Source organism: Stegostoma tigrinum, chromosome 10 (genome assembly GCF_030684315.1).
Source record: "Stegostoma tigrinum isolate sSteTig4 chromosome 10, sSteTig4.hap1, whole genome shotgun sequence".
NCBI lineage: Eukaryota > Metazoa > Chordata > Chondrichthyes > Orectolobiformes > Stegostomatidae > Stegostoma > Stegostoma tigrinum.
The window spans coordinates 93968643-94029590 of NC_081363.1; the positions used below are offsets into that span (position 1 = coordinate 93968643).

General features: G+C 45.6%; 1 protein-coding gene, 2 long non-coding RNA genes and 1 pseudogene across 3 annotated transcripts in view; 2 read left to right on the forward strand and 2 right to left on the reverse strand.

Annotated features, from left to right (window-relative positions):
* The window catches only part of LOC132210079 (probable G-protein coupled receptor 139), a 16802-nt gene extending 11135 nt beyond the window's left edge, over positions 1–5667 (reverse strand). The window contains exon 1 of the mRNA XM_059649401.1: positions 5024–5667. Within this exon, the coding sequence (XP_059505384.1) occupies positions 5024–5282 (259 nt within the window). The 5' untranslated portion in view covers positions 5283–5667. The remainder of the gene's footprint in view (positions 1–5023) is intronic.
* Positions 5668–34054: 28387 nt separating this feature from the next.
* Positions 34055–48812, reverse strand: LOC132210081 (uncharacterized). Its single transcript, XR_009446273.1, has 4 exons — positions 48662–48812; positions 45656–45804; positions 40381–40478; positions 34055–36451 (listed from the first exon to the last, which is right to left on the reverse strand). It is a non-coding gene; the product is annotated as an uncharacterized LOC132210081 (long non-coding RNA).
* On the forward strand, positions 34250–34427 carry LOC132210113 (U2 spliceosomal RNA; annotated as a pseudogene).
* LOC132210082 (uncharacterized) lies at positions 48453–58185 on the forward strand. Its single transcript, XR_009446274.1, has 3 exons — positions 48453–48530; positions 56766–56896; positions 58095–58185. It is a non-coding gene; the product is annotated as an uncharacterized LOC132210082 (long non-coding RNA).
* The last annotated feature ends 2763 nt before the right edge of the window (positions 58186–60948 follow it).

A 60948-nucleotide genomic window follows, 5' to 3' on the forward strand; every position in this document is an offset into this window, starting at 1 on the left:
CCTGATTTGTTCCTAACACTGACACTAACCCAGTCTAAGACCTATATTACTGGCCACATCACCAACCTGGTTACATATAAAATTTGTTGTGACAAGTGGAGCAGTGGGACTGGAAAAGGAAACAATGACCAGCCAAGTCAGGGAACCATAGACCAGAGGGGCTCTCAAGAATGCTAAGTAAGTTGTTGGAGGGTCTTCTGAGAGATAGGATTTACATGCAATTGAAAAGGCAAGCATTGATTAGGGATAACATTGTTTGGGGTGGCACGGCGGCTCAGTGGCTAGCACTACAGCCTCACAGCCCCAGAGACCCAGGTTTGTTCCTAACCTCAGGTGACCATCTGTGTGGAGTTTGCACATTCTCCCTGTGTCTGAGTGAGTTTCCTCCATGTTCCTCCCACATTCCAAAGATGTGCAGGCGAGGTGGATCAGCTATGCTAAATGGCCCATAGTGTTCAGGGGTGTGTGTTACAGGCGGATGGGTCTGGGTGGGATGCTTCAAGGGGCAGTGTGGACTTGTTGGGCCAAAGCGCCACTTTACACACTGCAGGGAATATAATCTAAACATGGCTTTGTGTGGTGGAAAACGTGTCTCTCTAATTTGATTATTTTGAAGAGGTGATAAAGAATGTTGATGAAGGCAGTGTGGCAGACGTTTCCTACATGAGCTTCAGGAAGGTGTTCAATAACATTCCGAATGGGAGACAGATTAATAATGGTAGTTCACATGGGATCCAGTGGGAGCCGGCCAATTGAATTCATATTTGGCTTGAGGGCAGAGGATTGTTTTACAGACTGGAGTCCTGTGACCAGCGGTGTGCCACAAGTATCAGTGCTGTGTTCACTGTTTTTCATCATTAATATAAAGGATTTGGATGTGAATGTCAGAGGCATTGTTAGTAAAATTACAGATGATATTAAAATGGGGTGCAGTGGACAGTGATGAAGATTTTCTAAGAGTTTAATGGGACATTGATCAGACAGGCCAATGGGCCAAGGTTAGGCTGATGGAGTTTAATACAGATAAGTGAGGGGTTTTGCATTTGGTGATGCAAAGCAGGCCAAGGCTGAGCCAATTAATGCTCGGGTCCTGGGGAGTGTTGCTGAATAAAGAGATCTTGGGTGCAGGCACTTAGTTCCTTGAAAGTGGAGTAGCAGGTAGACAGGATGCTGAAAAACACGTTTGTCACGCTTGCCCTAATCAGTCAGAGCGTTGGGTATAGGGGCTGGGATGGCATGTTGCTCATGTACAGGATGTTGATGAGGCCACGTTAAGAATATTGCGCACATTTCGGTTGGCTCTACTAAAGGAAGGATGATGCCCACCTTGAGAGGATCAGAAAAGATTGACAAGCATGTTCCTGGATTGGAGGGTTTGAGTTATAGGGAGATGCTGAACAGGTTGAAGATGTTTCCCCTGGAATGTTGGAGGCTGAAAAGTGACATTACAGAGATGTATAAAATCATGAGGAGCATGAATAGTCTGAATAGCCAAGATCTGTTTCCCAGGAGTTAAAAAATAAAGTGCATATGTTGAAGGTGAGAGGGGAAAGTGATAGAAGGGAACATGGTGCAAAATTTTCATGCAGGGAGCAGTGTGTATGCAAAAAGTGCAGTCAGAAGTGATGGGTCAGGTGCATTTACACAGTTAAAGGGTACCTGGGTTGGTAAATGAATAAGAAGGGTTCAGATGGACATCGGCCAAATACTGGAAAATGGGATGAGATCAGAATATCTCGCTGGTCAGTGTGGACAAGTTGGGCTAAAGTGTTTGTTTCGGTGCTGTGTTAGTTTCTGATTCTATCAGATGGATGAGAATAAATTCTAATAGGGCATTTCAAATGAGAATTCTCTTCCCCAGAAGTCTGTGGTGGCTTTCCGTTTGCATTTATTCAGAGCTAAATTCGTGAAATAGTTGACAGATGTTGTGAAAAAAAACAAAGCTTCTCAAGCTGTTTACTCAAGTTTTATTAACTAGACAGCTTTGTGCCTCTTGTTCAACCTCTGTCTTCAAAGAATCCAGAACAAAATAACCTCATACAGTTAAAACATTGCCACAAGAGTTCACAATCCAGCTGTTAACAGGAACCTAGGGAAGGCCAATTAGGCACTTGGCCCTGCTGTACAGCCCCTCGACTCACTTATATATGAACAGGAGGAGGCCATTTAGCCCATGCGGTCCCTTATATGGAAGCAGAGTCGGGTAACTGATGCTCCAACATGACAAGCAAATGGAGCAGAGACTGCACAGATAGTTTGCTTCATGGTGTTCCTCATGCGCCCATTGCTCGTGTTACATGCATGGTACTTTAAAGCAGTTTTCTAACAGGGAGGTAGGAAGCCTAATGTTTTGTGCAAAATCTCATTTTGGCATCCTCCGACAAGACAGACTTGTGTTCTCTATGAAGATCAGAATGTGGTTGGAATGGCTTTCTGTTTCAGAAGTAAGGTCTTATGGCTAATGTCAGGATTGTTACCAACATGATATTCAGCGTAGGCTCACACATTAAGTTGGGGAGAGCTCATTTAGAGTCTGCATTTCTCTCTCAGTTGGCATGGGGCTTGATGTAATTCTAGATGCAAAACCTACATGTATTTACAGAGGTAAAGTATGAAATTTCTCACCATATCTATTTTTCTTGGACAAAGGTGCTCACTGCCAATCCTAAGTTTTCAAAGGAATTATCTGTTATTTTTTCACAACACTACAGATTAAACAGTCAGTTTCCTCGTGGTCCCATCAACTCAGGGATGAGGCTGGTGATATTCATTTGCACCGTGCCTGCGGGAAGGAGATCTTTCCTTACAAAAGAGACAAACTCTGTACACAATGACCCTAAATACACTCTGATCAAGGGTAACAAGTGCAGAAAGATAGCTTTATTTATGTACTTGAATCATTTACAATGAAGGACAGTATACTATTTACTTCCCTCATTACTGATAGCCTAAAATTAACTATTATTGGCAAGCTGTGGTCAAAGACATGCAGATCATTTTCGACAAAACGACTTCCCAACCTTGCTCCATTTAATCAATACAAAATAAGATTTGTGCTCTTGCTGGCCACACCCAGATTGTTTGTATGCCTTTCAAATTGTTGTGGTCCAAAACTGATACACGTGATACATTGAAAGTAACAGCATTCAGTCTGGAAAAGGGTTTGACTCTCTGTCGGGTCTCAACTAAACAATTCCTAATTTATGTGGAATATTCCCCCATAAACATGGACTCCAACTTTATTCATTCAGCTGTGTGCAACCGTATCAAAAGTATTCTGGAAATTCAAATACACCACTCCCACTGGTTCTTATGTGTGGACGCTTCAACTATTCTCCACATATAACTCAGTTGTACGTACACTGGATAAAGAATCACAACACACAGGAATTACCAAAACAAGTATGAAAGTACATCTACTTCTGTCGATAATCTAGTTTTCTCTATTTTTACATCTCATCATCCATATTCTGTCTCACTTTCTCTCTCTCTCTTACGTACCTTACATATATTGTGTAAATAAACACTCCAATCTGTCTCTGTGTCTTATCTCACAAACCTCCCCCTTTCAGTTTAAATGTATTGCTCGCATTTGGATGTGACACGATTATAATTGAGAAATGAAACTACAAAAACAGGAGGGAGGAACTGCCCAAAGTTAACAGGAATAGAATCTTAGCAGGGAAGACAGTGGAGCAGCAATGGAAGACATTTCTGGGGATAATTTGGACGCAGATCTGAAATTTATGGGTGCTTTAATTAACACAAACTCCACAGGTTTATCAACGATGATTTCCATCTCCTGAATCAAAGTTGACTTTGCCAAGTCATATTATGATTCCCCAAGTGAATAGTTTCACAGTTGTCATAAAAGATTCCAATATTTTCCTCATAACTGGCATCAAGTTGTACTCATTTTAGTTTATGTTTTTGTTTTCCCTCCCACTCCAGGCTTTATCTGGGTTACAACAGCTATTTTCCATTCTGCAGGGATCAGTCTTAAGAGTTTTGAATGGCAGCCAATAATTATGTCTTGTAGTTACAAGTTTTAACCGACGTTTGGATAAGTACATGAACTGGAAACAGTTGGAGAGATCTGGACCAAACCCAGGCAGGTGGGATTAGGATAGTTTGGGATTGTGTTTGACATGGATTCGTTGGACTGAAGAGCTGTATGACCCTGTAAGACTTTCACTACCTCTGTTGCCACCTCCATGTATACTCTGGTATGTACGAGAGCAACATATCAAATTTCAGTTCAATTAGTTTTGAGCAATTCCTCTATATTAATTCGAATCTCCCACAGTTTTTCATTTTCACAGTCACTCTACCCGGTAGTATTTCTGGAAGGTTTTCTGTATCTTCTTCTGTGGAGACAGAAGTAATGCATTCCCCTCAGTAGTGGGTCAGTGGGGGTGAGGTGAAGAGAGATGCCATGTCACCAAGTGAATACACCAGAGCGCTGCACTTAGGAGATGATGGACATGACACCCACTCCTGCTCGGAGAGTTCTTGAATCTGAATCGTTCAATGAAACTGTCATTTCAGGCCATCGATGGGTCATGCTAAAACCAGTGATACAAAGCTGTGACCACCTCATTTTCGAATCAAACTGGCTTCACATTTTGCAAGTGGCATAGTCCCAGGTAGAGATAAGAATAAGTATCCAATTAAATATCAGTAACTGCAAGTGTGGCCAGAAGAGAACTGCAACTGGAAAGGAGAAGATCTTAGTTTATTCAGAAAGAGCCCTGAGGCCGAAGTGAAAACTGGGAATATTATTGGTGATAAAGGGAATATTGTGATATAAATCAGCTCAGAACAAAATGGTCGTTGCAAACACTTTTTATCCTCTTCAGTTGTTTGTAAGTGAAGGTGAAAAAAGCCATGGAATAAGAAATGAGTTTGTAATTGAAAGTGAATACAGTAGTTTCTATATTTGCCAAAAATATATCATAGAAATTGAGATGCTGTTCATACTTTTTTGCAGAATAAATGAATGGACAGAAATTAAGAGACTTACCAGGAACACCAACAATAGCAAGGATGGGATAGTAACCCACTTGAATAATCATCAGTACAGCTTCTATTCTCCATGTTAACGGTATCTGATCAATCGAAAGCCAGTAAAGGGCATAGGACAAATCCCTTCCCATTGTTGGATCATAGAAATCTATTCCTCCCAGATTCTGGTATATTGTTGTAACATTCCTATCTATGGTTCTGAGATTCTGATCCGTTATTGGAACATTCCAGTCCATTGTTCTCACATTCTGATCCATAATTGGAACACCCCTTCTGCTGTTCACAGAGTCTGATTTCTCCCTCTCTCTGGAGCTGTTGATCCCAATCGTGCTGAGGATGACACCGCCACTGATACTATGGGTTAACGGATTGGAAGAAACCCCTTTTTAATTGAAGAGGGAAACCTCCAGTGACACAGTCAGTATCCATGGAGACACGCAATTTGAGTCACAGAACAAACAGCTCCAGTTAACCCCTTTCACTCTGACGCTTTTAATGTAACAACAATACCTGGTCTGGGTGAGATGTTGACATTGCCTGCTTTAGTCTCAGTGCCCATCTCCAATTACTCTACCAATGATATAGGTAAAGGAGAAAGGTAATGTTTTCTCTGCAAAGGCTTGATAATGCTGCTGTGTTATCCACATGCGATGCCATATGTAACCGCTTTCCTAAGAGCCAATCAAGAGGTTGTTACTGCTCTGAAGTCTCCTCCACCACAACAAATGCCAATCTAAACACTGTCTCTGGACACAACTGCCTGGAGAAAGACAGGAAATCTGGATCTCGCTGAACTTTCCTCTCACTGATCTAATAAGGCAACATTTTATCTTTAACACAATGCTTTCAATAATTTGCCTCTAAAGTTGCAAACATCTTTTTTGTAGTTTATCCAGCTTGTCTTTACTGATTTTTTGGCCTTAGCCCAGAAGAAAACATTACATTCCCAATTGCTTTGTTTATTGGGAGGAAAGGGTCAGAGACAATATCTATTGGATTGATTAAGAAACAGTAAGGAAGGGGAGACAGTATCTGTGCAGACTAGGCAGGACTAACATGTTATCGCCCAGTTGCCAAATTATTCTTCACAGATGGAATAAAATAAAATACAGAGAAAGAAACAGAATAAATTTGGCAGAAGGAATGGCGAGTGACAATGTAAACAAAACGCAATAGTTTGAAATGAAATGGAGAAGAAATGATTTTATATGCACTGTTTAATCAGTTTAATAGATAAGATTGTTCATATATGCTCAAGACATTCAAGACAATATGATGCAGACGATGTTACCTTGTCTTGTTTTTGTCTTGTTAACATTGCACTCAATAGAGAGAACCCATCTCCCCTATTCACACCTTTATTTACTCACATTATACATCTGCTTCTCTTTCACTACATTTAAAAGCCCATTTGTATTTTGCACTGCATCCCCACACCCTCTGTTTTCTGTCACCCCACCTCAACTTCTGTCATGGCATTAATAAGATAATTTTCCAATGGTTTTTCTAGTTCTGAAGAGGGGTCTCACTGGACTTGAAACCTTAAATCTGTTTTTCTGTCTCCACATGTGCTCTAGACCTGCTGAGTTTCTTCAGAAATGAATCAGCAGAAACTGAATTTTCAACAAAGCAAAGAACAGTGCATGCTGGAAATCTGAAACAAGAAGAAAATTTTCTGGAGAAACTGGGAGCTTTGAAAAGGCATCACTGTGTCCAACAGCGTAACTTTGCTTTCACTCTACAGATGCTGCCAGACCTGCTGAGTTTCTTCAGCAATTTGTGTTTTTGAATAAATTCCAAAAAAAAATCCCTGTCAAAGATTCTCAAACACCCTGTCCAACATGGATCCCCATACACTGAGAAATGAATAACAGGGCAAGGTGCACAAATGCATTGGTTCCAAATGACAATGCTGGCTTCATTGACACTACAGTGCTCTTCATCATGGTCAGGAAGAGAAACATTCACTTTAAAAACATTCCTACAGTTTAGAAACAAATCCTCCAGTCTAACAAGTCCACACCGACACTCAGAGCACCCCATCCAGGCCCATCCCCTTATTACCCACCTAATTTACAAATCCCTCAAAGCTATGTGCAATTTAGCACGACCAATTCACATAGCCCGCATCTCTTTGGTCTGTGGGAGGAAACCAGAACACCTGAAGGAAACCCATGCCGACACCAGGAGGATATACAAACTCCACACATACAGTCGCTCAAGGGTAGAATCAAACATCCCAGGAGCTGTGAAACAGCAATGTTAACCACTGAGCCACCGTGCTGCCCAAGGATATTCCTACTGGAAGGGAAAAGGTTCCAATGAATCTGTTGAAGGCTCACAAAGAATGTGTCAAATTGGAAGCTCGACATCATGGAAAGGCCCTCAGAAGAATGAGAATATTTAAGTGTTACCACATCAGAAAACAGAGTAGGTCACTGCATATAAAGGCGACAGGGACTCTGTCCAAACTAGGGGACAGACAGTTCAATTACATTGCACTCATTGCATCTTAAAACTGGGCATTCATGAAGTGATGCAAACAGCAGCAGCAGTGGAAGCGGAATTGTATTCCACCAGAATCTGTGACTTTTTGTCCCAGAGAATCCCTCAGTCTGTGGTTACCATGAAGCTGATCAATGGTTCAGTGACGAGTGCAGGCAAACATGCCGGGGTCAGAACCATCTGTACCTCAAACTAATGCCAACGTGTTATAGCTATCGCATTCAACTGCTTGCATTGCAAACAGCAGAACTAGCTCATTACAGACAGGACAAAATGATTCCAAGATCAACAGGCCAACAATCCTACTATAACAAGTCATAAATGGTGATGGGGGCAGCAGGAGCCGCTGATACTGGAGTCTGAGATAACACAGTATGGAGCTGGGTGAACACAGCAGGCCAGGCTGCATCAGAAGAACAGAAAAGCTGATGTTTCAGGACTGGACTCTACTTCAGAAATGGAGGAGGGGAAGAGGGCTCTGAAATAAATAGGGAGAGGGGGATGCAGTGATAGAAGGTAGATAATGGAGCAGATATGAGGACGGAGAACAGACAGGCCAAGTAGGCGAGGATGTCGGCAGGAAAGGTTAGGGTGGGTAGGGAGATGGGATGGGGATGGTCAGTGAGGAAGGAGGGACGGGTACGTGGGATGGAAGACGGACAGGTCAATGAGGCAGAGATAGTCTGGTCGAGGTGACGTGAGTGTAGGTAGGATGTGGGGGTGGGTGTTGGTCAGTGAGGTGGGAGGCATGGATAGGTGGGAGAAATGATGGACAGGTCAAGGAGGTTAGGAAGAGATGGAGGGCTGGTCTTGGCATGGGGTCAGGCGTGCGGAGATTTTGAAGGTTGTAAAGTCGGCATTGAGACCATGAGGGAGTAGGGTTCCTGGGGGAATATGAGGTGCTGTTCCTCCAGTTTTGGGTGGCATCGGTGTGGCACTGCAGAATGCCCAGGATGGACATGTTGTCCAAGGAGTGGGAGTGGAAGGTGAAGTGGTTTGTGACTGGGAGGTCTTGTCGTCTATCACAACTGGAGAATGGGTGTTCCACAAAGCGGTCTCCAAGCCTCCGCTTGGTTTACCTGATGTAGAGGAGGCCACATCGGGAACAATGGATACAGTATACCACAATAGCAGATGTGCAGGTGAACATATGTTTGATCTGGGAGATTTTCTTGGGGCCAGGCATGGGAGTGACAGGGGAGGTGTAGGGGCAGGAGAAGCACTTTCTGTGTTTGCAGGGAAAAGTGCCAGGCGTGGTGGAGCTGGTGGGGAGTGTGGAGAGGACAAGGGAGTCATGGAGAAAGTGTTCTCTCCAGAAAGCAGATAAGGGTGGGGAGGGAAACATGTCTTTGGCAACGGTGTCAGATTTGCAGCTGGCAGAAGTTCCAGAGAATGTGGCATTGGATCCGTAGGTTGGTGGGGTGGTACGTGAGGATGAGGGGGATTCTGTTTTTGTTGTTATTGCAGGGAAGAGGTATAAGAGATGAGTTGCGCGAGCGACATGTTTAGTGTGGAGGGGAAGTTGCGGTCCTTGAAAAACAAGGACATCAGGGATGGCTGGGGGTGGAATGCCTCATCTCGGGAGCAGCTGCGGTGGATGCGAAAGAACAGAGAACAGGGGATGGTATTTTTGTGCAAGGTGGGTGAGGGGAGGTGTATTGTAGGTGGTTGTGGGAGTCGGTACGCTTGAAATGGACATCAATTTCCAAGTGGTTGCCAGAGATGGAAACAGAGAGGTCCAGGAAGGAGAGAGAGGTATTGGAGTTGATCCAGGTGAAATTAAGGTAGGGGTGGAAGGCGTTAGAGAAGTGGATGTACTGTTCGAGCTCCTCGTGGGAGCACAGAGTGGTCCCTGTACAGTCATCGATGTAATGGAGGAAGAATTGGGGGATAGGGCCAGTGTAGTTTTGGGAGAGGGATTGTTTCACATACACTACAAAGAGGCAGGCATAGCTTGGGCCCATGTGGGTACCCGTGGCCACGTCCTTTGTCTGTAGGAATTAGAAAGAATTGAAGGAGAAGTTATTCAGGATGAGGACGTGTTCAGCTAAGCGGATGAGGGTATCAGTGGAGGGGGACTGGTCGGGTCTGCACGACAGGAAGCAACATTTAGGCCATCTGCATGAGGAAGGCAAGTATATAAGGACTTGACGTCCATGGTAAAGATGAAGTGTTGGCGACCAGGGAATCAGAAGTCTTGGAGGAGGTCGAGGGCACGGGTGGTGTCATGGACATAGGTGGGGAGTTCCTGGACCAAGGGGGAGGAAATAGAGTCGAGATAAGTGGCAATAAGTTTGGTGGGACAGGGGCAACTGGAGACGATGGGTTGACCAGAGCAGTCAGGTTTGTGGATTTTGGGATGGAGATAGAATCAGGCGGTGCAATGGAAAACAACTAGAATCAGAATATAAAAGCTAACGACAGGTAAAAAAAACTGAAGGCCAAGCTGCAGAACCTACAATGAAACCTTTCAGAGCTTCACTGTCTAGTTTTGACATACACAGTATAACCCGCATTCAACTCGAAATAGCTTTCTGACTTTGTTTCTGTAGTTTGCTTAACAACAGAAAAAAAAATCCGCACTTTGTCTCAATAAAGCTGATCATTCGTTTATAACTCAGCTCTGCTGCAAGTCAGCCCCCGCCGGAAAGGGGTGTATATCACATTTAAAAAGACAATGTTACATGTCAATCCCAGGCTAGCAGCCAAACTCCACTCCCTCACCACTGACTTCATCCCTTTCCCTGGTAACTGGCTGAGGCTGAACCACACTGCTCGCAAATATTATGCAATATTTCACCCTTATGTGAATTTCCAACCAGATTACACAGCCCCACATCCCATCGTCACAAAGACCACATACATTTCAACCTCAGTAACATTTCAGTTCATCTGCTGCTGAAACTCCCATCCATTCCTTTGTTACATCTTGACAAAACTCCCCAAGCACACTCTGAGTCAGCTTCCTATGTTCCACTTCCCTATAATCTTGAGGTCGCCCAGAAATCTGGCACTCGTGTTTACTCTCAGCATTTCAATATCTTGATGCTTTTCCATCCTGTACTCACTGACATACACATTTTCTGAGTGGCTAAGCACCAAGGAATTGAAATTCATATCCTTATGTTGAAATTTTGCCATCACACCTCCTTTGATAATTCCTCCAGCCTCAAAACCCTCCGAAATGTAGCTGAAGAAGGTCACCTGACCCAAAACACAAATTCTGCTTTCTCTCCACAGGCACTGCCAGACTCGCTGAGTTATTCATTAATTTCTGTTTGTGTTACTAATTTCAAGCATCTACAGTTCTTTTGTTTTTTTTTCCTTCAAGATATTTGGTCTCCTTGATTTCCAATCTCCTGTGGATTTCTGACTTTGTCTCTCTGGACTTTTTAATGCTATCAGTTTCCAAGGCCATAAGCACTTGAATTTCCTCCCGAAGCATCCCTGAATTCCAAAGTCCCTTTGTTTTTTCAAGATACTCCTGAAAACCTTCCTCTTTGGCCAGTTTTTGGCCAGTTGTCCTAATGTGTGCCTGGTATCAAATATTGTTTTATGACAACCTTGTGACATCTTACCTGAGGACTGCTACGCCAGTATTTCTGACACTTATTTCACCAACATTTCTCTCTTCGCTGATACAGCAGTATCAAGAGCTACCTTTAGCTTTTAGCTCCAGGAAGCCCTTTCAAGCTTACTAAAATCCCAGGATCAATAGGGTACATCTTCTCAATGTCGTTCTAAGTTTCGTTTCTCTTGGACTGAAAATGCAAGATTCTGATGACAACAAGAAGCACTGCACATGCTCCAGTTTACATTCGGGGACCCAAGTGATTGATATCAGCCCGGGACCAATAGGAGCACAAGGGCGGTGCTAGAGAACAAGGCGGAGCAGCTGCTTCTCTGACCAATCGGAGTAAACAAGGGGCAGGGTCAGTATAAACACGTCATCATTCACAGTTAGTGCAAAGTCGCAGAGAGCGAGATTTGCGCAATTGAGGCAAGAGCAGGACATGGTGCAGAAGTTAAACGGTCGAAAAATTATGTTCTTATGAGCTTGGAAGTTTTACAAACACTTGGTACACGTCGGAAAACACAAATATGAAACTCGATAGGGTTCTGTTTGCTGAAAACGAAGAAACACTTCAGACGGTGACAGGCCCAACTGACCGCCGCCATTTTTAGTGGTGGGCAATGATCAGCGGGACGCATGCGCGGGCACCACGTTTGTAGAGGGCAAGCTGCAGCGGGACACATGCACAACCTTCCTTGGTGGAGAGTTCAAGGGGAGGATTTAAACAGAGCAAATTGAAACCGAGGGAAATGTTTGTTTCTTCTGGATTTCTTTCCTAGATTGTGGGATCATAACAGCCAACACTGCTGTAATTCTCCTCTGTGCTCCTTGATCGCCTTTTTGACAATATCGAACTTCACTCTCTAATGATGAGTATTCTTCATCTCTGTTCAGTATTTTAATGTTACTTTCACAAATCTTGTGCTGCTGTATTATCAGATTCATTTTCCCCAATATCTTTCACAGTAGGGAATTCTTTTTCCAGCGAGAGAGTCTATTTCCCTTCTATTTCTGACCATCACGTTCAGCACCATGGGATAACACGGTGCAGAGCTTGATGAACACAGCAGGCCAAGCAACATCAGAGGAGCAGGGAAGCTTGATGTTTTGCGTCCAGACCCTTCTTCAGAAATGGGGGAGGGGTGAGGTGATTCGGAAATAAATAGAGAGAGAGGAGGAGGCGGATACAGGAGAAGATACAGTGAGAGGAGACAGCCAGGTCAAAAGGGACGGTGTTAGAACCAGAGAAGATGGGTGTAGGTGGGGAGTTAGGGAGGGGGTAAGGTCAGTTCAGGGAGGATGGAGAGGTCAAGGAGGCAGGATGAGGTTAGTGGGTAGGGGACGGAGGTGGAGCTTGAGGTGGGAGAAATGGTTAGAGAGGCAGGAAGAGCTGGGCTGGTTTTGGGATGTGGTTGGGGGAGGGGAGATGCTGAAGTTTGTGAAGCCCACATTGATAAGCTTGAGCTGCATGTTTCCCAAGCAAAATATGAGAGGATGTTACTGCATCTTTCGGGTGGTGTCATTTTGGCAATGCCGGAGGCCCAGGATAGACATGTTGTCTGAGGAGTCGGGGGTGGTGGGGGCGGGGGTGGTGGTTGTTGATATGGTTCGTGACTGGGAGGTGTAGTTATTTGTTGTGAAACAAATGTAGGTGTTCTGCAAAGAGGCCCCCATACCTCCTCTTGGTATCCCCGATGTAGAGGAGGCTGCAGCGGGACAACAGATACATTATATCACATTAGCAGATGTGCAGGTGAACGTCGGTTTGATATGGAAGGTCTTCTTAGGGCCTGGGATAGGGGTGAGTGAGGAGGTATAGGGGCAGGTGTAACACTTGCTTCAGTTGCAGGGAAAAGTACCAAGTGGTGGGGCTGGAGGGGAGTGTGGAGCGGACAAGGGAAACACAAGATGGTCCCTCTGGAAAGCACATAAGGGTGGGCAGGGAAGAATGTCTTTGGTAGTGAAGTCAGATTGCAGATGGGGAAATGTCGGAGGATGATGCATTGGATTTGCAGGATGGTGGGGTGGTACATAAGGAGAAAGGGATTTCTGTTTTTGTTATTGCGGGTAGAGGGTGTGAGGGATGAGTTGTGGGAAATATGGGAGACATGATTAAGGGCAGTTTTGATCAATGGAGAGGAAGTTGCGGTCCTTGAGAAAAAGAGCACACCTGGGATGTTCGGGAGTAGAATGCCTCATATCAGAAGCAGATGTGGTGGAGGTGAAGGAACTTGGAATAGAGGATGACCTTTTTACAGTAAGGCGGGTGAGAGGAGGAGCGTTCTAGGTAGTTGTGGGAGTCGGGAGGCTTAAAATGGATATCGTTTTCCAGAGAGTGGAGACAGAGAGATCCAGGAAGGAGAGAGAAGTATCAGAGATGGTCGAGGTGAACTTTCGGTTGGGGTGGAAGGTTTGAGTGAAGTGGATGAACTGTTCAAGCTCCTTCTGGGAGCATGAGGCGGCGCCAATACAGTCATCAATGTAACGGAGGAAGCGATAAACGATAGGGCAAGTGTAGCTCTGGATTGTTCCACGCACCCTACAAAGAGTCACACCTAGCTTGGGCCCATCCTGATGCCATTTAAATGCTGTAATTGTACCAGCCTCCACCACTTCCTTTGGCAGCTCATCCCATAAACACACCACCCTCTGCATGAAAATGTTGCCCCTTCAGTCCCTTTTAAACCTTCCCCCCCCTCCCCTTAAAGCTGTGCCCTCTTGGTTTGGACTCCCCCACCCCGGGGAAAAGACCTTGATTCTTTCCACCTCTGTGCCCCTTATGGCTTTGCAAACGTCTGTAAGGTCACTCGTCAAAGACATTTTTTAAAACTTTATAGTGTACCGATTGTGGCATTTTTCGCCACAGCACCCACAGCCAAAAATGAAATTAATCATTAAGATTATCTGTGTTCGTGGTGTTGCTAAAGGGACGAATGTTAACCAGATGATAAGAAATCTCCCCTCCTCCTCAATACATTTTTGGGGAAAATTGGGCACCTGACTGAGAGGGCAGACTAGATTTATTGCTGCATCTGAAAGGCAGCATTTTTGACCGTGCAGCATTCTACCCACATGTCAGTCCATATTCTGTGCTTGTTTTTTCAACGCTCAAGGATCAGAGTCATTGACAGTACAACCTCTACCTGATGATCTGACAACAAATAACCCTAATGGTGTGTTGCTGAGCACAGAAACACCTCGACAACCAGCTGCACACCACAGGAGAGGTCCTGCAACCTTTCCCAGCTGCTACACAGCGAGCCCTGGTTAGCTAACAGGAAATGCAGAGTAGAGATAATTATTTATTTTCAGTTTGGGAAGCTGCAACTACTGCAATTCCTCAGGGATCAGTGTGAGGTCATCAACAGCTTACAAACTAGATTACCGCTTTGGATCAAGGGCTGATAGGATTGGAACTCAAATTGCTAGTACACCAGCAGAGTCGTCCAATAAGATGTCAAGTGGAGGCAGAGCATCTACAACGGACTGTAGACAGGGGATGAGAATGAGCAAACTTTCGGGATTGCAAATAAAACAGTACAGTGTGTGTTATGGGAAGTTTGTATTTCGGTGAAAGGATAAAACAGCAGTAAATTATATGACTGGAGAAGGAACGCAGAGGTCGGTGCCACTGGGGGATTTGTGCGTCCTGGTACATAAATCATGTAATATTGTTCTGAAGATGTTGCAAGTGATTTGGAAAATGAATTGAATGATGTCATTTCTTGCAAAGTGTGCCGGGTATGATCTTAGGCATGGTTCCCTGCATCTGTGCAGTGCAAACACGACAATGTTTGAAAATTTTCAAAGATGGTTCTCTATACACTGCCCAGGGAAGAAGGCATTATGTTCTGGAGGATTAACAGCTCAGGCCTGAGAATGAGAAATGTTCTTTTTGATTGTATAAAATTTTCAAGATGGCGCACCTGGTGAATACCTGATGGATATTTCCTCGTGTATGGGAGAATAAAACTGAGGAAGTAATTTAAAAAAATAAAACAGGTTCTGAGGAAGGTTCACTGGGCCTGAAACATTAACTCTGATTTCTCTTCATCGATGCTCCCAGACTGCTGAGCTTTTCTAGTAATTTCTGTTTATTTAGGAATAAGCCACATTCATTTTAACACAGATATTGTGAAGATATTAAACGTTTTATTTTTAAATTACGCAGGCACATATAAACATATCTTTAATTCAAGTAGGCCCACTTGTTGTGAAGGAAATGACTCTGTGTCCGACAGCAGCAATAATGCACCGACATGGAGCAGGGAATGTGGTGGAAACATATAGTTCGGTCAAACAGAACATGTTCAAGTTTGGGGATCGAATAACATTATTGTGTGACTCAACTCAGAAAGGGAAAAATAATGTAACCTCCCTGTTTAGCAACGGCCTATTGCTCCCTCTCTTTGTCCTTCTTCCTCATCACTGAAATGTATGAGAGCTAAACACGGTCAGTCAACTTTACCGCTCGTGGAGGATTCATGACAACAATTCACTAGAGTCTACCACTGCCTGTAGCAAAGGGAATTCAGCCAAATCTAACTGTTCCAGGAAGGAATCTCATTGCCAACAACTTGTGCGAACAGAACATATTTGGAAGCAGAATAACATTTGGGGAAGTCTCATATTTTTCCTTTAATCGTGAGTTCATCTCTTATGTGGACAAAGTTATTTCAAATTAACATTTCAGTTTGTCTTCAAACATACGTGTGTGTGTGTGTGTGTCATTATTTTTTGAAAGGGAAAATATCAATGTACATATTTGCAGACGCAAACTGTTTGACATTCTTCTTTCCAGCATAGCTTGAATAATTCTATTTTGGTCATAAATGTGCTTTTTAGCAGATTAAAGAAAACTGCCTGTCTTGTTCTTAACACCGACCCTGACCCAGCCTGAGACATATATCATCGGCCACATCACCAACCTGGTTACATATAAAATTTGTTGTGACCAGTGGAGGAATGGGACTGGAAAAGGAAACAGTGACCAGCCAAGCCAGGGAACCATAGACCAGTGAGGCTGACATGAGTGCTGGGTGAGTTGTTGGAGGGGATTCTGAGGGATAGGATTTACATGCAGTTGGAAAGGCAAGCATTGATTAGGGATAGGCAACACGGCTTTGTGCGGTGTAAAACATGTCTCACTAACTTGATTATTTTGAAGAGGTGATAAAGAAGGTTGATGAAGGCTGTGTTGTCTATATGGACTTTAGGATGGTGTTTGGTAAGGTTCCGAACGGTAGACAGTTTATTAATGGGAGGGCACATGAGAACGGGGGAGCTAGCCAATTGAATTCAAAACTGGCTTGAAGGCAGAGGATTGTTTTACAGACTGGAGACCAGTGACCAGTGGTGTACCGCAAGTATCAGTGCTGAGTTCACTCCTTTCTATCATTAATATCAAGGATGTGGATGTGAATATCAGAGACATGACGAGTCAGTTTCCAGATAACATTAAAAAGTGGTGCAGTGGACAGTGGTGAAGATTATCTCAGAGTGCACTGGGACATTGATCAGATGGGCCAATGGGCCAAGGTGTGGCTGATGGAGCTTAATTTAGATAAATGAGAGGTTTTGCATTTGGTAAGGTGAAGCAGGCAGGACTTATACAATTAATGCTGGGGCCCTGGGGAGCGTTGCCAGATAAAAAGACCTTGGGTGCAGGAGCTTAGTTCCTTGAAAGTGGAGTAGCAGGTAGACAGGATGCTGAAGAACACGTTTGTCACCCTTGCCCTAATCAGTCAGAGCATTGGGTACAGGAGTTGGGATGGCATGTTGCTCCTGTACAGGACATCGATGAGACCAAGTTAAGAATATTGTGTACATTTCGGTTGGCTCTGCTAAAGGAAGGACGTTGTTAACCTTGACAAGGAGCATAAAAAATTGACAAGCAAGCTCCTGGATTTGAGGGTTTGAGCGAGAGGGAGACGCTGAATAGTTTGAAGCTTTTTCCCCGGGAGTGTTGGAGGCTGAGGGGTGATATTACAGAGGTTTATACAAGCATGAGGAGCATGAATAGTCTGAAAGCCAAGCGCTATTTCCCAGGAGTCAAAAAGTAAAGTGCCTGTGTTGAAGGTGGGAGGGGAAAGATGCAGAAGGGAATGTGGGGCAACATTTTCATCTAGAGAGTGGTGTGTGTACAGAAAGTGCAGCCAGAAGTGGTGGGGACGGGTGCATTTACACAGTTAAAGGGAACATGGATTGGTAAATGCATAGGAAGGGTTTAGATGGATATCGGCCAAATGCTGGAAAATGGGAATAGATCAGATTACATTGTTACATTACATGAGTTTCTGATTCTATAAGATGGATGAGAAGAAATTCTAAAAGGCCATTTTGAATGGGAATTCTCTTCCTCAGAAGTCTGTGGTGCCTTTCTGTTTACATTTATTCAGAGCTACAGTCGTGAAATAGTTAACAGATGTTGTGAAAAAAGCCAAAGCCTCTCAAGCTGCTTACTCAAGTTTTATTAACTAGACAGCTTTGTGCCCCTTGTTCAATCCCTCTCTTAAAAGAAACCAAAACAAAATAACCTCATACAGTTACAGCATTGTCACACTAGTTCGCACATCAAGCTGTTACACAGGAACCCGGGGAAGCCCAATTAGGCACTTGGCTCTGCTGTGCAGCCCCTTGAGTCACTGACATATGAACAGGAGGAGGCCATTCAGCCCCTACAGTCACTTACATGGAAACAGAATGAGGTAACTGATGCTCCAACACGACAAGCAAATGGGGCCGGGGCTGCACAGATAGCCTGCTCCACGCTGTTCCTCGTGTGTCCATTGCGCATGGTACATATGTGGTACTTTAATGCAGTTTTCCAGCAGTGAGGTGGGAAGCCTAATGTTTTGTGCAAAATCTCAAGGTGGCAACCTCCGACAAGACAGACTTGTGTTCTCTATGGACATCAGAATCTGGTTGGAATGGCTTTCTGTTTCAGAAGTAAGGTATTCTGGAAAATGTCGGGATTGTGAACAACGTGGCATTTAGTGTCGGGTCACATATCAATGTGGGGAGACTTCATTCAGAGTCTGCATTCCTCTCTCAATTGGCATGGGGCTCAATGTAATTCTACATGTAAAACCAACATGTATTTACATCGGTAAATTATGGAATTACTCATGATATCAATGTGTTCTTTGGGCATAATTGTTCACCGCCAACCCGAAGTTTTATTGGAATTATCTGTTATTCTTTCACGGCACTACAGATTAAACAGCCAATTTCCTCATGGTACCATTAGCTCAGGGATGAGACTGGTGATACTGGTCTGCACCGTGCCTGTGGGAAGGTGATCTTTCCTTACAAAAGAGACCATATTGTTCACAGTGACCCTAAATACTCTCTGATCAAGGCTCTACAAGTGCAGAAAGATGGCTTTATTTTTGTACTTGAATCATTTACAATGTAGGACAACATACCATTTACTTCCCTCATTACTGATACCCCTGTATGTACGACATTTGGCAACCTTTGATCACAGACAGGCAGGTCGTTTTGGACAACAACACTTCCCAACCTCGGAACATTTAATCAACACAAAATGAGATGTATACTCTTGCAGGCCACATCCAAATTGTCTGCATGCCTTTCAAATTACTGTGGTCCAAACGCGTAACAGTGTTCAGTCTGGAAAAGGGATTAACTCTCTGTATGGTCTCAACTAAACAATTCTCGATCCATGTAGTAGATTGCCCCTTACCCCTGGACTCCAGCTTTATTCAATCACCTGTGTGCAACTGTATCAAAAGTATTCTGCAAATTCAAATACACCACTCCCACTGGTTCTCATGTGTGGATGCTTCAACTATTACATACTTATTACTCAGTCGTGCACGCACTGGAAAAAGGATCACAACACAAAGGGATTGCCAAAACAAATAGGAATGTACATCTACTTCTGTCGATATTCTAGTTTTCTCCATTTGTACATCTCATCATTCATATTCTCTTTCTCTTACTCTCATACACACATTACATATACTGAGTTAATAAATACTCCGACCTTTCTCCATGTCTTATCTCTCAAGCCTCCCTCTTTCAGTTTAAATGTATTGCTCACATTTGGATGTGACACAATTATAATTGAGAAATGAAACTACAAAAGACATGAGGGGGGAACTGGTCAAAGTTAACAGGAATACAATCTTAGGAGGGAAGACTGAAGCAGCACTGGAAGACGTTTCTGGGGATAATTTGGACGCAGGTCCGAAATTTGTGGATGCTTTAACTAACACAAACTCCACAGGTTTATCAAAGATGATTTCCCTTTCCTAACCTAAGTTGACCTTGCCAACTCAGAATATGATTCCCCAAGTGTCAAGTTTTCACAGTCCTCACAAAAGATTCCAATATTTTCCTCATAACTGGCAACAAGTTGTCCAAATTTTCGTTTTTTTTTTCCCCTCCCTCTCTGGATTTTATCTGGGTTACAACAGTTATTTTCCAATCTGCAGGAACAAGAAATTCCACAATCTTAAGACTTTTGTATGGGAGCAAATAATTCTTTCTTGTAGTTACAAATTTTAAATGACATTTGGATAATTGCATGAACAGGGAGCAATTGGAGAGGTATGGGCCAAGCCCAGGCATATGGGACTAGGATAGTTTGGGATTATGTTTGACATGGACTGGTGAGACTGAAGAGCTGTATGACCCGGTAGCTCTTTCACTAGCTCTCTTGCCACCTCCATGTCTACTCTGGGATGTACCAGAGCAAAGTACCAAACTTTAGTTCAATTAGTTTTGAGTAATTCCTCTTTATTAATTCTAATATCTCACAGTTTCTCATTTTTACAGTCACTCTGTCCTGTAGAATTTCTGGAAGATTTTCTGTATCTTCTGTGGAGACAGAATTAATGAATCCTTCTCAGCAGTGGGTCAGTGGGGGTGAGGTGAAGAGAGATGCCTCTGTCACCAAGCAAATACATCGGAACACCGCACTTAGGAGATGATGGACATGGCACCCACTCATGGCCATCAACGGGTTATGCTGAAACCAGTGACTCAAAGCTGTAACCTTCTCTTTTTAGAATCAAACTGGCTTCACACTTTGCAAATGGCACAGGTCCAGGTAGAGACAAGAATAAGTACACAATTAAAATATTAGTAACTGCAAGTGTGGCCAGAACAGAACTGCAACTGGAAAGGAGCAGATTTTAGTTTATTCAGAAAGAGCATTGAATAAGAAGTGAAAACTGGAAATATTATTGGTGATAAAGGGAATATTGTAATATAAATCAGATCAGGACAAAATGGGCCAATGCTGGTTATGAACACTTTTGTTGCTCCACGTGTGATTGCAAGTGAAGGTGAAAAAAGCCATGGAATAAGAATTGAGTTTGTAATTGAAAGTGAATACAATAGTTTACATCTTTGCCAGATATAGATCATAGAAATTGAGATGCTATTCACAAAGTTTTACAGAATAAATGACTGGACAGAGACAGAGAGACTTACCGGAAACACCAACAATAGCGAGGATGGGATAATAACCAGCCTAAATAACCATCAGTACACCTTCTATCCGCCATGTTAACTGTATCCAATGGATAGAAAGCCAGAAAAGGCCATCGGATAAACTCCTGTCCAATGTTGGAACATTCCAATCTGTTACTCTCAGATTTGGGTACACTGCTGTAATATTCCCGTCTATGGTTCTGAGATTCTGATCCATAATTGGAACATCCCAATCTGCTCTTCACAGATTCTGATCTCTCCCTCTCTCTGGAGCTGTTAATCCTAATCGTGCTGAGGATGACACTGCCACTGATACAATGGGATAACGCTTTGGAAGAAACCGCTTATTAATTAAAGAGGGAAACCCTCCAGTGACACAGTTTGTATCCATGGAGACTGACATTGATTTGAGTCACAGAACAAACAGCTCCAGTTAACCCCTTTCACTCTGACACTTTTAATGTAACAACAATACCTAGTCTGGGTGGGATGCTGACATCGCCTGCTATTGGTCTCAGTGCCCATCTCCAATTACTCTCACAATGATAGAGATAAAGGAGAAAGGTGATGCTTTCTCTTCACAAGCTCAATGATTCTGCTGTGTTATCCACATGCGATGTCACATGTAACCGCTTTCCTAAGAGCCCATCGAGAGGTTGTTACATGTCTCCTTCACCACAACAACTGCCAATCTAAACACTGTCTCTGGCCACAACAGACTACATTATTAATGGAGACATGTTGGAGAAAGACTTGAAATGTGGATTTTGCTGAACTTTCCTCTCACTGCCCTAATAAGGCAACATTTTATCTTTAACACAATACTTTCAATAATTTGCTTCTAAAGTTACAAAGAACTTTTTTTGCAGTTTATACAGCTTTTCTTTACCGATTTTTTGGCCTTAGCCGAAAAGTAAACATTACATTTCCAATAGCTTTGCTTATTGGGAGTAAAGGGTCAGAGACAATATCTATGTGATTGATGAAGGAACAGTAAGGAAGAGGGGACAGTGGCTGTGCAGACTGGGCAGGACTAACGTGATATCATCCAGTAGGCAATTTCTTCTTCATAGATGGAATAAAATAAAACACAGAGAAAGAAACAGAATAAATTTGGCTGAAGGAATGGTGAGTGACAATGTAAACAAAACACAATAGTTTGAAATGGAATGGAGGAGAAATGATTTTATATACACTGTTTAATCAGGGTGTGTGTGCAGATAGATAAGATTGCTTATATATGCACACGAAATTCAGAGTTATTAATGGAGACATGTTGAACACAGTATGATGCAGAAGATGTGGCTTTGTCTTGTTTGAGTCTTGTTAACATTGTACTCAATAGAGAGAACCCATCTCCCCCATTCACACCTTTATTTATTCCCACTGTACATCTGCTTCTCTTTCACCACAATTGAAAGCCCATTGTATCTTGCACAGCGTGCCCAGACCCTCTGGTTCCTGTCACCACTCCTCCATCTCTGCCAAGGTATTAAAAAGATCATTTTCCAATCCTTTCCAGTTCTGAATAAGGGTCTCACTGGACTTGAAACCTTAACTCTGTTTCTCTGTCTCCTAGACCTGCTGAGTTTCTCCAGAAATGAATCGGCACTGGCTGAATTTTCAACAAAACAAAGCACCGTGCATGCTGGAAATCTGAAGAAAGAAAAATTGCTGCAGAAACTGGGAGCTTTGAAAAGGCATCACTGGGTCCAACAGCTTAACTTTGCTTTCACTCTGCAGATGCTGCCAGACCTGCTGAGTTTCTTCAGCAATTTGTGTTTTTGAATAAATTCTGAAAAAGTGTGTCAAAGTTGCTCAAACGCCCTGTGCAACATGGATCCCCAAACACTGAGAAGTGAGTGGCAGCGCAAGGTGCACAAATGCATTGGTTCCAAACGACATTACGCTGGCATCAATGACACTGCAGAGCTCTTAATCATGGTCAGGGAGAGAAACATTCTCTTTGAAAACATTCCTACAGTGTGGAAGCATGTCCTCCAGCCTAACAAGTCCACACCGACACTCAGAGCACCCCATCCGGACCAATCCCCTTGTTACCAGGCTAACCTACACATCCCTCAACACTATGGACAATTTAGCATGGCAAATTCAGCTAGTCCACACATCTTTAGACTGTGGGTGGAAAGCCGACCACCTGGAGGAAACCCACGCAGACACGGGGAGAATATGCAAACTCCACACAAACAGTTGGAATTGAACCTACATCCTGGGTGCTGTGAAGCAGCAGTGCTAACCACTAAGGCACCGTGCCACCTGAAGGTGCCCCTACTGGAAGGGAAAACATTCAGATGAATATGTTAAATGTGTGTTGAGGAACGTAACAAATTGGAGACGTGACACCACAGAAAGACCGTCAAAAGAATGAGAATATTAAAATGGAAGTGTTACCACATCAGAAAACAGAGTCGGTCACTGCGTACAAGGGCAATATTGACTCAGGCTGAACTGGGGAACATTACATTGCACTTATTGCAGCTCAAAACTGGGCATCCATGTGGTGATGGAAACCACAGCAGCAGCAGCAGAAGCAGAATCGTATTCCACCAGAATCTGTGACTCTTTGTCCCAGATAATCCCTCAGTCTATGATTACCATGAAGCTGGTCAATGGCTCAGTGACGAGTGCAGGCAAACATGCCAGGGTCAGAACCATGTGTACCTGAAACTGATGGCAACCCGTTATAGCTACTGCATTTGACTGCTTGCATTACAAACAGCAGAACTAACGCATTACAGACAGGGTGGAATCATTGCAAGATCAACAGGCCAACTATCCTGCTAGAGCCAGTCATAAATGGTGATGGGGGCAGCAGGAACTGCCGATGCTGAAGGCTGAGACAACAAGCTGTGGAGCTGGATGAACACAGCAGGCCAGGCAGCATCAAAGGAGCAGGAAAGCTGATGTTTCAGGTCTGGACCCTTCTTCAGAAAAAAAGTAGGGGAACAGAGCACTGAAATAAATAGAGAGAGGGGGAGGCAGTAATAGAAGGTAGATAGTGGAGCTGATAAGTGGAGAGAGGATGGACAGGTCAAGGAGTTGGGGATAAAGCCAGTAAAGGTGAGTGTAGGTAGGGAGATATGACGGGGGTTGGTCAGTGAGGAGGGAGGGGCGGGTAGTGGGAGGGAAGACAGACAGGTTGAGGAGGCAGGAATGAGGCTAGTAGAGGTGAGGTGAGTCGAGATGGGAAGAGGGGTGGGGGTTGGTCAGTGATGGGGGAGTGTAGGTGCTCCACAAAGCAGTCTCCAAGCATCCGAGATAACACGGTGTGAAGCTGGATGAACACAGCAGGCCAAGCAGCATCAGGGGAGCAGGAAGGTTTGGCGTTTTGGGTTGGGACCCTTCTTCAGAAATGGGGGAGGGGAAGGGGATTCTGAAATAAATAGGGAGATGGGGAGGCGGATCGAAGATGGATAAAGGAGAAGATAGGGTGAGAGGAGACAGGCAGGTCAAAGAGTTGGGGTTAGAACCAGTGAAGGAGAATGTTGATGTGGAGTTAGGGGGCAATAGTTCAGTCCAGGGAGGACGGACAGGTCGCGGGGGGTGGTGTTGGGTGAGGATAGTGGATAGGGGATGGGGGTGGGGCTTGAGATGGGAGGAATGGTTAGGGAGGCAGGGACAAGCTGGGTTGGTTTTGGCATGTGGGCGAGGGAGAGGAGATTTTGAAGCTTGTGAAATCCACATTGATACACCCGTGGGCTGCAGAGTTCCCAAGCAAAATATGAGATGCTGTTCCTGCATCTTTCAGGTGGCATCATTGTGGCAATGCAGGAGGCCCAGGATGTACATGCCATCCGAAGAGTTGTGGGGGGTGGTGGAAATTGGTTTGCGACTGGGAGCTGTAGTTGTTTGTTGCGAACAGAGCATAGGTGTTCTGCAAAGCAGTCTCCAAGCCTCCGCTTGGTTTCCCCGATGTAGAGGAGGCCGCAACGGGAACAGCGGATACAGTACATAACATTGACAGATGTGCAGATGAACATCTGTTTGATGTGAAAAGTCTTCCTCGGGCCTGGGATCGGGGTGAAGGGGGAGGTATAGGGGCAGGTATGGCACTTGCTTCAGTTGCAGGGAAAAGTGCCGGGGGTGGTGGGGCTGGAGGGGAGTGTGGAGCGGACAACGGAGTCACGGAGAGCGTAGTCCTTCCAGAAAGCAGATAAGGGTAGGAATGGAAAATTGTTTTTGGTGGTGGGGTGGGATTGCAGATGGCGGAAGTGTCGGACGATGATGCGTTGGATTTGGAGGATGGTTGGGTGGTACGTGAGGACGAGACGTATCCTGTTTTGGTTATTATTGTGAATTGTGGGCGCGAGGGATGACTTGCAGGAAATGCGGGAGACACGGTCGAGGGCATTTTTGATCACTGTGGAGGGGAAGTTGCAGTTTTTGAAAAAAGATGACATCTGGGATGTTTGGGAGTATCATAGACCGAGACATCTTTGTCAAAGATCATCAGTCTCGTTCGCTTTGTGCAGAAAAACCTCAGTTTCTCCAACCTGACCTTACAACTAATATCCCTCAGTTCCTGAATCATTCTAATCAATCTCCTTTCGATCACTCCACAGACCATCACATCCTTCGTGCACACCACCTGTTTGTGCAGACCCGAATGCTCTGTGTTCAAGTGGGTGATGTTATCACACACGGGCAATTGCTTAGTGACATCACCCTGAATACTGGGCGTTTCCTGAACTGTGGGTTTCCCCTCACCCCAGTGCTTCTGATATCTTTTGAGCTGCAGACTCCAGCCTTTGATTTTAAAGTTGAAGACAATGAAATTATTTCAGTATTTTTAACCAGTAATGTACACATTTTGTATCAGAGATAATGGGAACTGCAGATGCTGGAGAATCCGAGATAACAAAGTGTGGAGCTGGATGAACACAGCAGGCCAAGCAGCATCTTAGGAGCACAAAAGCTGATGTTTCAGGCCTAGACCCTTCATCAGAAAAGGGGGATGTGGAGAGGGTTCTGAAATAAATAGGGAGAGAGGGAGAGGTGAATCAAAGATGGATAGGGGAGATGGATAGAGGGATCTCCATCCCCTATTCCCAATTCCTCCTCCTCCGCCGTATCTGCTCCCAGGATGAGGCATTCCACTCCCGCACATCCCAGATGTCCAAGTTCTTCAAGAACCGCAACTTTCCCCCCACAGTGGTCGAGAACGCCCTTGACCGCATCGCCCACATTTCCCGCAACACATTCCTCACACCCCGCCCCCACCACAACCGCCCAAAGAGGATCCCCCTCGTTCTCACACACCACCCCATCAACCTCCGGATACAACGCATCTTCCTCCGACACTTCCGCCATCTACAATCCGACCCCACCACCCAAGGCATTTTTCCATCCCCACCTTTGTCTGCTTTCCGGAGAGACCACTCTCTCCGTGACTCCCTTGCTTGCTCCACACTGCCCTCCAACCCCACCACACCCGGCACCTTCTCCTGCAACTGCAGGAAATGCTACACTTGCCCCCACACCTCCTCCCTCACCCCTATCCCAGGCCCCAAGATGACTTTCCATATTTGGCAGAGGTTCACCTGCACCTCTGCCAATGTGGTATTCTGTATCCATTGTACCCAGTGTGGCTTCCTCTACATTGGGGAAACCAAGCAGAGGCTTGGGGACCGCTTTGCAGAACACCTCCGCTCGGTTCGCAATAAATAACTGCACCTCCCAGTCACGAACCATTTCAACTCCCCCTCCCATTCTTTAGATGACATGTCCATGGGCCTCCTGCAGTGCCACAATGATGCCACTCGAAGGGTGCAGGAACAGCAACTCATATTCCACTTGGGAACCCTGCAGCCCAATGGTATCAATGTGGACTTCACCAGCTTCAAAATCTCCTCTTCCCCCACCACATACCAAAACCAGCCCGGTTCATCCCCTCCCCCCACTGCACCACACAACCAGCCCAGCCCTTCCTCTCCATCCACTGCATCCCAAAACCAGCTCACCCTTGTCTCTGCCTCCCTAACCTGTTCTTCCTCTCACCCATCCCTTCCTCCACCCCAAGCCGTACCTCCATTTCCTAACTACTAACTGCATCGCACCTCCTTGACCTGTCCGTCTTCCCTGGACTAACCTATCCCCTCCCTACCTCCCCACCTATACGCTCCTCTCCACCTATCTTCTTTTCTTTCCATCTTCGGTCCGCCTCCCCCTCTCTCCCTATTTATTCCAGAACCCTCATCCCATCCCCCTCTCTGATGAAAGGTCTAGGCCCGAAACGTCAGCTTTTGTGCTCCTGAGATGCTGCTTGGCCTGCTGTGTTCATCCAGCTTCCCACTTTATTATCTTGGATAGAGGAGAAGATAGCTGGAGAGGCAAAGGTGGCAGAAAAACAAAACTGCTCGATGTCCCAACGTGACTGCCATTCGTGGATGTGTGGGTGAATGGGGACAAAGGTGAGCCCCTTATTGGGGACTAACCGTTTGACCTCATCAGTGGGAGGTCTGGGGGATGGTGAAAATTTGGCAGGGGTCAGCATGGCTGTGTCCTCTGGGGCTGCTGACTGTGGGCTGTTTGGCCTGCTGACTGTGGGCTGTTTGGCCTGCTGTGTTCATCCAGCTCCACGCTTTGTTATCTCATGTACAAATTTTGCTTCATGTGCTGTTCTCAGTTATCTGACTCTGGTGTTGGTGTGATGTAAATCAAGTCCCACTAACTCGAGGATTTTGCAGAGGTGACAATGAAGGTTGATGAAGACAGAGAGGGTAAACATTGTTTGGATGCACTTCGGAAAGGTGTTTGAAAAGGTTCCTCATGGTAGACTGGTTAGATCACATGGAATCCAGTGGAAGCTAGTGGTTTGGATCCAAGACTGGCTTGAAGGCAGGAGGCACAGAGTGATGGTAGAGTGTTATATATCGGACTGGAGACCTGTGACCTGTGGTGTGTCACGAGAATCAGTGCTGGGACACTGCTTATCCATAATTTTATATAAATGATTTAGATGGAAGCACAGGAGGGATGGTTAGTAAGTTTGCAGATGGCCCCAAATTTCATGTTGTTGTGGACAGTGAGGAATGTTATCTCAGAGTAGAACGGGACCTTGATCAGATGGGCCAATGGGCCAATGAGTGGCAGACAGAGTTCAGATAAATGTGAGGTGATGCGACTTGGTAAGGCAAACTAGGGCAGGACTTACAGGTTAATGGTCAGACTTTGTGGAGTGTCACCAAACAGAGACATTGGGGTGCAGATTCATTGTTCGTTGAAAGTGGGCTCACAGTTAGACAGGGTGGCGAAGGCGGCATTTGGCATACTTGCTTTTATTGTATTGAGTATCGGAGTTTGGGCGTTACGATGCAGATGTACAGAACATTGCCACTTTTAGAATACTGCACTCAGTTATAATATCCCTGCTACAGGAAAGTTGTTAAACTGAAAGGTTTCAGAAAAAAAAAGGTTTACAAGGATGGTGCTTGGAATGAATGGTTTCAGCTACAGGGAGAGGAGGCTGAATGGGCTGGGGCTGATTCCCTGGAACGTCATAGGCTGAGGCGTGACCTTACAGAGGTTTATAAAATCACGAGGGGCTTGAATGGGGTGAATTGGCAATACCTTTCCCTCAGGGAAAGGAATCTAAACCTGACAGCATGGGTTTAAGTTGAGAGGCGAAAGATTTAAAAGGGACCTGAGGGACAGTTTTACATGTAGAGAATGCTGCATGTCTGGAGGAGGTGGTACAGTCACAACACTTAAACAGCATCAGGATTGGTAAATGAATAGGAAGGGGACAGAGGGATATGGGCCAAATGCTGGCAAATGGGACTAAAATAATTTAGGATATCTGGTTCGAATAGACAAGTTGCAGCAATCAGTCTGTTTCCATCCTTTATATCTCTACAGCTCTTGGATCTTAATTTGCAGTTCTAAATTAGCAGATTGTAATTGGAATGTATGGAGTCGAAGCCAAACCATTTGTGACTTATTCAATGTACTGAACTTAATATCCACCATCACGCTGTTCATTTCCACGAAGGGAGGGGAGTGATGTTCCGGATGTTGGAGTGGTTTGGGGACCAGAGTTCATATATTCTCGGTCAGATGGATTAGTCTAAGAAATTCTGTTTATAATTGTGACCCAGTACTTCCTGACAGGGATATAACTTGATCAGAATTAGAATTTGTTTCAAGTATTTGCTTTGATTTGATTTCGGAAAAGGCAGGCATTTATTGCTTTGCAAACAGTTCAGTTTGTTTCGTGCACAGAATAGAACAGCACAAAATCAGACCCTTTTAGCAACTGCAGGCACATTGACACTGCAAGCAGTTACACATTCCAAAGAAACAGATGGGGTGGGATGGGTTTGGAGGGAGGGGGTGGTGATTCGTCTTTTTTGTACTGAAGAGTCATATTTAATCGAGGGAAGTAGACCAACCATCTTCAGCGAGTGGTTCCTGCCAGCCATGCACTGCCTGTGAGGGCACTGGAAATAGAATCATTCGTGGCCCTCAGGAGAGATTTGCATGATGAGAGATTTACAGGGCAGAAGGAAGAGCACAGCGGGTGGGATTGGTGAAGCTGCCCGTATGGACAGCTGATGCAGACAATGACAGAGAATGATGTAGGCAATGATGGGAGCAGCTGACCTGCAACGATGGCTGTGGCGAGGGCTCGTGTCCCGGGTCAGGGGGTCCGGAACACTGTGCGAGTTTCTGTGGAGAAAGTGGATGAAGGTGCACCTGTGGACCGAACCTTCTTTGTGAAGAGGGTCCTGTTGGACTGTTGTGGGTTTTCTGCCACAGACATTTACTAACAGCAGGATTTCCCCAGGGGAGAACTTTTTGATGTAACATTCAGGAGTGCCAAGCTTTGCGAGCGCTTCCTGGAGGTTTTCAAGGCATAAAGTGGTGAGGGCCTCCTCTCTGTACTGACAGCCGTCCCGCTCTTCGTGATGCCGGTACAGAGGAGCCATATGGTGACTGCGCACATGGACAACCCGCATGTGCCAGCAGTTGATGTCCTGACCTTCCTCGGAAGGTACGTGAAGGTGGAAGGGGACCTAACCAACATAATGGACCCTTTGGGATCTGGACCAGTAAGAGGCAGGTCAGGGTGACGCTGAGGACGGGATCATCCTACACCCACCGTCCAGCTTCGCGATCGGCGGGAGCAGGGGCTACCTGACCTACGCAGAGCAACTCAAAGTCTGCCATGCCTGTGGTAGGTCAGGTCACGTGGCGGCCGACTGCAAAGCCACCATCTGCAGGAACGAGGGACACCTTGCAAAGGATTGCCCAAAAGAAAAAAGCTGCAACATTTGCGGGAAAGTAGGCCACCTCTACAGGGCATGCCTGTGCCGGGGTCCACCTACGTCCAGGTCACCGGCAGGGGCAATGCGGGCCAGCCCCCTGGAGGAGAGGAAGGCACCAGGCCCCTGCAAGGACCCCCTAGTGTGCAGGAGGGCCAGGTCGTGCAGGAGGGACAAGCCCAGCAGGATGGACCCGAAGCCAGCAAAGCTCCCCTGCAGGCTCCGCACCCCCCTGGAGTCGATGGAGGAAGCGACAGGTGACCCAGGGGAGTGGACGACAGTCCGGAAGGCGAGGAGGAAGGCGGGCCCCAGCACCGCAACCATCAGGCAGGAAGAGGCAGCTACGGGGGTGCTATAAGAGCTCCTCTGATGAGGGGGATTCGGAGGAGGTCCGCCCAAAGCAGAAGCTGAAGATTTCCAGGGAGAAGGAAAGCAGCACCCGGCTTCCAGGGGACGGGAGGCGTCCTGAGGCTCCCTCCGACACCTAGCCACGTGCCACTGGGGCCCTGGAGGGCCCTCTGGAACCTTCAGATGGGAAGCAGGGAACAGTGTGTCCCCAGCCTGACCCAGAGCCAGAATCTCCTGCCTCCATACCCCCGACGGTGGGATGCGACCTGGAAGGCAGCATGGATGGTTTCCTGAGCCCAGAGAGTGTCCAGCAGTTCGCCTGGGCAATGGGCATGAAGGGACAGATGGAGGGACTGGTCCTTGGACTCGGGGAGGGTACTGCGGTCACTGCCCACAATGAGGGTACGAGTTGCGAGTGTTAATGTGCACAGCGTCAAGTCTACTGCACTATGTGTGTGCACGTTGGCCTACCTGACCACCATCAGGGCAGAGCTCCTGCTTCTGCAGGAGTGCGGGATACCGCACCTCAGCAGGTATGGGAAATGGTCGGGAGCCTGGGCCTGTGGGCCTTCGATCTGGTTGGGGGGTAATGACTGTCGCTTCTCGGGCCTGGCTATTCTGGTGCGGGGGCGCAACTTCACCATCTCTCAAGTTCAGGGGGTGGCTCCTCGTGGCTGATGTCACCTACAGGAACGATTCCCTGAGGCTGATCAACATGTATGCTCCAGCGGTATGGAGTGAGCAGTTGGCCGTCCTGCAGCACCTTCCACCCCTGCTGGCGACGTCCACGCCGGTCATCCTAGGCGGAGAATTCAACCGCATCATCGATGCAGATGGAAGATCCGGCGTGGGGACAGCAGGTGGGGGGAGTAAGCTGGGCGTCACGTCCAGATTCTTGATGGTCACGGCGAAGTGCGCCAAGCTGCTCGACGTCTTCTGCATCCCTGCAGATGGAGCGCAGTGGAGGCACACCTGGTCGCGGCCAGACGGGTCTGTCAGCTCAAGGATAGACTTCCTGTTTGTGTCGCAGGTGTTCTCGGTCAGGTCCACCAGCGTCGAGCCGGTGTTCTTCTCTGACCACTGCCTCCTGCTGGCCAACTGTCACTTACAGGATGACCAGCAGGCCGGCAAGGGGACGTGGAAGCTCAACACAACTCTGTTGACCCCAGAGAACGTCGAGGAGCTCAAGAGGGAGTATGCTGGCTGGAGAACCGTGAAACCCCTATTTGAGTCTCTGGGCGACTGGTGGGAGATGGTGAAGGAGAACATCAAGGGGTTCTTTGTCCTCAAGGGTGTTCGGAAGGTGAGAGAGAGGCAGGGAAAGGTGTTGCGACTCCAGAAAAGGATGCAGAACCTGCTCCTTCTGCAGTCGATGGGGGTGAATGTCACGGAGGACCTCCGTGAGGCGAGGGGCCAGCAAGCCTCCCTCTTCATTGCGGAGGCTGCCAGGATAATCTTCCGGTCCAGGGTCCGCTCTGTGGAGCACGACAAGACGTGCTCGCGTTTCTTCTTTCAGAAGGTGCACAAAGAGAGCTCTGTGCTCAGCCGGCTGAAGGAGGACGACGGCTCAGTGACGTCATCTTGGCCCGACATTTTGAGGATCAGCAGATCCTTCAATGCCAGACTGTACAACGCGAAGCCCACGGACAGCACGGCCTCCGAGTCATTCCTGTCATCTATCACGGAGGTCTTAGGCGACGGCACGAGAGAGTGGCTGGACCGGCCGATATCCCTGGACGAGCTGACCAGAGCCCTCAAGTCCTTGGAGAGGAATAACAATCCCGGGAGCGACGGGATAAGACCGGTCGAGCTGTATTCCGCTCTGTGGGACCTGGTCAGCCAGGACCTGCTGGAGGTTTGCGATAGTGCACTTCGGGCAGAGGAAATGTGCAAGTCCATAAGGAAGGGCATCATCACCCTCATTTACAAGAGGAAGGGGGAGAGGGAAGAAGTTAAGAATTGGCGTCCCATTTCACTATTGAACATGGACTACAAAACCCTGGCCAAGGTCATAGTCAACCGGGTCAGGTCTGTCCTTGAGTCGCTGATTCACCCTTACCAAACCTGTGCTGTGCCGGGCAGGAAGATTGCTGAGAGCCTCGCGCTCATCAGGGATACGATCGCCTACATGCAGGACAGGCGGGTGGATGCCAGCCTCATCAGCCTGGACCAGGGGAAGGCCTTCGACAGGGTCTCTCATGCTTACATGAGGGACATCCTCTCCAAATTGGGGTTTGGAGACGGCATCCGCAATTGGATCCGGCTGCTCTACACCAACATTGTTAGCGCAGTCTCAATCAATGGGTGGGAATTGGACAGTTTTCCCGTCAGATCTGGAGTCAGGCAGGGCTGCCCGCTCTCTCCTGCCTTGTTCGTGCGCTGTATGGAGCCCTTTGCCACATCCATCAGGAACACGTGAGCCTGAAGGGCGTGACTATCCCAGGCAGCGGAGGCCTTCAGGTCAAGACCTCCTTGTACATGGACGATGTCGCCATCTTCTGCGCTAATCGTCGGTCGGTGAGTAGGCTGTTGGACATCTGCAGCCAGTTTGAACTGGCCTCGGGTGCCAAAGTCAATAGGGGTAAGAGCGAGGCCATGTTCTTTGGGATCTGGGACGACAGCTCCTTCATCCCCTTCACCGTCAGGACAGACTATCTGAAGGTGCTGGGTGTTTGGTTCGGTGGAGCTGGGGCGTGCATTAAGACTTGGGAGGAGCATATCTCCAAACTGAGGCAGAAGCTAGGCAGGTGGACACTCCGGTCCCTCTGGATTGCGGGTAAAAACCTGGTTGTCAGGTGCGAGGGGCTTTCAGTACTGTTGTATGTGGCCCAGGCCTGGCCTATTTCCTGGACCTGTGCCGCTGCGGTCACCCGGGCCATCTTCCACTTCACGTGGGGTTCAAGGATGGACCGGGTCCGCAGGGAAACCATGTACAAAGACCTGGAAATTGGGGGAAAGGGCGTACTGAACGCCACCCTCACCCTGACGGCTACCTTTGTGTGCGGCTGCATCAAGCTGTGCGTAGTTCCTCAGTACGCAAACACTAAGTGTCACTACTTACTGAGGTTCTACCTGCCCCCGGTGTGGTGAAGGATTGGTTTGGCCTCATTGCTGCGGAAAGCTCCGAGTAGTTGGACTGTCCCGTATCACCTGTCCTTCGTGGAGAAATTTTTGAAGGGAAACACTTTTGACCACAAGGCCGTCAGGCACTGGTCAGCACGTAGTATCCTCGGGACCCTTCGGGAAAAGGAGAGGGTGGATCCCGTCATGTGGTTCCCCATGCAGACTGCCACAGTCGTTTGGCAGAATGCCTCATCGCCAGAACTTTCAAACAAGCACAAGGACATTGCTTGGCTGGCGGTGAGAGGGGCTCTGCCAGTGAGATCCTTTATGCATGCCCAGAATCTCTGCGCCACCGCACGCTGTGGTAACAAGACTGTCAGTTACCTCCTTCTGGACTGTGCCTATGCGCAGGTGGTCTGGCGGGGGATGCAGTGGTAGTTGTCACGGTTTGTCCCGAGCAGCTTTGAGATACGGGACTCCGTGCTCTATGGGCTGTTTCCCGGGATGCACACCGAGACCAACATCAACTGTGCCTGGAGTACAATCAATGCGGTGAAAGATGCTCTTTGGTCTGCCCACAACTTGCTGGTCTGCCAGCTGAAAGAACTGACCCCGACCGCGTTTTGCAGACTGGCACACTCTAAGGTTCAGGACTATGTGCTGAGGGACACACTAAAGCTTGGGGCAGCTGCCGCCAAGGCGCAGTGGGGAAAGACCACCGTATGAAACCTCTCATCCAGAATAGGAAAAAGGGCCCTATCTGGTAACTGGGCCCAGCCGGCGCCTTCCCCAACTGGTCCGGGAGGCCAACGGGGACTGTGCGGGGAGACGACTGCCAGGGTATTTTTCTTTTGTTTTGCTTCTGCTTTGTTTTGTTTTTTTTTCCTTTAGTTGGTATACATAGCCCCCTGGGCAACAAGGAGCAGCTTGCATGACTTGGTAGGTGTATAAATATGTTTTTTTTTGTACATCTTATGAATGAAGTATATTTTTTTCAAATAAAAAAAAAATCTGTTCTTATCAGCTTTAATATCTGACATGTCCTTTACTTAAGGACCCTATGTTAAACTGATTTTTAGAGCAGGAATTGGAAGAGGGGCTTGCTCCATCCTCTCCACACATCATCTTGGTATTGCAGTGTTTCCAGGAATGGTGCACTCTCATTAAACCAAGTTTAAAAAACAGCCTGATCAACACTCGAAGGAGGGTGTCTCGGCCTGAGACATCAGACTTCCTGTTCCTTCAGTTCTACTTGGCCTGTTATCTCAGATTCTCCATCTGTTCAACACTCTGAAACCATAACAGCCCTTCAGCCCAACAAGTCCACACCAAACCTCAGAGCATCCCAGCCCAAACAGTAACCCACCTGAACTACCACTCCCTAAATACTAAAGGCAATTTAACATGGCTAATCCACCTAGCCTGCACATCTTTGGACTGTGGGAGCACTCTGAAGAAACCCACTTAGACACAGGGAGAATGTGCAAACTCCACACAGGCAGTCACCCAAGGCTGGAATCAAACACGTGTCCTGGTGCTGCCAAAGTGCTTTCTCTCAGTCCTCTCACCCAACCTTCTCCAACTATGCTTGTTCCAAGGTACCTGTTAATCTCGCCTTTTCTGCATGTTCAGCACTTGCTCTGAATGTTAGTGCCTCATCCCTGGTACATGCCGCATCTTCCCACCAACACCATCCCTGAAAATCCACACATGGCATCAGAAGTAAAAGAAAATAGCCTGCCAACACTACCTCATTACAAATAGCATTTCAGAATTTAAAAAAAGAAAGATGAAGCTATCGAAGTATTCACTTGTTTTGACTCTGATGACGACGACGACTTGGGATGTATTGAACTAGAGATTTTGGAAACACTGAGCCCGGAAACGATATGGTGTATACAAATGCACATTTTTCATTTGAGTACAACAGCAACCAATCAAACAAGTGTGCATGTGACTGCTTCATTTTTCACAAGTCAAAGCCTGTGAGTTTAATCAGATTACCACTTCTCACATTAGCCAGACCAAGAGATATTTGCAAATCTAGCAAAATGAGCCAGAAGTTAAATAAAAATGCTACATCAAGATGCAGAATTGCCTGTCCAAAGTACATTCTTGCTGTCAGAACTCTACAAGCTTTTCAGCACCTGAGACGTGTTCTGCCACAATATCTCTGCCTTTCCCTGGCATTTTTGCACTTCATAGTCTCAACTAGAACCTAATGTCTCACAGTGCTCCTGTCTTGCCTGGTTGTTTATCACAGGCGTAAGTCAGGCAGCTTATCACTTATTACCAGCAGTCAGTCAAGGGCTGGTCAGCAGCTGTGTCAACAAACACATGTTTCGACCAAATGGTCATGTTGCAAAGTCTCAGGGAAACAGTTCTCAGCCAGGGCAAGGGAGACAGGATTCAGTAAGGAGATCCTGACACAGCATGTCCAAGGAATCATTCAATATCAGCCATTTGGGGCAAGCAGGATCAGGGGATCTGTATCACTACAGTACAGAGAGGTGGCCACACTCACCACTAATTACATTCTCAAAATGCGCCAGTAGATTTGTTGAGCCTGAATTATGATCATCAATCTAAGCTGACCCTGTCCATTCCTGCCATTGGGGATCAGTTTGATGAAATTCTCAAGGAGTTTGGGACATTCAAAGTCCATAGCTCCCTGAAATAGCAACACAAGTGGATAAGACGGTGAAGAATTTCACTTCCATGGTACACAGCGTCAGGATCTGGTCAACTTTGATATCTGGCTCATAAGTGAGATGAGGTACTTTTTTTCAAACACAAAGCATGCATTGTTCCTGTGAGAACAACTGTGGTTCCATTCATGCATTTTTTTTTTGTTTCAACCATGAAATGGTCACAACTTTAATCAAAAGAAGTGAAAGTGACCATCAACCAGTTTGAACTGTCGGTTGTCAAACAAATTAAGACAGAGATAAATGTATTTGCAGGAGTTTCTTTTAAAATTAATTTTTAAAAATTCATTCATGGGATCTTGATATCCCTGGATAAGAATGGCAGTTTCCTTCCCTAAAAGACATAGGTTTTTCCAACAATGAAAACAGATTTACAGTCATCATTAGATTCTTATTTCAGATTTTTTTGTTTAAACTCAAATTCTACCATCTGGAATGGTGGGTTTCAAACCTAGGTCCCCAGACCGTTATCTCAGTCTCTGTGGAGTAATGGACAGAAGAATAAATAGAAAATAAACCAAGACATTGTGTGATATCTAGTGTATATGTATTCATCATGAGATCCATCACTGCTATGGACAACAGGTAAGGATCTGAGGGGACTGCATTTCCCCTGGACAGAGTCACAATGGTCACCAGGTTTCATAGCTGATTGCATCTTCCCAATCAGGGATTATAGTACAGGACTCATCCAAATCTTTTGTTTCGATTTAAAACTTTCATTTTGTAGATAAAAATCAAAAGGAAAGATTGCATTGTTTCCAATAAACAAATATCTATTAAAAATTGAAACATGTCTGTGGAGAGCAATAGAATCTGTAATTGTAAAGGTGTGCAGACATATCGACCAGGCATAACTAACAAATAAAGGGCCATCGAGATCATCATAGAATTCCTACAGTGTGGAAGACGACCATTCAGTCCATACGAACCCTCCAAAGAGCATCCCACCCAGTCTCACACCCTACTCTGTCCTTGCATTTTGCACACGTGACACTATGGGCAATTTAGCATAGTCAGTCTACCCAATTTGCATATTTTTTGGACTGTGGGAGGAAACTGGAGCACCTGGAGGAAACCCACGCAGGCAGGGTACGGGTAAGACACTCTTCATAAGTTCAGTGTGGACTTGATGGGCTAAATGGTCTGCTTCCAAACCGGAGGGATCCTATGGTCTCCAGAAACAAGCCCGCCATTCCTGACAACATCCCAGCAAGTCTTTTCTGACCTGTCTCCAGTTTAACAATAACATCCTTCCTGTAACAGGGTGACCAGAACTGCACACAATACCTCAAATGAAGCTTCACCATGTCCTGTACAATCTCAACATAACATCCCAACTCCGAGACTCCGAAGGTTGAGCAATGAAGGCAAGTGTGCGAAACAACTTATTAACCAGCCTGTCTACCTGTCTCCATAAACTTCAAAGTAGTATGTACCCAAATCTCAGCATTTCTCTGTTCCACAACACTACCCTGGGTGTAACCATCAACTGTGTAAGTCCTACACTTGTTCATTTTACCAAAATACAATGTCTCACATTTATTCAAATTGAACTTCATCCTCCACTCCTCAACCCATTGAGCCAATTGATCAAGATCTCACTGTCATCTTAGATAACCTTAATTAACCACTATAACCACCATTTCTAGTATCACCTGCAAACTTCTTACTTTTGTCCCTTAAATTCTCATCCAAATCATTTATATTAAATGAGAAACAAAGAAGTTGACCCTGCACCGATTGCTGTGGAACACGCTGGTTACAGAACTCCACTCTGAAAAATCCTCCAACACCACGGTCTCTCCTACAACTAAGCCAATTTTGCTCCCAATTAGCAAGCTCTTCCTGAATCACATGTAATCTAGCTTTATTCATCAGTCTACCACGTGGAACCCTGTCAAAGGCTTCACTTTCATTCTAGAGGTGCTGCAAATCTGACCCAATTCCCCTACCATTTGTCCATCGCCCTCTTGATCATGCCTCAAAAGTTAATCCCAACTCTCTTTTGAGAATAACTGCTAAATCTGCATCCAGCTGCCATTCAGACTGTTCCAGATCCTGGGAACTTGCTGAGTCAAGTCATCTTCACATTTTCACCCTGCATTATTTGCCAATTACCCGAGTGTTGTATTCTGCAGTTACCACCGTTGACACTGTTAATAATTTTTCACTCTGCAAACTGATATCCTGGAAACAAATCTACAACTTGACAAAATCATTGCTAATTAGCCCCAAGGAGAATTATCTCAGCTTCTTCTAGCTCTCTCCAACCAGAAACTTATGGGATGTGGCCTTTGCTGCACAGGCTAATATTGATTGCCCATTTTTATTTGATTTGGAGAAAGTGATGGTGAACCACTTCCTGTAACTGCTGCAATCCACGTGCTGTGTATTCCACTGTGCTGTTTAAGACGATAACCTGCCCTGAGGTCTCACCACCCTCTCTATCGCAGGAATCATATCTCAAACCTCACCACCCTCCCTATCATGAGAATGACCCTCAAGCCTCACTACTTGCACTATTGCAGCCATCACCTCGAGCCTCACCACCCTCCACATTGCTGAAATCCCTCTCCAGCCTCACGACCTGCCTATCGTTGGAATCCCTCTCTAGCCTCTGAATTCTCACCATCTCTGTGGATTCCTCCAGTCTGACAAACCTCACCTCTAATCTCCTCCAGATTTCAAGGTGAGGGGAAAGTTTAAGGGGGATGTGTGTGGTAAATTCTTTACACAGCAGGTGGAGTGTGCCTGGAACACATTGCCAGCGGAGGTGGTAGAGGTGGGCACGATAGCATCATTTAAGATGTATCTAGACAGATACATGAATGGGCAGGGAGCAGAGGGATACAGATCATTGGAAAATAGGTGACAGGTTTGGATAGAGGATATGGATTGGCACAGGCTTACAGGGCCAAAGGGCCTGTTCCTGTGCTGTAATTTTCTTCGTTCAACACCCTCCTGTCTCTGTAAATTCCTCCAGCCCATATAAACTTCCTCAGCGCTGTAATTGTCTTTACCCTCACAAACCTCCCTTTGTTTGACATCTAATCCAGCCTCACAATCCTCACCCTTTCTGTAACCTCCTCCAACCTCACTTTTCCCAACTTTTGAAATCTTCTCCAGTCTCAGAACCCTTCCTGTCTCTAATATTCTCCAGCCTCACAAATCTCAATATGTCCCTTCCTCTAATACAGTGCTAATGATGATGCCCCATTTTTATTCCTCCACTTGATGGTGGCACTTGCAATTTCCTGGGATTCAAGCTCCAGAATTTCCCGGTAAACCACTTCATCTTTGCACCTCACTTTTCTCCAGAAAACACTGAGCAATCACGTGTCATTTATTCTAATATCTTATTTTCTGAAATGGCTTGAAATATTGCTGGGCATCTTTCTATGTGAACAGTCTCAGAGGTCTACAGTCCAGAAAAAGGCTCTGTGGCCCATCCAGCCTGTGCCGGTTAAAAACCACTAGCTAACTACTCTAATCTAATTTTCCAGCACTTGGCCCATAGACTTGTCTGCGTTGGCATCACAAGTGGGCATCTAAATATGCCTTAAAGGCTATGAGGATCTCTGTGCCTACCACCCTCAGAGAGTGAGGTTCAGTGCCATTGTCACAGCATGATGACATCACAGACAGGAACAGAGACGAGCTGAGTCTGTGCAAACCAAAGATCCCCCGCACAGTGTGAAGGACGGGAGGGTCCCTGATAGGGGGCAGAGGAGATTTAACAGAATGGTTTGTAGGGAGAGGGTTTTTAGTTGCATGGTTAGGGCTTTTTTTTAAAACATTATTCTCTCATGTGACTTGGGCGTTGCTGGGATATATTGAGAACATCCATCTACAATAGATGAACTCTCCTTCTCAACCTCTCCCCTTGCCTGGGGTGTGGTAATCTTCAGGTTAAACCAGCCCTATGGTCAGGTCAGACTACGGTGACTTTACCTTTGGCACCGTGATGCCACTTTGCCTCGGTGTAGAGGGGAATGTTGAATGTGGTGAATGGGACACCACTCTGACACGGTGCTTCATCTGGAGGATGTTCACTTTCTTTCATATTGTCAGGGCTGCACTGATGCAGGGAAGTGGAAAATGTTTCAACACAAGCCGGATGAGTGCCTTATCGACAGCAAACAGCCAGTCACTGGGGAATCAGGTGTTTGGGGAAACTGAGATTATTCTCCTTGTAACAAAGGGTTTTGAGGGGACCTTTGACAGAGATGTTTACAAAAGATATACATTACGATGATAAAATGTACACCCACTCATCAACTGACCAGACAAATGATTACAGGACATATATTGAAAGTTTAAGGGACGATCTATTGAGAGAATGGGGTGATTTAAAGAGGGAAATTTTACGTGGCAAATGGGAAATGAGCAGGAACACAATACTCACATAATGCGAATATCCAGGTCCTGATGAATTGAGTAATTCTGTCAGAGTTTGGTGCTACAATTATTGAGATTCCCACCTGAAAGTGCACTTGTAATATCCTGTAACACAAATTCATAAAATCCATCAGTCAGTCCGGTCAGAAATTCACAACATCCCCTCCTCCTGGCCGAGGATAACTGTGCATTGTCCCTGCTACACATTATCCCTTGTGGGGGTCAGCAGTTGATTCAGGGAGAAATGTATTGGGGTTTCTAGGAATTTCCACCTTGGGACTTCATGTCACTGAACAGATCAGCAGGTTTTTGACACATGGCAAAGAAAGCCCGAGAGTTAGTGAGATGCAGACAGCTGGATTCGCTTCCTATTCTTTCCTTCTGTGCTGCTGCAGTGCCACAATGAGACAATGGGCTGGAAAAGCTGATGCAGCTTGATGGACAAGTTGTCTCGATTCTGAGCAATGGACAGTAAGCTTCTGGTCATTCGAAAGAATGTCCCTTAAAAAGATAGCAATTACATATGCGCCATGTTGCCCAGTGCTCCCAGCAAAAAGAATGAGGGAGGATCTCATTTAAAAAAAGGGGATAACAGTCAAGTTCCATGAGGGTTACAGTTTATGAAGAGACATTGATAAATGGGCGACAAGTTGGCAAATGGAGTACAAATGTGGGAAAATGTGAAGTTGTTCATTTGAGGAGACAACCAAAGAATACAGTGTTATTTAAAAGGTAAAATCTGTGGAAAACTGTAACACAACGGGACTCAGGAATAATTGTGCAGGAAACACGAAGCAAGCACACAGTTGCAACAGGTAATCCGGGAGGGTAAATGGGATGTTATCCCTCATGTCAAGCTGTTTGCAGTACAGGAGTTTGGAATACAAGTCTTAGGGCAAATGTACAAATTGCTGGCAAGACAACATCTGGAGGAATGCGAGCAGCTTTTTTGGTCCACTTATTTGAGCAAGTATATCACTTCACTGGAGGCATTTCAGAGAAGATGGACTAGCATGATCACTGGTTGGAGGGACTATCATTTAAGCTAAGACTAAACAGGCTTGGAATCTACTATTTAGATTATTGAAGATGGAGAGACGAGCTAATTAAAAATATATTATTCTTAAGTGGGTTTACAGGATAAATGCTGAGGGGATATTTCCCATAGTGGGAACAGATTCTTGATCAGACAGAGAATAGAGGGTTCTCTTTTGGAATCGTCAAGTTTAAGGCAACACAGACATGGGTAAGGGGTTTCGGTCACAAATGAGCTGGAGTGAGGTGGAGAGAAGGAGCATTTTAGAGATTGAAATTTCTGACATGTGATTGAGAAGATGTATGTTAGGATGTTCATCGTGAGGCCAGATGTGAGAACATTATTGAGAAGAGTGCAGTTCAACCTCATACAGTTCCCAGCGAGAGGGATGGATTCAGCACAGTAGTAAGGAAAAGTAATTTGTAATAACAACTGAAGGGAACGTGTTTAACTATCACAAAGTGTTATTGGAGGAAATTTCAGCGAATCAAGTAGTGGAAGTATGATAAGCAGTTTTATAATTGAGTAACAGTGGAGCAAAGGAGAGTGATGAGGGGGGAGTTAGATCTGAACATTGTAGAATACATGCAAAACCTGACACAGTGCTTATGGAAGACCTCACCTCCTGGCAGTATGACGGTGAGAAACAGGATGGACCAAGGATAGACCCTTGAGGGACAACGACGACATTGATTTCAGGCAGGAGTGGGATTTTCCAATGATGGTGAGGTCAAACATTGGTTTTAAACAGAATGGGTGTGAAGGACATAGCCAGAAAAGAGAAGCAGACAGAACAAGTAACAATATCTGTGAATTGGCATGGGGTGGGGTGGGGGGGGGGGGGGGGGGGGGGAGAGAGGCAAGGAGGAGGAGAAATAAGAGAGAGTTAGAATGTTTGGAGTTTAAGAGAATAGGGAAAAGGGTTAGGATAAGTTCTGATAAGGCTTGACATGAGACTGGACAAAGATGCAAGTTTAAGCCTAAAACGAGGAGCAACGTGCCAGGCAATTTGGTTTGGTGGGCTCGTGGAAGAGATGGAAGCAGCAGAGGCAGCTGATTGGATTGTCTCAATCTTAGTGGCATAGAAACTCCATGTGTCTCCCTCACTTCCTGTTGGAGGGGAGGATGGAGGAGACAGGGTGATGGACAGCGTTTTGCAAAGAAACAAAGCCTGCATTGGTGATATTAACTTTTATCTAGAATATTAAAATGTACAACAGAAGTCTGGGTCAAATCCCATCTCAGCAAATGGTGGAATTTGAATTCAATTTAAAAAAGACTGGAATTAAGAATCAGCTGGTTGCCATGGAACCATTGCTAATGGCAGAAAACAAAAACAAAAAAATCTAATGTCCTTCAGGGAAAGAAATTTGCCAACCTCAGCAAGCCACTCAGTTGCAAAATCTCAACAAAGGTATGAAGCTGGGTGGCCCACTTGGCATCTACCAAAGCACGAGGAAAGACACCTGCAGAATTAGTCCTATCGACCCCACAAACTCCTCTTTACTCATATCTGGGGGCTAGCAGCAAAACTTGGAGAGGTGACTCAAAGTCTAGACAAGAAACAGCGTCAGACTCACGGAAACTAACCTTACAGACAACGAAACATCACCACTGTCCTCAGTGAAGGCCTGCCCCACGAGCAGGACAGACCCAGCAGACGTGGCAGCACAGTGCTATTCTGACCGGATTATTGGTCCCGACAGTACTCAACATCGACGCCTGGAAGTCTCATGGCTCCTGCTGGTTACCATGTATCATCCTTCCTCGGTTGATAAATTGGCAGCAGTATTATTGCTAGATTATTAATCCAGAGACCCAGACAGCATTCTGCGGACCTGGGTTCGAATCCTGCCATGGCAGATGGTGAAACCTGAATTAAGTAATTATCTGGAATTACGAGTCTAATGATGACCCTGAAACCATTGCTGATTATCAGGGAAGACTCATCTGGTTCATTTGCATCCTTTTGGGAAGGAAATTTGCCATCCTTACCTGGTCTGCAATACATATGACTCCAAACCTACAGCAATGCGGTTGACTATTAACTGCCTTCTGGGAAATAAACACTGGTCCAGCTGGTGATTTCCATATCCCAAGAGTGAATTTTAATTGAAATAAAAAACTCCATGTTGAACAGCACTTGGAGGAAGCACTGAGAGCGTGAATGGCACTACTTGTACTCAATGCCCACCATCAGTAGTTTGCAGCAGGATTACCAATCAAGCTGGTCGGGTCCTCAAGGACAAAGCTGCCTGGCTGGGACTGCAGCAGGTGGTGCCACAACCAACAGAAGGGAAAAACATAGCTGGTCTCATCGTCACAAATTTCCCAGCTGCAGATGCACCTGTCCATGACAGGATTGATAACAGCGACCAGCGCGTAGTCCTGTGGAGACAAAGCCTCATCTTAAACTTGAGAATACCCCCATTGCATGATAATAAAATGTCACGCTGGATGAACACAGCAGGGCCAGCAGCATCTCAGGAGCACAAAAGCTGACTTTTCAGGCCTAGACCCTTCATCAGAGGAGATGCTGCTGGCCCTGCTGTGTTCATCCAGCCTCACATTTTATTATCTTGGATTCTCCAGCATCTGCAGTTCCCATTATCACTGATACAATAACCACCATTGTGTTGGGTGGCACGAACTTCGGCTGAAAGAGACAGACTTGGAACAGACACAGGAACTCAAAACCAGATATCTATGAGGCTTTGTGGGACATCAACAGCAGCAGAACTTAATCTGGCAGTCTGTAACCTCGTGGCTTGGCATATCCTACAGTCAACCATTAGCATTGATCCAAGGGATCAACACTGGTTGAATGGATAGTATCGGAGGGCATGCCAAGAGCAGCACCAGGCATACCTAAAAATAAGGTGCCAACCTCAAAACTACCAAACAGGACTATCTGCATGCCAAATAGCATAAGCAGCAAGAGTTAGAGCTGAGCCACCCCTAACCAATAGATCAGATGTAAGCTCTGCAGTTCTGCCACACCCAGTCGAGAATGGTGATGGACAATTCAGCAACTCATTAGAGGAAGCATGCCAAAAATCCCCATCCTGACTGACAGAGGAGCCCAAACTATCCACGCAAAAGATAAGACTGCAGCAAATTTCAGCGAAAAACGCCAATTGGATGATCCATCTCACCTTCTCCAGAGGTCCCCAACATCAGAGATGTGAGTTTTCATCCAATTTGATTCATTTCAAATAATATTAATAAATGAATGAAAGGTTACGGACCCTGGCAACACTCTGGCAACAGTACCGATGACTAGTGCTCTAGAGTTTGCTAGTGCCAAGCCAAACTGTTTCAGTCCTGCTACAGCGCTGGCTCTATTGAAATTTGGAAAACTGCCCAGGTCTGTTCAGCACAAAAACACAGCAAATCCAACCCAACCAATTTCCCCTCAAGCAGTCTACTCTCTATCATCAGGAAAGTGATGGAAGCTGTTGTCAACAGCACTATGAAGCAGCACTTACTCAGCAGTAACCTGCTCAGTGACACCCAGTTTGAGTCATGGCGAGCACTCGGTTCCTGATCTTATTACAGACTTGATCCACAAATTCACAAACAGCTGAATCCTGAGGTGAGGTGAGGGTAACTGCTGAGTCCTGCACCAAAGCCACTTACTTCCACTTCAGTGGAAATGACCCGACAGTGACACCTTAGTTTCAGCTCATCTGCTGAACCTCTCATCTATTCCTGTGTTACCTCCAGACTTAACTATCTAAACTCACTGCCAGTCGGCCTCCCACATTCAACGTCCCGGTAACCTCAAGAATACCTAAAATTCTGCTGCACACAAGTTCATTTGTACCAAGACCTGTTCACCCATCACTGCTGTGCTCCCTGATCCACAAAGGCTCCTATTTGTAAGCAACAATTTAAAATTCCCACTCTTGATTTAATTCCTGGCTGTGATGAGCCCTATCTCCCTGCACCACACAACCTTCAAGACTTCGATAACTCATTTAGTTCTAGACTCCAACACTGCGTTTAATCATTGCTTCACTTTGGGAGGCTGTTTCTGCAGTTGCCAGACAACATGGTCTGGAATTCCCATGATAAGCCTCTTAGGTTTGCTTTCCTTCTTTAAGATAGTCATGAAAACCTGCAAATTTAGTTACTTTTTGGTCAACTGACCTAATATGGCCTTACGTCAAAAGTTTCTTGATAATATTTTTGTGAAATTATAAAACTTGATAAAAATACAAATTGTTTGTTGATTTGGACATACACCGTTAGCTCTTCAGTATTGCTAGATGAATGATCTGTAACTTCTCAAATGGCCGAATTGTGGGAGCACCTTCATCATACAAACTGCAACAGGACACGAAAGTTAACCTTCTCCACAGGCAACAGGGCTTTGGCAACGATCACTGGTATCTGTGGAAGGAGAAACAGTAAATGTCGCAGAAGTGCAAAATGAATGAAACAGAATAAAAATGCTGTCGAATTTGGTGGTCTGAAATGGAAGAAAAATGCACACTCTTTCTGGGAAAATATTTCCTGACTGTGAAAGATACCATTCAAAAATTAATCTGGTAAGAGAGCGGCACATGGTGAGGGGGCGGGGAGCAGTGGAAAATTTATTGACAAAAAAGGTATAAGGAAGTAACAGTAAAACACTACAGAGATCAGATATATCCATCATTAGAGACTGAAGAGATTAAACACCGACAAAGGTGATGAGGGAGCACAGAAGTGACTAAGAGCAGTGCGAGCTGCTATTATCCCACACTCTGGGATAGACATCCAGAAGAAACAAACATTTCTCTTGGATAAGAGATAATAGGAACTGCAGATGCTGGAGAATCCAAGATAACAAGTTGTGGAGCTGGATGAACACAGCAGGCCAAGGAGCAGGAAAGCTGACGTTTCGGGCCTAGACCCTTCATCAGAAATGGGGGAGGGGAAAGAGGTTTCTGAACTAAATAGGGAGCCAGGGGGAGACAGATCAAAGATGGAGAGAAAAGATATGTGGAGAGGAGACAGACAAGTCAAAGAGGCCAGCATGGAGCAGGTAAAGGTGAGTATCGGTGGGGAGTTAGGGAGGTGGGATGAGGTTAGTAGGCAGGAAATGGGGGTGCAGCTTGAGGTGGGAGGGGGGAATAGGAGAGAGGAAGAACAGGTTACGGAAGCAGAGACAACCTGGGCTAGTTTTGAGATGCAGTTGGGGGAGGGGAGATATTGAAGCTTGTGAAATCCACATTGACACCATTGGGCTGCAGAGTTCCCAGGCAGAATATGAGTTGCTGTTCCTGCAACCCTTGGGTAGCATCGTTGTGGCACTGCATGTGACCCAGGATAGGCATTTCCTCTGAGGAAAGGGACGGGGAGTTGAAATGGTTCACGACTGGGAGGTGCAGTTGTTTATTGTGAACCGAGCGTAGGTCTTCTGCAAAGCGGTCCCCAAGCCTCCGCTTGGTTTCCCCAATGTAGAGGAGGCCACAACGGGTACAGGGAATGCAGTATACCACATTAGCAGATGTGCAGGTGAACATCTGCTTGATGTAGAAATTCTTCTTGGGGCCTGGGATGGGGGTGAGGGAGGAGGGAGGTGGTGTGGGGGCAAGTGTAGCACTTCCTGCGTTTGCAGGGAAGAGTGCCCGGTGTGGTGGGGCTGGAGGGGAGTGTGGAGCAGACAAGGGAGTTACAGAGAGTGTGGTCCCTCCGGAAAACAGGCAAGGGTGGGGAGGGGAAAGTATCTTTGGTGTTGGGGGTCGGATTGCTGATTGCAGAAATGTCAGAGGATGATGCGTTGGATCCAATGATTGGTGGGGTGGTACGTGAGGATGAGGGAGATTCTTTGTCGGTTGTTATTGCAGGGACGGTGTGCGAGTTAGGAGTTGTGGAAAAATGCAGGAGACACGGTCAATGGCATTCTTGATCACTGCGGGGGGGGTGCGGGTGAAAAGAGGTGGGGGGGGTGGGGCTGCACTCCTTGAAAAGGAACAACATCAGACGTACGGGAGTGGAATCCTGGGAGCAGATGCGGCGGAGGTGAAGGAATTGGGAATGGGAGATGGCATTTTTTGAGGGCAGTGGGTGGGAAGAGGTGTATTCTAGGTAGCTGAGAGAGTCGGTGGGCTTGAAATGGATATTAGTTTCCAGACGGTTGCCTAAGATGGAAACAGAAGTCCAGGAAGGTGAGAGAGGTGTTAAGAGATGGCTCAGGTGAACTGAAGTTTGGGGTGGTCGGTGTCGGTGTCGGTGAAGTGGACGAACTGTTCGAGCTCCTCGTGGGAGCACGAGGCAGTGCCAATACAGTAATCCACGTACCGGGCGAAGAGGTGGGGTTCAGGGCCAGTGTATGTACAGAAGAGGGATTGTTCCGACAAAGAGGCAGGCATAGCTTGGGCCCATGCGGGTACCCATGGCCATCCCTTTTGTCTGTAGGAGGTGGGAGGAGTTGATAGAGAAGTTGTTGAGGGTGAGGACAAGCTCACCTAAGCGCATAAGGGAGACAGTAGAGGGACCTGGTCAGACCTGCAGGACACAAAATAGCATAGGGCTTTTAGGCCATCTGTATGGGGAAATGCAGGTGCTAATGTGGTATACTGCATCCGCTGTACCCATTGTGGCCTCCTCTACATCGGGGAAACAAAGCAGAGGCTTGGGGACCACTTTACAGAACACCTACACTCAGTTCGCAATAAACAACTGCTCATCCCCACCTCCCTAACCTGTTCTTCCTCTCACCTATACCCTCCTCCCTAGACTGACCTATCCCCTCCCTACAACCCCACCTCCACTCACCTTTACCTGCTCCATCCCCACCTCTTGAACTTGTCTGCCTCCTCTCCACCTGCCTTCCCCTCTCTCCCTATTTGTTTCAGAATCCCCTTCCCCTCCCCCATTTCTGAAGGGTGCAGGCCCGAAAACGCCAGCTTTCCTACTCCTCTGATGCTGCCTGTCCTGCTGTGTTCCTCCAGCCAAACACCTGTTCTCTCACTTTCAGCCAGAGGCGGCTGCGCATGCGCCCAGCTTCACCTCAGCCCTTTCTGACTAAGCTGCCGCGCATGCGCCCCGCGGATCTTTGCCCCCAATGAAGATGATGACTGTCACACGGGCCTATCGTCACATGAGGCATTGATTTCTTTTCTGCAAACGTGAGTCTGGGAGTTTCAAATGCGTGTTTTCCGACGTGCACTAACTGTTTATAAAACTTCGAAACCCATACGAATATCACTTCCCTCCAGCTTTCTGCCGTTGTGCTTTCTTTACCGTGGCCTGCTCTTACCTCAATTGCACAAATCTTGGTCTCAGCGAAGGATCTAGGCCCGAAACGTCAGCTTTCCTGCTGTGTTCATCCAGCTACACACCGTGTTATCTCGGATGCTCCAGCGGCTGCAGTTCCGGTTGTCTCAGCGACTCTGGACAGCTCTCGTGGATGATCACGTGGTTTTCACTGATCCCGCCCTCTCTTCATTCCGATTGGGTGGCATCCGCCCGGTCATGCACGGCACACCTGTGCTTCTATTGGTCCCGCACTGACATCAATCATCCAGACGCCATTGTGAGTTGGAGCATGCGCAGTGTTTTGCGTTGTCATTGTGAGAAGCTAATGATCGTCGTCTCAATGTTGCATTTTGAGACAAATGACACTGAGAACTGGGTGAGAAAGATTGTTACATTAGCGACCCTGGGGCTTTAATAAGTCGCTCTGAGGAAGGGGCACTGCACCCGAAACGTTAACTCTGTCTTTTTACCTTCACAGATGCTGCTAGACTTGCTGAGTTTTTCCAGCAACTTTGTTTTGTTCCTGATTGACAAAATCCCAGTTCTTTTGTTATTTTTTAATAAGCCGCGATTGAAAAGGCTTCCTGCAGCTCAAAGCTAAAGGTACTCTTGATACCACTCTGTCAGCGAATAGAGAAATGGCGGTGAAATAAGGGTAATAAATACAGGTATAGCAGTCCTCAGGTAAGATGTAAAGAGAATAATTATGAATATGAAGAACATCACGTGGTTTAAGTGAGGTGGAGTGTTGTTCATATGAACTGTGATTGGGCAGAGAGGGAGGTTAATAAAAAAAGAACAAGCAGATAAGAGATTCTCAAGAAAGGTCTGTGCAATGGAAAGCAACGAGAATCAGAAGATAAAAGCCCAAGACAGAAGAAAAAGTTTGAAGACCGAGGCTGCAAAAACTCCAATAAGTTGTTTCACTGCTCTACTGCCTAGTTATTGACTTAAGCAGTATAATCCACATTCAACTGTAAGTAGCTGTCTGAGTTTGTCACTGTAGTTTACTTCATAACAGATAAACTCCACACTTTGTCTCAATAAAGCTGACAGTTGGTTCACAAATTAGTTCTGCTGCCAAGTCCGTTCCTGTTTGAAAAGGGGTATAGATCACATTTAAATAGACAATGAAAAATGTCAATCCAGGCTGGGAGCAAAATTCTACTCCCTCGCCACTGACTCCATCCCTGCCCCTGGTAACTGGCAGGTGACACACTGCTCAGAGTCACGGTGCAATATTTCATCCCAAGATGAGCTTCCAACCACATTACTCACCCCCACACTCATGATCACAAAGACCACATACAATTTCAACCTCAACAGCATCTCAGTTCATCTGCTGCTGAAACTATCATCCATTCCTTTGCTACCTCTCGACTTAACTCCCCAAACACACTCCCGGCCGGCTTCTTAATACTACTTCCCTGAAATCTTGAAATGATCCAAAAATCTGCTGCCCGTGTGTTTATTCTCACCGATTTTAACATCTTCACGTTTTGCCATCCTGTGCTCACTAACATAAACATTTTCTGAGTGGCAAAGCACCAAGGTTTTGAAATTCATATCCTTATTTTGAAATTTTGTCATCACACCTCCTTCCTTTGATAGTCCGTCCAGCTGCAAACCCCTCTGAGATATATCTGAAGAAGGGTCACTGGACACAAAACAATAATGTTGCTCTCTCTCCACAAGCACTGCCAGATAAGCTGAGTTTCTCATCAATTTCTGCTTGTGTTACTACTTTCAAGCATCTACTGTTCTTTTGCTTTTTCCTTCAAGACATTTGTTCTCCCTGACTTCCAACCTCCAGTAGATTTCTGGTTTTAACTGTCCCACCTTTTTCATGTTTTCAGTTTCCAATGCCATAAGCTCTTGAATTTACTCCCTGAACATCCCTGGTTTTCTAAGTCCCCTTGTTTGTTCAGGATATTCCTTAACCTACTTCTTTGGCCAGTTTTGGTCACTTGTCCTAATAAGTGCCTGGTATCAAATATTGTTTTGTGACAACCTTGTGTAATATGTCAGATCATTGGATTGAATCAAAAATGTGAAAACATTTAAATTGTTCTTTTGGAAAACATCACTAATCCTTCACGATCATTTGGTATTCCTTACCTAATATCATTGCAAGTGCGACTTCATCACACAACCTGTACTGGTTCAGAAAGGTCAAACATCAAATTCTCTGAGGATTGGCAATAGTTACTGATACCTTTGGAGAGTGATCCAAAGTTCATGTATCAGGATATGGTGAATGAATAGACAATAGACAATAGGTGCTGGAGTAGGCCATTCGGCCCTTCAAGCCAGCACCACCGTTCATTATGATCATGGCTGATCATCCACAATCAGTGTCCTGTTCCTGCCTTATCCCCATAACCCTTGATTCCACTATCTTTAAGAGCTCTATCTATCTCTTTTTTGAAAGTATCCAGAGAGTTGGCCTCCACTGCCTTCTGAGGCAGTGCGTTCCATATACACCGCTCTCTGGGTGAAGAAGTTTTCCCTCAACTCTGTTCTAAATGGCCTATCCCTTATTTTTAAACTGTGTCTTCTGGTTCTGGACTCACCCATCAGTGGAAACATGCTTCCTGCTTCCAGAGTGTTCAATCCCTTTATAATCTTATACGCCTCAATTAGATCCCCTCTCATCCTTCTAAACTCAAGTGTATACAAGCCCAGTCGCTCCAATCTTTCAACATATGATAGTCCCGCCATTCCAGGAATTGACCTTGTGAACCTACGCTGCACTCCCTCAATAGCCAGAATGTCCTTCCTCAAATTTGGAGACCAAAACAGCACACAATACTCCAGGTGCCGTCTCACCACGGCCCTGTACAGCTGCAGAAGGACTTCTTTGCTCCTGTACTCAATTCCTCTTGTTATGAAGGCCAGCATGCCATTAGCTTCCTTCACTGCCTGCTGTACCTGCATGCTTGCTTTCATTGACTGATGTACAAGAACACCTAGATCTCGTTGTACTTCCCCTTTACCGAACTTGACTCCATTGAGACAGTAATCTGCCTTCCTGTTCTTGCCACCAAAGTGGATAACCACACATTTATCCACATTAAACTGCATCTGCCACGCATCCGTCCACTCACCTAGCTTGTCCAACTCACCCTGTATTCTCATAACTTCCTCCTCACATTTCACACTGCCACCCAATTTTGTGTCATCAGCAAATTTGCTAATATTACTTCTAATGCCTTCGTCTATATCATTAATATATATCGTAAACAGCTGCGGTCCCAGCACTGAACCTTGTGGTACCCCACTGGTCACTGCTTGCCATTCTGAAAGGGACCCGTTTATCACTACAATTTGCTTCCTGTCAGCCAGCCAATTTTCAATCCAACTCAGTATTTTGCCCCCAATACCATGTGCCCTAATTTTGTTCACCAATCTCCTATGCGGGACTTTATCAAAGGCTTTCTGAAAGTCCAGGTACACTACATCCACTGGTTTTCCCTTATCCATCTTCATATGGACATGATGCAGAACTTGTTGGGAAATATGAGCTCAGAAACAGAACAGCGATGGCTTCCTTCTGACTCGAGAGGGTCTAACTTTACTTTTTAATTGAAAAATGCTCAGGTTCATTTATAGTTCTTCACGGAGAATGAATTGTTGAACTTATTCAGCTGCATGTGTACAATAAATTTCTTCAGATGTGAGGTCAAAGAAATTCAAAACTATTCCTCATCCTCCCACAGACTTTCTCTCACTGTTAAGGTGCCTACTCATGGACCTCGGGGATCCAGGTACATGATTATTTGAAGTTTACATCCCATTTAGACAGTGGTTAAACATGCTTTTGGCACGCCAGCCTTCATTGCTCAATGGTTTCAGTTTCGGAGTTGGGAAGTCATATTGAGGTTGGACAGGATGTTGATGAGACCTCTTCTGGAATACAGTGTGCGAATTCTGTCACACAATTACAGGAGGCATATTATGAAGCTGGCGAGTGTTAAGAAGAGGTTTACCAGGATGTTGCCTGGTATGGAAGCTTTGATTTATAAAGAAAGGTCGGATAGACTTTGACTTTTCTCGCTAGTGCTTAGGAGGTTGAGAGGCGGCCTGTTAGGAGTTCATAAAATAATGAGACATGTAGATGGTATGAATTGAGGTTGTCATTTCGCAAGGATGGGAGATTTCAAGACTAGGGGATGTTTTTAAGTTGCGAGGAGATAATTTAATTTTAAAAAATGTGAGGCAGAACTTTGTAATGACTGTGAATAAAACAATGGCAAGTTCCAGCAGAGAAACAGGTGGCAAAGAAACAGGTGACAGTGAAGCAGGCATGTGAGGGCTAATGTGTTTCGTTTGCCAGTGACATTCACCGCTTCACAAAGTGGGGAACATTGAAGTGCAGCAGTGACGGTGATTATTTTGCAGGATATTCACCTTGCAAATGGTTTTTCCGCCAGTATCCCTGATTACATCACAAGTTGACAGGATGAAAGCTGCAGCAAGACGTGTGGAGCCAGTGGAGTAATTGATACGGCATCTGAATTTGAATTGGAAGATTGGAATATTGTATCCTCTCTCACTCGAGTGAAGTTGACAGCTTTTCTACCCTTGCAAATTGACAGACGCTCCCGAAGAGGAATGTCTGCCCAGCGCTGTTTTTGTCAGGTTCCCAGCAGCTGAAGTGAGTGGATTGCTGGGTTTTGGAAATTGAAAATTGAAACTGAAAGTTAAATGAGTAACATGAGTGTGGGGCTACTTCAGCTCATTGTATATTTCATATCCCACCTCATGGCAACGGTACATATTGTCAGGAGAAACTGCTTGTGTTCCACATAAAGCTGCCTTTTGTCTGGAAACCTTGTGTACAGCGGGAGAAGTGGGTAGAACAGTGTGTGTATAATATAGAACATAGAACATAGAACAGTACAGCACAGAACAGGCCCTTCAGCCCACAATGTTGTGCCGACCATTGATCCTCATGGATGCACCCTCAAATTTCTGTGACCATATGCATGTCCAGCAGTCTCTTAAATGACCCCAATGACCTTGCTTCCACAACTGCTGCTGGCAACGCATTCCATGCTCTCACAACTCTCTGCGTAAAGAACCTGCCTCTGACATCCCCTCTATACTTTCCACCAACCAGCTTAAAACTATGACCCCTCGTGCTAGCCATTTCTGCCCTGGGAAATAGTCTCTGGCTATCGACTCTATCTATGCCTCTCATTATCTTGTATACCTCAATTAGGTCCCCTCTCCTCCTCCTTTTCTCCAATGAAAAGAGACCGAGCTCAGTCAACCTCTCTTCATAAGATAAGCCCTCCAGTCCAGGCAGCATCCTGGTAAACCTCCTCTGAACCCTCTCCAAAGCATCCACATCTTTCCTATAATAGGGCGCCCAGAACTGGACGCAGTATTCCAAGTGCGGTCTAACCAAAGTTTTATAGAGCTGCAACAAGATCTCACGACTCTTAAACTCAATCCCCCTGTTAATGAAAGCCAAAACACCATATGCTTTCTTAACAACCCTGTCCACTTGGGTGGCCATTTTAAGGGATCTATGTATCTGCACACCAAGATCCCTCTGTTCCTCCACGCTGCCAAGAATCCTATCCTTAATCCTGTACTCAGCTTTCAAATTCGACCTTCCAAAATGCATCACCTCGCATTTATCCAGGTTGAACTCCATCTGCCACCTCTCAGCCCATCTCTGCATCCTGTCAATGTCCCGCTGCAGCCTACAACAGCCCTCTACACTGTCAACGACACCTCCGACCTTTGTGTCGTCTGCAAACTTGCTGACCCATCCTTCAATTCCCTCGTCCAAGTCATTAATAAAAATTACAAACAGTAGAGGCCCAAGGACAGAGCCCTGTGGAACCCCACTCACCACTGACTTCCAGGCAGAATATTTTCCTTCTACTACCACTCGCTGTCTTCTGTTGGCCAGCCAATTCTGTATCCAAGCAGCTAAGTTCCCCTGTATCCCATTCCTCCTGACCTTCTGAATGAGCCTTCCATGGGGAACCTTATCAAATGCCTTACTGAAGTCCATATACACCACATCCACAGCTTGACCCTCATCAACCTTACTAGTCACATCCTCAAAAAACTCGATAAGGTTTGTAAGGCATGACCTACCCCTCACAAAGCCGTGTTGACTGTATTTGATCAAGCCATGCTCTTCCAGATGGTCATAAATCTTATCCCTCAGAATCCTTTCTAACACCTTGCAGACGACAGACGTGAGACTTACCGGTCTATAATTGCCGGGGATTTCCCTATTTCCTTTCTTGAAGAGAGGAATTACATTTGCCTCTCTCCAGTCCTCAGGTACGACTCCAGTGGAGAGCGAGGATGCAAAGATCTTCGCAAGTGGCGAAGCAATTGCATTTCTCGCTTCCCAAAGCAGCCGAGGACAAATCTGATCCGGGCCTGGCGACTTGTCAATCTTAATGTTTGACAAAATTTTCAGTACATCAGCTTCCTCTATCACAAAGACTGACACTGAGCCTCACATTAAACGGTAAAGTTAACAAGTAAAGTTGTAAACTTGCTCACCCAGTTGGCTTGTTTTCGTTCAGACTTTTCATCACCATGCGAGGTAATGTCATGAGTGAGACTTCCGAAGAAGCGATGTTGTTCTCCTCCACTTGGAATTTATACTGCCCCGTCTGTTCCGGCAACTTCTGTCATTGTGCATTCTGTTCTGTATGGGTTGTATATGGGGTCCAATTCTATATGTTTGCCGACTGCATTATGGATTGAGAACCATGCCTCTAAGAATTCCCATGTGTGTCTGTGTTTGGATTGCACTACTACGGTTATGTTGTCCCAGTTAAACTGATGGCCTTCATTGTCCGGCTGTACTGATATTAGGGAAAGTTTGTCATGTCATTTTGCTGCTGGCTGATGTTCATGTACACTGATGGCTAGTTTCCTTCCTGTCTGTCTGACATAATGTTTGTGGCAATTGTTGCACGGTATTTTGTAAACAATGTCAGTTCTGCATGTTGTGGGTATGGTGTCTTTAAACCTTGAGAATGTTTGTCGTAGCATGGCTTTGGGCTTGTGTGCTACCGTAATTCCTAGTAGTCATAGGAGTTGTCAGTTCTGATATGTTCTTGATGTGTGGCAGTGTGTGGCAGTGTGTCCAGTGTGTGAGGGCATAATGTGTCCTCTTCGTGTTGCTGTTTAGTCAGTACCTGCGGATGAAATTGCAGGGATATCCATTCAAAGCGAAGATTTTGTATTGGTATTCTTCCTCTTTCTGCATAGTTCTGGGTCATTGCAATGAGTGATGGCCTGTTTAAATAGTGTCCCGACACAGCTTAGTTTGTGCGCCACTGACCTGAGTTAGTTGCCGAGTTAAAAGTATCCGAGCCCCTCGAGGCACTGACCTGAGTTGTGATGTGCAAAGGACAACACAGGAAGGAGGATCCTTGTGTGATTGATCCAATGTGATCTGTATGCCAGGATAAACAATGAAGACTGATCTTCAGCACCCACATTGAACCTGGCTCCAATTGGTCTCCAGTCACCTCTCACAAACTACCATTGCCCTTCACTTTTCCTGGCCTCCCCTCTATCCTTGTTTTAAACTGATTGCACATCAGGCAGTTTCAGCTGGCATTGCTGATGTGGAACTGTAACATGGAGTGAATCGATTTTGACTGATCAATGACATAATTCTCCTTCTCAAGATCAGTCAATATTTCAGATTTATTACTTTAAATGATAACCATGAACAGGCTACGACAGTGAAGACACTGAATCGTAATCACTGGACCAGCAGGAAAGATCAGTTTATGGCACTCAGGACACTGCCTGATTTGGCCTTGCATTCTCCCAACCTTCAGCACATGATGCCCCTCTGCTCTGTTTCAGTTTTGTTACGTCTTGATATATAATAGTCTCCAGTTATCTATTCTTTTGCTATTTCCAATACATGAGACCCTCTTTCCATGTCTTGTGCCTGGCTCCACAGCTCAGTGGTCAGAGCACTGGTCTCAGAAACAAGTGGTTGTGAGTTCGAGCCTGTGGTAGTGTTTCTGCATCCCCTGCTTCAAAGGTCAAAAAGAGCCCTTTAAAAATTATCTGAAATTATAACAGTATCATTTCGTCCACAGGTCGGAAATATGTTTGAATTTCCACATTGCTGTTTGTCCTTCCACTTGAGGAGGAGCATTTGGAATGGCGGGAAGCAGCTGACTTCAGTGATGTTTGGCTGGAAGTGTGAGGTGAAGCAGGAAAACTGCAGGTGAGCAATGGGGGAGGAGCATAAACCCAGGGCATCCGTCAAATACTTCCATTTGTTGCTGTAAATAGGTTCTAGTTTTGGAGTCTGAAATGGGACAATAGAGCCAAGTGAGTGAAGTTCTGCTTTCTGGGGGTTGCTCTCTCCGAAAGCCTCTGGCACTCTCGGTGGAAGGTGTCCTTGTTTGTTTCCTTCTGTGGGTGAAAATGAGTTTCACTTCCCCGAGGGGGCATGGACACAGTCTTCCCACCTCAAACTTCAGTTTTGCTTGTTGGTTCCTCAAAGTGTTGACCCAGAAACCCGCACAGCACACACTTCATTGGGGAGACAATGGCCTGAGGTTGTTGTCACTGGACAGTTAATCCAGAGACCCAGATAGTATTTTGGGGACTTGTGTTTGAATCCAGTTGCAGCAGATGGCGGAATTTGAATTCAATACAAACCTGGAATTAAGCGTCTAATGATGAGCATGAATCTGTTGTCCTTTAAGGGAAGTAAACTGCCATTCTTGCTTACATGTAACTCCTGACCCACAGCAATGTAGTTGACTCTTAACTGCTCTGTGGACATTTAGGAATGGGTAATAAATGTTAGCTTAGCCAGTGATGCCCTCATCCCATGAATGAATTTAAAAACTACTTCCGGAATCCCTCCTGTATGGAATGATAACTGATTTGCTTTGCCCAATCCTTATGCAGACTGAAGTCACCTGACTCTTGAAGTCAGTGACCTTTCATCATAGTTAGAGCTCTCCCTTTCTGCTGGTGTCTTCAATTTCCTTTTTAGTGCCTTCTGCTAAAATTACCACTCGAGTTGACTGGGGTGTATATACATCAACCACTGTCAATTTCTGTCCCTTGATGTTTCTAAACTGTACCCAGACTCCATTTCACCAGAACTAATATCCATTGTCATTACCATATTAATTTTATTCTGTAACCAGCAATGCTGACCTACCTCCTCCTTCTTGTCAGTCCTTCCAAGAAGCTGAATACCCCTGGAGCCCAGCTTCAGACATCGTAGATATTTTGGTTTCTGATTTACCAAAACATCCTGGATTCTGGAAAAGTCTGAGTTCAGTAGAAATTAGCAGTTGTAACACTGCTATGTAAGAAAGAAGGAGGAGCAAAAATAAGGAATAAAGCCAGTTAACATGACTTCAATCAGTTGGGAAAGTGCTTAATAATGTCTCTTCATTAAGTATGTTTCAGCAATGCTTTTAAAACAAAAATCGTATCATCTGATTAAATCAACGTGGTCAATCCAGAAGAAGACATTCCATGATGGAGACAGGGCAGTTGCAGGTAAGTTCAAGGTCACCCTGGGGCCAGGCATGTTTGACAATTTCATTCCTTTTTGATAGTCAAACAAGTGAGGTCGCAAAGAGGAAACCAACAGCTGCATAACACTTGGATTCCCAAGAGGCATTTTGTAGGGTGTCACACTGATGGCTAATAGATAAGATAAGGGCTCTGGAACTGAAGGTAATGTATGAGCATGAATAGAGAGTTGGTGAACATGCAGGACATAACACTAAGTGTTGTTGTGACTGTGATGAGAGGAGTGCAAAGGATTCTAAGGTCAATGTAAAGGTTGAATTAACCTCCAGGATGTTTTTAAGGGACTTTGAGGACAGATGAGACCATCCATCCTCTTGACAGCTGACCAGCCAGTCTGGCCACCAAATAAATTAATAGACGTATCGGTCACATTGGCAGGCCTCCTGGTGCCTTCACCCCCATGGGCAATATACCAGGAAGGCTGTTAAGGGAAGATGGCGGAGATGGGAAACTGCATCCATGACATGATGCCCACGTTTACAAACAAGCCCTCCCCACATGACAAACCGCGTACACGGAGATGAAGTGGAAAACAGCAGGTAACTGCTCGAACAGGTTTTGTGTTCTTTCTCGGGAAGGTTTTCTTTGAAAAAAGAATAAGCCCAGTGACATCACAATGGTTTGCCTGTGATGTCATAAACACAAACAAGAATAAACAATAACTGCTGTGTGTCTTCACTTCATGTTGAGACAACGTGAGGTGAACATTGCAGACTTGTAGCTCTGCAGTTTCAAGTGCGCATCGCTTATTTCTTTTCTCTCCCTCATCAGTGTAATTAGAACTAACACTAATTGAAGTGGAGGGAAAGGAGCAATACCTTCGTGGTATCACTCTTGGTTGTGAGAAAAGTTTTGAGGTAATTTGAATTCAATATATACTGGACACTATTTGTAAAGAAATTGGATTTTAGTACGAATTTCAACGACGGGAAAACTGGAAAAATGATGTGAATTTGGGGTAACCTGATTGAATTAATGCGTGTATGTTGTGGGTCACAATGGTTCCAGTACTTGCCAAAACCAAAATTATATTGGCCACATTTTTGTGTCCACTCTTTGATGGAGCAAAGTGTTTCTTCTGGTCTTTGCTGAAGGTGATATTAGCAGGGAAAATGTTCATCTCGGATGACCATAAGATCCCATTATCACAACAATTCGCAAAAAAACAAGAATGGAATTCTCCCGTATAAATCATCTACTATTTATCCCTCAGTGAATGTTGTTTCAATGGAAAAGCTAATCATTACCAATTGTTATTCATGAAAACGTGCTTTCTGCATGTTAACCAGTGCCTTTCCTACATTACAGCAGCCAAAAAATAGTATTTAGATGAAAAAGGCCCTTTGGGAAATCATTCCAGATATTCAAGGTGTTGGATTAGAGCAGAGCTTTGTTGAGTTTCATTTTGACCTGAAGTATCTGAAAGGTGATGTCCTGGCTGCTCAGTTGACAAGTTAAAGAGTTAAATTGTTGAAGGAAGACCAAGTAGATAGTGAAGGGGCAAATGAATATTAGACATATGTAATGAGGCTGAAGTCAGCAGTTGATATTTTTTGGTCTAGTATTTAAGTGTGATCGTACTCTTTCTCTTTTCATGTTGAATTTGGCTTTTACTTTTATGGTGTTTTCATTTGTCTTTTAGGTTTGACGATACTTCACCTTTCTCATTCCTCAGACTCCAACCCACTTTGATTCTGAAAGGTATGAGTTATCATTAATTTTTCACAAAGCACAAGATTCAATCCAGTTCCTTGTCTCCCTGTGTTCAGTCAGGCATCGACTCACTTATTCCAGACCTCACATGGAAATTTGCCTTTAGAGACAATGGGAACTGCAGATGCTGGAGAATCCAAGATAACAAAGTGTGGAGCTGGATGAACACAGCAGGGAACTGCAGCAGCTTGGCCTGCTGTGTTCATCTAGCCCCACACTTTGTTATCTTGGAAATATTCCCGCTCCTTTGTTCCATTTGCTCATACTCATCTCTGACATATTAAATTAGATTAGATTCCCTACGGTGTGGAAACAGGTCCAACAAGTCCAAACCGCCCCTTGAAGCATCCCACCCAGACCCATCTTCCTTTCACCCACACACCCCTCAACACTACGGGCAAATTAGCATGGCCGATCCACCTAGCCTACACATCTTTGGACTGTGGGAGCACCCAGGGGGAACCCATGCAGACACGGGGAGAATATGCAAACACCACACAGTCAGCCTGAGCCTGGAATTGAGCCCGGGTTCCTGGCACTGTGAGGCTGCATTGCTAATCACTGAGCCACCGTGCCTCCCGTATCCGACGAGATTAAAACAGCAGCAGTCCATGACACCTGTGAAAAGTAGTAGTTGTCAGCCTTGCATCAATGACAGCAGCCTGACCCTGGAGTCAGACAGTTCTCAGTGTAATATCACTGAGCACAATGAGGACTGATGTGGCAGCCCCCTTGTGTGACCTTGACAGACTGAGCAATAGGTGACTCGACATCTAACTGATGTCTCTACAGTTTCCCAGCTGTTTTCTCCCCACTCCCCACACTGGGTTCAGTCTCCCACTGGGCTGACAGTGTCCCACTCACTGGACTGCAGAGGTGTGGACTCTGAGAAGTTGACTGCCTCGGGTGTCCACCTGGCAGTGCCCATTACCCTGTATTAATGCCAGAGACTGCTCTTGGTGAACCTATCCTGCATGAAGGCAGCCTCCCTTGCTTTGACTC